The sequence below is a fragment of the Schistocerca americana genome, chromosome 1 (assembly GCF_021461395.2).
Source record: "Schistocerca americana isolate TAMUIC-IGC-003095 chromosome 1, iqSchAmer2.1, whole genome shotgun sequence".
Classification (NCBI taxonomy): domain Eukaryota; kingdom Metazoa; phylum Arthropoda; class Insecta; order Orthoptera; family Acrididae; genus Schistocerca; species Schistocerca americana.
This window is the reverse complement of record NC_060119.1, coordinates 315,096,057-315,168,145: the sequence shown is the minus strand read 5'-3', so window position 1 is coordinate 315,168,145 and position 72,089 is coordinate 315,096,057.

Genomic DNA, 72,089 nt, shown 5'->3' with positions numbered 1-72,089 from the left:
CTGTGAAATAAATATTGCGAAAACTGCATACAAAGTTTGAGTGGATATTCGGGGATAGCTACTGAGTATTTTAGCAGCAGAGATCCACCATCTCAGGCGGTTCGTTAAAGAGTAATAGTTGTTGTTATTGTGGTCTTCAGTTCAGAGACTGGTTTGATGCAGCTCTCCATGCTACTCTATCCTGTGCAAGGTTCTTCATCTCCCAGTACCTACTGCAACCTACATCCTTCTGAATCTGTTTAGTGTATTCATCTCTTGGTCTCCCTCTGCGATTTTTACCGTCCACGCTGCTCTCCAGTAGTAAATTGGTGATCTCTCGAGGCCTCAGAATATGCCCTATCAACCCATCCCTTCTTCTAGTCAAGTTGTGCCACAAATTTCTCTTCTCTCCAATTGTGTTCAATATCTCCTCATTAGTTATGTGATCTACCCATATAATCTTCAGCGTTCTTCTGTAGCACCACATTTCGAAAGCTTCTATTCTCTTCTTGTCTAAACTATTTATCGTCCATGCTTCACTTCCATCCATGGCTACACTCCATACAAATACTTTCAGAAACGACTTCCTGACACTTAAATCTATACTCGATGTTAACAAATTTCTCTTCTTCAGAAACGCTTTCCTTCCCATTGCCAGTCTACATTTTATATCCTCTCTACTTCGACCATCATCAGTTATTTTGTTCCCCAAATAGCAATAGTCATTTACTACTTTAAGCGTCTCATTTCCTAATCTAATTCCTGCAACATCACCCGATTTAATTCGACTACATTCCAATATCCTCGTTTTGCTTTTGTTGATGTTCATCTTATATCCTCCTTTCAAGACCATGTCCATTCCGTTCAATTGCTCTTCCAGGGCCTTTGCTGTCTCTGTCGGAATTACAATGTCATCGGCGAACCTCAAAGGTTTTATTTCTTCTCCGTGGATTTTAATTCCTACTCCAAATTTTTCTTTTGTTTCCTTTACTGCTTGCTCAATATACGGATTGAACAACATCGGGGAGAGGCTACAACCCTGTCTCATTCCCTTCCCAAACACTGCTTCGCTTTCATGTCCCTCGACTCTTATAACTGTCATCTGGTTAGTAGTGTAATTTATTCGGTTTGTCACCGCAGTCACCATTGCTTCGGTGAAAGTACGCTCACAACTGTGGAAAAACCTGTAATGTGCAATAAATAAAACATACAAAACACAGAGTAATGCACCTGTGTACACACGGCAGACTTCTGTGACATGGGTGCCGCAGGTGGGGCAACAGACCGGAACAGCGCCATTATGCCGCTCTTACATTGCATTCAGTGAACCCACACACGGGGTGCATATCGGTCAACTCCTCGTCGGTAAACATATCGATAGTATTGCTGCGAATCACAGCTAACACGCAACTAACTCTGCCGAGAAACAAAACACTACACAGTCCCGAGCAGAACTGAATGTAAACTTGAGGGCAACAAGTTAAAGAAGGGCATTACCGTTGTCAACAGCACGCACCGTGAGCGAATAGAAGCAAGAGACGCAGCGTATACCATCGGCAATTGGACTGTGTTACATTATTTTCAGTGCGTTACGTCCGTCCCCGGTAACTGAGTGGCAGCCGGCACGGTAGCCCAGCGTGTTCGTTCAGAGGGTTAGCAGCCCTCTGTAATAAAGAAAAACTGAATTAACAGATCAACAATGAACTTAAATGGATGTCTTACGACGTCCGCTCCGTGCAGATATAACGAACTGAAGCGGAAAAAAATAGTGGTCAGCGCGACAGAACGTCAATCCTATGGGTCCAGGTTCGATTCCCGGCTCGGTTGGAGATTTTTTTCAGCTCACAGACTGGGTGTTGTGATGTCCTAACCATCATCATTTCGTCCCCGTCGACACACAAGTCGCCGAAGTGGTATCAACTTGAAAGACTTGCACCCGGCGAACGGTCTACCCGACGGGAGGCCCTAGTCACACCACATTTACATTTTAGTGAGTTACAAATACAAAGCTAGCTGGGGCAAGAAACCGAATGAAAAGCAATAACTTTGTGATGTGCTGTCTAAGATCGTGGATGCCTTGTTCCAAAATACTCACATGGTATCCTTGAACAACCTGTGAAAGTCTATTGGTGGAGATTTGTTCTACAATCTATACCGAAGCGTTAAAGAAACTGGTACAGGCATGCGTATTCAAATACACGGATATGTAAACAGGCAGAATACGATCTTGCAATCGGCAACGTCTGTTTAAGACAACAAGTGTCTGGCGCAGTTGATAGAACGATTAATGCTGCTACAATGCCAGGTTAAGAAGATTTAAGTTAGTTTGCACGTGGTATTACAGTCGGTGCACTTGCGATGGGACACAGCATCTCCGAGGTAGAGATGAAGTGGGTATTTTCCCGTATGACCATTTCACGAGTTGCCGTGAATATCAAGAATCTGGTAAAATAATACTTTTCCGACATAGAAGCGGTCGGGACCAACGACGACTAAAGAGAATTGTAAAAGAAGTGCAACCCTTCCACAAATTGCTGCAGATTTCACTGCTGGGCCATCAAAAAGTGTCAGCGTGGGAACCATTTAACGGAGCCGAAGACCCCCACATGTACCCTTGATGAATGCTTGACACAAAGTTTTACGCCTCGCCTGGCCCGTCAACACCGACGTTGGATTGTTGATGCCTGGAAATATGTTGGGTGTCTGACGAGCGGATGGACGTGAACGGGTATGGAGACAACCTCATGAATCAGTGGAACCTGCATGTTAGCAGGGGACTACAGAAGCTGGCGGATGCTCTCTAATGCTATGGAGCGAATGAACGGGTACCGGTATGGAGACAACCTGATGAATCCATGGACCCTGCATGTAAGCAAGGGTCTGTTCAAGCTGGTGGAGGCTCTGAAACGGTGAGGGGCGTGTGCAGTTGGAGTGCAATGGGACTCCTGATACGTCTACATACGACTCTGACAGGTGACACGTATGTAACTATCCTGTATGCTCACGTGCCTCCATCCATGTCCATTGTGCATTCCAACGGACTTGGGCAATTTCAGCAGAGCAATGTGACACCCCACACGTCCAGAATTGCTACAGAGTGGCTCTGATTTTAAACACTTCCATTAACCACCAAACTCCACAGACTATCGCGCATATCTGGGATGCCTTACAACGTGCTGTTGAGAAGAGATCTCCACCCTTTCGTACTCTTAAGGATTTATGGACAGCCCTGCAGGAGTTACGTTGTCACTTCCCTCCAGCACTACTTCAGACGTCATTCGAGTCCATGCCATGTGTTGCGGCACTTCTGCATGCTCGCGGGGTCCCTACACGATATTAGCTATGTGTACCAGTTTCTTTGGCTCTTCAGTTTATATGAAACCTATATAACAGGAAAAAATACGTATTGAATGTGATCTACCACGAGATTAATTAAAATTTCATCCTTATACTAGCTTATTTTCAATACAGAAAAAAGTCACTTCTCAGATGGAGAAAGGTTTGAGTACATGATGGCTCTTGGGTGTGTCTAACCTTAATGCAACTTCTCAGGTGAAGATCGGAGGATGTGAGGGGACGTGCACTAGCAGCGTGTCGCCCTCTTTCGGACTCATACGAAGTTTGAGTAATTTGCGTAAGTGTCACTGGAGCATCACTGTGATGTATCGCAATTGTACTGCAATGACTCGAGAGCGAGCATTGGCGATATGAACTCAGGAAAAAACTGTGGCAAAGATAGTAGATACAGACTCTTTCAGAAAGACTACGCCATGACAAGATGATAGGATTGTTCGATTGGCTCTATCGAAGAGACGAATGACAACAGCTGAAAACCGGGGAGTGCTTACATGCAAGGAATCAGCAAGAACCATGGGGAAGTGGTTAGTGGGAGCTGAGGTATCGAGTTGTCATGTGACTTTTACCGCTGGCACAATACCGCAGCCAACAGAGACTTGCACGCATTGGAGTCAGTCAGCTGCAACGTTGTCAGCCTCTAGCATTCAGCCAAGTGTCTCCCTTCTAGCTCTGGCTGTCAGATCGACGCTAACGTGTCTATAATAGAGCGGGTGAAAGGCTACACGACGCATCGATTCTCGAGACCCATAATGAGGAGCTGCTGGATATGATTACAGGATTGCTTTGGTGTTTGTTAAAGGGTTGGTGAATGTTCATCACAACGTGGCATGAGTGGTAAACCATGCTGTCATACCCTTTGTAACCAGGGTACCCATCGGCGTATGCTAGTAGGATAATGCAAGGTCCCACTTTTCACTTCACACCACGCTCACTGCGAAGAGACACACATAGCAATGTTCGCTGAGCAGTCGTTGAGGAGACACCTTTGATAGGTTTATCTGGGCAGTCATTTCTCAACATTTTTTTCACCAGCACACATCTCCACACACGTTGTTTATCCCTCTCATAAATGGCTCGAGGTGCACCACAAAAGTCTCAGCCCCGGTTTCGGATAGTGACATTTTGCCACTCACAGTATATTTTGACCACGGCGACACGAACAGTTTACAAACTTAGCCGTTTCGGAAATGCTTCCATCTATGGCCCTAAAGCCAATGATCATGCTCTTGGACATCAGGTAAGTAGCTCCGTTTCCGCATTACGTGACCCCGACAAACTTTATATACTCTCCTCTGCTAGTGCTGCCACCTGACGTCTGTGTGAGGTTATTGAACATTGACATAGAACAGGGGTCTCCAAACTTTTTAGTCCGCAGGCCACATTGACTCCTCCACGAAGTCATAAGGGCCAAGATCTACCTAGTGGGATTAAAGCACCCTAGCACTCCATGATCACCGTAATGTAAGGCTAAAGGAAAGATGAAATCGCAAAAGTCTAAGGTTGTGGGAATAGCTAGCACTGAAACGAACTACGATTTTTATTTAACTACATAATTTTGATTGGTGGACGTACCTGACCGAAATTCTGGCGAATTTCATCGACAAAAAAGTATGTCACAGCACATTCTTCACAAAAGCGTCCTGCAAAGTTAACGAAATCTCAAAATCATTGTTAGCAAAGTAACACTATTACTGCAAGACCTAACAGAGGTAGAGTATGTCAACGCATTGTTATTTCAAGCGGCGTAACAATAAGTTTAGTTACGTAGTCTTGTAGCGAGTAGCAGGGCCAATGTCGCGGTGTATTGGTCGCGGTAGGCCTCGAAACTCAATTGTTGGCAGTATAGGTACCACCTCAAATATTTGGCGGGCAGGACACCGGGCATGTCCGGCCAGCTAACGCGGGCCGGTTTCGGCCCGCGGACCGTAGTTTGGAGACCCCTGACATAGAACATAGGTACATTAATGTAACTGCACCGTGTAACAGCTTCCAGTCAGCAGTCTTCATGAACTGCCACAGTGGGTGTGTTTCAGGCAATTCAAGAAATTTCTCAAGATTGCATCTGTAGTACTTATCTGCAGTATTTTGGCTCTATGTCTTTGCGACCCGGGGGGGGGGGGTCACAACTAACTTGAGTGTTGATGATGGAATGAAAGTTTACGCACTTCATATACGTTATGTGGCGGATATCTCCACAAAGTTTGATAAAATTCAACCTTGTGCTTCAAAGTATATATATCTTTCCATTTCCATCAGTATGTCTGGATAACTGAAATTTACAGCTGACTTTTACAACGGATGACGTTTTTTTAAGAAGTGTGTACGGTATTCGTATTCGTTCTTCCATGATCATCTGTCATTTACAGAGAAATACAAATGCTCGCAGTCTACGATTACTCTATCCGACTAGCTAACACACTATAACACATTGGACTAGCTCTTGGCCGTAAATTATCATCGGTACTGCAGCTAAAAATCATCCAACAAGCAGTCCATAACAGCTTAAATACTAAAACGACAATCCTGTCGAACATGGGGATTGTATCCCTCTACCATAATCGACACTTCTGCTTTCATCCATACAGTACTTTCTTACGGCAATGACGCCTTGATTTCCGCTCTACCAAAATTCTCCACTCCCACCAAATCCTTGAACGCCATGCATTTCGTGTCACCTTCCGTATCCGTCCCCTAGCCCCCATCAGTATCCTGTATGTTCTCATTAATTCCCTCTCACTCCTCTCCAACGCCGGCCGGAGTGGTCGAACGGTTCTAGGCGCTTCAGTCTGGAACAGCGATACCGCTTCGGTCGCAGGTTCGAATCCTGCCTCGGGCTTGGATGTATGTGACGTCCTTACGTTAGTTAGGTTTAAGTAGTTCTACGTTCTAGGGAACTAATGACCTCAGATGTTAAGTCCCATAGTGCTCAGAGCCCTTTGAACCATTTGAACTCCTCTCCAACAGTGAAGACCCTCGGGTTTGCTACACATCCCGCAAACACGTCACCTATCATCCTATCGTTTCATCCATGATTATTAACCACCACACTCTCCTGCACTTGAACCAACACTTTCTCCCACCCTTACGCCTATAAACTCTCCAGATCTATACATAAAAGTCTCTTGCTGCCTGTCTCTGATCTGAAGGCTGATTTCAGGCACTCCTGCAGGGATTTTGATAGGTTTTTTACTAATGGACTGGCTGATTCACGAGAAAGGATTTATGTATATAAGTTATAAATATTTCGTGTAAATTGCTTGAACTGTGATCATATTTATCGGTTAACTCGCGACTTCCAAGAAATTTCCTTGTCTACGCTGCTACAATCTTTTCAGTTGTATTAGAGGTTGAAATTAAAATTCATTTACCTATCGCTGTTCTGTGAAGTTTAACCACAACACATCACAGTAGCCCCTAAACAAAATTACCGCTATAACAGACAAGACATCCAGCTGTAGAGAGTTAGGTCAATCTTAGCCATGCGAAGTCAGGGTGAGACGCTAATTCTGTACAAACGAAAGTTCAATCGCCCTCCATACATAATCATGAAATCCGCCCATTGATCTACCCGTTCTTCCAGCTCTAAAAGAATACTGCTCATTTCTCCACATCACCGTTCCTACTCATCCCATGCACCTCGCTACTTTCCTTCCTCTCTTTCCGAACTCTTCTATCGGGGTCCTCTTTGCCAGGTCTCCAATCCCACACTCTTTCCAAAATACTCTTCCTCTAACAGCAATCCCCAGTGCTATTCATTTCCTGTACCTTAAGTTTTCTTAGGTGCTCCATTTTTACGAACACAATCGTCAGTCGATTATTCTTCAAAAAAGACAACATTCTACATCTACATCTACGTGATTACTCTGCAATTCACATTTAAGTGCTTGGCAGAGGGTTCATCGAACCACAATCATACTATCTCTCTACCACTCCACTCCCGAACAGCGCGCGGGAAAAACGAACACCTAAACCTTTCTGTTCGAGCTCTGATTTCTCTTATTTTGATCATCATTCCTACCTATGTAGGTTGGGCTCAACTAAATATTTTCGCATTCGGAAGAGAAAGTTGGTGACTGAAATTTCGTAAATAGATCTCGCCGCGACGAAAAACTTCTTTGCTTTAATGACTTCCATCCCAACTCGCGTATCATATCTGCCACACTCTCCTCTCCCCTATTACGTGATAATACAAAACGAGCTGCCATTTTTTGCACCCTTTAGATGTCCTCCGTCAATCCCACCTGGTAAGGATCCCACACCGCGCAGCAATATTCTAACAGAGGACGAACGAGTGTAGTGTAAGCTGTCTCTTTAGTGGACTTGTTGCATCTTCTAAGTGTCCTGCCAATGAAACGCAACCTTTGGCTCGCCTTCCCCACAATATTTTCTATGTGGTCTTTCCAACTGAATTTTGTTCGTAATTTTAACACCCAGGTACTTAGTTGAATTGACAGCCTTGAGAATTGTACTATTTATCGAGTAATCGAATTCCAACGGATTTCGTTTGGAACTCATGTGGATCACCTCACACTTTTCGTTATTGAGCGTCAACTGCCACCTGCCACACCATACAGCAATCTTTTCTAAATCGCTTTGCAACTGATACTGGTCTTCGGATGACCTTACTAGACGGTAAATTACAGCATCACCTGCGAACAACCTAAGAGAACTGCTCAGATTGTCACCCAGGTCATTTATATAGATCAGGAACAGCAGAGGTCCCAGGACGCTTCCCGGGGGAACACCTGATATCACTTCAGTTTTACTCGATGATTTGCCGTCTATTACTACGAACTGCGACCTTCCTGACAGGAAATCACGAATCCAGTCGCACAACTGAGACGATACCCCGTAGGCCCGCAGCTTGATTAGAAGTCGCTTGTAAGGAACGGTGTCAAAAGCTTTCCGGAAGTCTAGAAATACGGAATCAACTTGAGATTCCCTGTCGATAGCGGCCATTACTTCGTGCGAATAAAGAGCTAGCTGCGTTGCACAAGAACGATGTTTTCTGAAACCATGCTGATTACGTATCAATAGATCGTTCCCTTCGAGATGATTCATAATGTTTGAATACAGTATATGCTCCAAAACCCTACTGCAAACCGACGTCATTGATATAGGTCTGTAGTTCGATGGATTACTCCTACTACCCTTCTTAAACACTGGTGCGATCTGCACAATTTTCCAATCTGTAGGTAGAGATCTATGATTATGTTTGTACTCCATCTAATCACAAGTACCTGGATACCGCTGTGTAGTGCCGAATTGACCAACAGATCTCACCAGAGAAGGGCCCATCATTTGTAAGGTGTCAGGCAAATGCAACACCTTCCATGAAAACTCTTCTGAACTCTACATGTCATGTGTGGTCTGGCGTCTCCTTACCAGCAACAGGTCCCAGGTTCAAACTAGTCAATTCCCTAAAAAACACGCTCAGAGCGTCGTTGCGCGAAAGTGGTAGGGAGACACGACTTAGAACAAACAGACACCACGCAGAATGGTAGACACTATAAACAGATATGGGAAGTATTAAGTTGTCTACAGTTATGACAAATGCTGAAAAAATGAATTAACATTTGTGCGACAGCCGGGACTTGAACCTGGATCTCCTTGCTTACTAGGCAGGTGTGCTAGCCGTTACCAGGTCCTGGGAGTGGCACAAATTTTAATTCATTGCTTCAGCTTCTGTCATTATCGTATATAAAGTTGTGGCTCATATGTACCTGATCTACGAGAGTGGTTTGAAAAGTTCTCGGAGCGGAATAGAAAAAAAAGGTACAGACATCAATGAAACTTTTTTTTAATTTTTCAATGTATTTAGTCCAGCGATGTTCCAGTGCCTTGATCCCAACTCGAAAATGAGTTTCCTCCAGGCCTGCAAAATGGTTGTCAACTCTGGCTCTCAGTTCTTCGTTTGAAGTGAATCTTCGTCCGCGAAGAAACATTTTTGGTTTCGGGAAGAGATGGAAGTCTGGCGGAGCCATATTAGGTGAATAAGGTGGGTGTGGCAACAACTGATACATTAGTTCGTGTAATTTGTCCATGGCGACGGCACATGTGTGCGGGCGCGCATTGTCTTGATGGAAGATGACATTCTTCCCTGCTAAACCTGGTCTTTTTTTTGCGTATCTTTTGTTGCAGTTTTCCAGGAGATTAGCACAGTATTCTTCAGTAATTGTTTGCCCAGTGGGGAGATAATTTACAAACAGAATACCCTTCGCATCGCAGAACACTGATGTCATGACCTTTACCGCCGAAGAAATTGTCTTTGGTTTCTTTGGTGGCGGAGAATCAGCATGTTTCCATTGCTTTGACTGTTGTTTTGTCTCTGTGGTATGGTAGTGCACCCAAGTTTCATCTGTGGTCACAAACCGGTGCAAAAAATCTTGTTTGTTTTTCCCAAAACGGGCCAAACATTGTTCTGATATGTCCATTCTCACGCGTTTTTGATCCAGCGTCAACAGTCGCGGCTTCCATCTTGCAGATAACTTTTTTCATTTCTTATTTTTCAGTTAAAATATGATATATATGAGCAATCTCATGCACTTTCTATCGGCGATCCTCCATGACCATTTTGTGCACTTTTGCAACAATTTCTGGAGTAGGGACACATCTTCGCCGACCACTGTGCAGATCATCATCCAAGCTCTCCCGACCAAATTTAAATTCATTTGTCCACTTTGGCAACAGTTGAATATGAAGGAGCACAGTCCCCCAGAGCATTCTAGAAATTGGCGTGAATTTCCTGGGTTTCATACTTTTCTTTACGAAGTACTTAATCACTGCTCAAATCTCGATTTTTTTTTCATCTTCGAAAATCACTACGTGGGGACAATAACAGAGCCACGTCACCGCCACAGCTCTCTTCCACGAGAACTGACGTAGCACGTGTTGACAGGCAACAGTCCAATGAATATCACGTGAACAACTCGTTGCGCTGACCTCTCGTGGTGATTCCGAGAACTTTTCGAACTACCCTCGTATTAAGCTGTCAGAAGAGCAGCTGTAACGGCAGAATGGATTGGTCAAGAGAACTCAGTGACTTCGAACATGAACTAGTCACGGAATGTCACCAGAATAACAAATACAGCGAGGTCTTTTCAACCCTTCTAAAGCAGCCAAGGTCGATTGATGGTGATGTGACTGTGAAGTGGAAATGCGACGGAACAACCGTAGTCAAACTAAGACCAGGCAGACCTGATGTACCGATTGACAGCTATTGTTGAGTATTGTCGAGGGTAGTTGTAAAACAGTACATGAAATCAGCGGAAGGAATCACTCTTGGGTTCCAAAGTACTAGCAGCAGTCCAGTTGCTGTGCGTAGGGTGTTCAAGATAATGGGGCCCAATGGTCGAGCAACTCCTCATAAGCGACACATTTCCGTTAACAATGACAAGCGACATTGAAGATTGTGTAAAGAGGAACGCCACTGGACTGCAGTACTGTCATAGAAGGGTTTGGATTTGGCGAATGACTGGAAAACGTTACTTGCCGTCATGTGTAGTGCCAACAGTCAAGTACAGAGGAGACGGTGTTACGGTATGGGGCTGTTTTCCGTGGTTAGGGCGTGGTTCCATATTACGCTTATGAAAACGCTAAATGTACATGGATCTGAACAGATTTCACGGCATTGTGTGCTGCAAACAGTACAAAAACATGTCGGAGACGCTGATTGTATTAGCATGACAAGACACTCTGTCAAAGAACGGCGTCTGTGAGGCAGTGGTTTGTCTACAATAACGTTCCTGATATGGAGTGACATGCCCAGGTTTCAGGCCAGAATCCAGTGGGACGCTTTGGTACGACTTAGGAAGTCGAATTCGCTTGACACACCAGCGCCAAATATCACTATCTTCTCTGATTTCACCTATTGAGGAAGGTAGCCCCTAGTAGCTGAGTGGTCAGCTCGACGGAATATCATACCTAACGGCCCGGGTTCGATTCCCAGCTGGGTCGGAGATTTTCTCCGCTCAGGGACTGAGTGTTGTGTTGTCCCTATCATCATCATTTCATCGCCGAAGTGGCGTCAACTCGAAAGACTTGCACTAGGCGAACGGTCTACCTGACGGGAAGCCCTAGCCACACGGCATTTCCGGAGGAGGAATGGGCTACCATTCCTCCACATACACTCAGACATCCCTCTGAAACCGTCCCCAGCAGAGTTCAGTCATCAAGGCGAAGTGTGGACACTCCCCATTATTAATGCCCACTGACCGGCGTCCGGATACTTTTGATCAGTTAGTGCGTGTCTCATTACTGCTGTCACTGAATAGTGGCAATGCACCGCTGCCAGACTGCACCAGAGTTCACAATTAGTGCTTGTAACTGGGACCCACTAGCGAGGAATTATTAAGACGAGCAGCACTCGACGTACTCGAATCGGACTCTTCCGTTCACAGACGCAGCCGACTCTCGCTATAGTACCAGACTTCCAGTGGGAGCCTATTTCTCCACAACGGTGCTACAACGCCATTACTAAACTCTTACGGTCGCGTTGCAACTGCGTCCGCTGTGTATTTGTATCGAAACAGCAGTGCAGATGAAAGTCTGCTGACGCAGATACAAAGTTATACCGTGTGTAATGGGTGTAAATGCAAATATTTCTGTTGGTGACTAAGGATGGTGTACTGAACAATGTTACATTAGTGTTTAGGTCATTTACAGAATAATTATTATAGCTGTTAAAAACCGTATGTTTCCAGGTTGGGTAGTACCTCCAAGTACATGTGGCAAGAGCAAGCCGTTAATGCTTGTCGTCCCCTCGGCAGCAGGTCAGATGTTGAAATGTCGACACATGCACATAAAATGGTTAGTCTACACTGTTGTTAGCCCACGCAGACATGGGTAGTCCATTCAGTGACGCAGTTACGACCGTACGGAAACCAGCAGGTAGTAAGTTGTTGGGCATGAGTGCGGGAAGACAATGTAATGATGTGCATACATTTTAAGGTGCTACATATAAAAACAATTGGACTAACAGCCGTTACACCCTTTATATCAACAGTACTGCCGGTTAGTAATTTTCCCGTATATAGGCTATTGTATGTTCTTCGTAGAGACCTATTCATAAATGTCAGCAGTTTGTGGTCTCGTGGTTAGTGTTTTAGAGTCTCGATCATGGGGCTCCTGGTTCGATTTCCAGCAGGTTTTCTCCGCTTGGGACTGGATTTGTGTGTGCGTTTTTCCCACCTTCACTTCATCGCCATCGACTCGCAAACCGACAGGAAGGTGGTGTTAATAAAACGAATTGCACCAGGCGACCGAAATCCCCAGAAGGAGAATCCTGGCGAAATACGCAATACCCACATTTCATTTTTTGGTAAGCTCTGACTGAAACCGGAAATCATTGATTATTAATTGCAGTGAAGGACTAAGCATGTGTAAAATTTGCTTTCGAGAGGTACTGCAACTACTCTAGAACCTGTAGTGACTATTGCAGAATTGGAAAAGGAAAAGAAGATAAGCTTTTAACTTCTTGACGATGATGGACTCATTACAGAAGGAGCACAAGAATATTGAACGTAGACTGGGAAAGGAAAGCGACCGTGGTCATTTCAGAAGAACCAACGGAAATTCGTATTAAGCGACTTAGAGTAATTGTAGGGATCCTAAATTTTTGTGGTCGGATGAGGATTTAAACCACCTTCGTCCCACACGCAAATCCACTGGTTTCACTACTGTACTACTTCAAATGGTTCAAATGGCTCTGAGCACTATGGAACTTAGCATCTGAGGTCATCTGTCCCCTAGAACTTAGAACTACTTAAACCTAACGAACCTCAGGACATCACACACATCCATGCCTGAGGTAGGTCGCGCTTCCGGACTGAAGCGCCTAGAACCGCTCGGCCACCACGGCCGGCGAAACCAGAGAATGTTGAACGTCAGAGCCTGAAGGAAATAAACGTTCGGACTCATCCCAAAGGCGTTGCATTGGTTTCGGGTCGACAATGGGTAAGCCAGTCCTTTTTAGAAATGTTGATGCCCACTGACCATTGCCTCACAGATGGTTCTTAACGTGCTCATACAAACAATTAGCGTCCTCGAATTGTTTCTTTATTGTAAGCAGTACACAATGCTGCAAAATATGTTCATATCCTTCCTAGCTGAGCGTTTTCTTAAGCGCAACAAGAGGACTACATCCCAACGACGAAAAGCACGCCTATACCGTAACGCCACCTCCTCCTCCGCACTTCACATTCGGAACGAAGCATGATGGCAGGTAACTTTCCAAACATTCGCCAGACTGAAACCTTCGGACTGCACAGGGTGTAGCGTGACTGAACATTCTATATTACTCGGCTGATTATTCTATATAATTCATTTCCAGTCATTCTCTGTCCAGTGGCTTCGTTCCTTGTAATCACTTCAAGCATCGCTTAGTACTGACCACAGAAGTGTATGAATCATGAGGAGCTACACGACCATTGTACCACATTCATTTTAACTCCACACACACAAAAATTGTGCAAGCTGGATCGCTGGTACCACTTTGAAACACACGAGACATTCTTCCCGTTAATTTCATACGATAGTTTACAACCACCCACCCTCGGCACTTCTAAACAGTTTGTACTTGACGCCTGCCTGTTCTCGATTCAGCTGCGGTTGTTCCTTTGCGTTTCCACTTCACAACCGCGTCCATTGTGGACTTCGGCAGCTTTAGAAGGTTTCAAATTGTCCTAATGGATTTGTTAATCAGACGGTCTCCAATAACCGGTCTACGTTCGAAGCATCTGGCCTCCCCTGACCAACCCATTCTGCTGTCACTACTTCTCTACTGGAAACACAATACTCTCCGACACCTCATACAGGGTGGTCCATCGATAGTGACCGGGCAAAATATCTCACGAAATAAGCGTCAAACGAAAAAAACTACAAAGAACGAAACTCGTCTAGTTTGAAGGGGGAAACCAGATGGCGCTATGCTTGGCTCGCTAGATGGCGCTGCCATAGATCAAACGGATATCAACTGCGTTTTTTTTAAATAGGGACCCCCATTTTTATTACATATTCGTGTAGTACGTAAAAAAATATGAACGTTTTAGTTGGACCACTTTTTTCGCTTTGTGATAGATGGCGCTGTAATAGTCACAAACATATGGCTCAACATTTTAAGACGAACAGTTGGTAACCGGCAGGTTTTTTTAAAATTAAAATGCAGAACGTAGGTACGTTTGAACATTTTATTTCGGTTGTTCCAATTTGATACATGTACCTTTGTGAACTTATCATTTCTGAGAACGCATGCCGTTACAGCATGATTACCTGTAAATACCACATTAATGTAATAAATGCTCAAAATGATGTCCGCCAACCTCAATGCGTTTGGAAATACGTGTAACAGCATTCTTCTCAACAGCGAGTAGTTCGCCTTCCGTAATGTTCGCACGTGCATTGACAATGCGCTGACGCATGTTGTCAAGCGTTGTCGGTGGATCACGGTAGCAAATATCCTTCAACTTTCCCCACAGAAAGAAATCCGTCATGTCCGGAAAACGTGCGGGCCATGGTATGGTGCTTCGACAACCAAGCCACCTGTCATGAAATATGCTATTCAATACCGCTTCAACCGCACGCGAACTGTGTGCCGGACATCCATCATGTTGGCACTACATCGCCATTCTGTCATGCAGTGAAACATCTTGTAGTAACATCGGTAGAACATTACGTAGGAAATCAGCATACATTGCACCATTGCACCATTTACATCGCCATCGATAAAATGCGGGCCAATTATCCTTCCTCCCATAATGCCGCACCATACATTAACCCGTCAAGGTCGCTGATGTTCCACTTGTCGCAGCCGTAGTGGATTTTCCGTTGTCCAATAGTGCATATTATACCGGTTTACGTTACCGCTGTTGGTGAATGACGCTTCGTCGCTAAATAGAAAAATCTGTCATCGTCCCGTAATTTGTCTTGTGCCCAGTGGGAGAACTGTACACGACGTTGAAAGTCGTCGCCATGCAATTCCTGGTGCATAGAAATATGGCACGGGTGCAATCGATGTTGATGTAGCATTCTCAACACCGACGTTTTTGAGATTCCAGGTTCTCGCGCAATTTGTCTGCTACTGATGTGCGGATTAGCCGCGACAGCAACTAAAACACTTACTTGGGCATCATCATTTGTTGCAGGCCGTGGTTGAAGTTTCACATGTGGCTGAACACTTCCTGTTTCATTAAATAACGTAACTATCCGGCGAACGGTCCGGACACTTGGATGATGTCGTCAAGGATACCGAGCAGCACACGACCGTTGGGTATTTTGATCACAATAGCCATACATCAACACGATATCGACCTTTTCCGCAATTGATAAACGGTCCATTTTAACACGAGTATTGTATCACGAAGCAAATACAGTCCGCACTGGCGGAATGTTACGGGATACCACTTACTTACACGTTTGTGATTATTACTGCGCCATCTATCACAAAGCGAAAAAAGTGGTCCAACTAAAACATTTATATTTCTTTACGTACTACACGAATATGTAATAAAAATGGGGGTCCCTATTTTAAAAAACGCAGTTGATATCCGTTTGACCTATGGCAGCGGCATCTAGCGGGCCAACCATAGCGCCATCTGGTTTCTCCCTTCAAGCTAGACGAGTTTCGTTCTTTGTAGTTTTTTCGTTTGATGCTTATTTCGTGAGATATTTAGCCCGGTCGCTATCAATGGACCACCCTGTATACTGGCAGATCCACCTCTCGTGATACTTAGCAGTCAGTTCCACTTTACACAGATACTTTCGATCATATACTGTACTTGCTATTCGCTGTAGTACACACGATGTTAGGCGGACGTAGTCATCGTTGCGTGGCCTGTTTCTAAGCTGTCAACTATAGCAAAAACAGTGCATTTCCTCCTTAAGTCATACAAAAAATAATTTCTGAAATCTTACAGAAGCATATTACAACGTTTGAAATTGCTTTCATGTTGCCGCAGGCCATTAAAATCTTACCGTTCATCGCTAGTCTACATGGTATCTAATGACGCCTGCTAATTGTGTGAACTGGGGCATTTCAAAGGCAGCAGTTATAAACAACAAACACAGAAAATGCTGAAACATTGTGATGAGGGACAGGCTCCCCTGATCGCTGTGGTAGAGGCCGCGGCGCTAGCATTACGAGGTGGTGCTCCGTTAAGGATACAGGGTACTTATAAATGGTGGAAAAATCGAAATTTTTTATGACTTTATTAAATTCTATAGTCTTTCCTGATTACATTGATATATACATCGTAGGGTTTCAAATGAAAAATGACCTATAGACAACAAATTTTAATGTTGCGGTCATGTAGGCCGCCACGCCCCCTTAATTTCTGTTACAGAAACCAGTATTATTTCGAAAAGAACTGTGAACTTTCTGTTTCCAGCGATTATACGTATGATACATAGCATATCATGGTAACAGTGCAGGTTTCTACTGTCTGTAAATGATTGTCTTTTCTGGTATTTACTTTTATTTCGCTGAAGCAGTTTGTTTACGTGTTACTGAATGTTTGTTGCCCAAGTGCTACATATATTTGTGGAACTACATGTAATTTAGTGTGCAATAAATAAGAACTATGCCAAGCATCAAGAAATTCAATAAAAGGAAATTCTGTGGTAACCAGTTCACAAACAAAGCAAGCCACACTGTTGAAAGTAACCTATGTATCAGTTCTTCAGTGAGGAAACCCCCACATGGCACGCCTCCTGGTGATTCAAATTTTTGTGTTAACAATGACGCTGTTTGAAGTGGATTTGTTGTTTTTGATGTGGGCCTCTTACCTTCTTTGATAAAGGAAATGGCGAAATGTAAACAATGTGATGGTGTAGGCTGTCTGGAAACAACTAAACAACAAAGTAGCAGGAAGGGCTTAGCGTCAAAATTAGTTGTTCTGTGTAGATCCTGCAATAAATCTGCCTCTAAAATGACTTCTAACAATGTGCATGATTCATATGATGTGAATTTCAAGTTAGTGTATGAAATGCGTGCAATAGGAAAACAAAAAAGGCTGCTCAAACGTTTTGTGGTTTGATGGACCTTCCTCCTCCTCCCAGTAGGTTCCTAAAATACTTTTAGGTGCCTTGACGGTTGTGTCCAAAGCATCTATGAAACGTGCAGTAGAAGAAACTGTAAATATTAGTGGAACAAGGGACGTTAATGTTTCACTTGAGCCGGCCGGAGTGGCCGAGTGGTTCTAGGCGCTTCAGTCTGGAACCGCGCGACCGCCTAGGGCATGTAATGTGTGACGTCCTTAGGTTAGGTTTAAGTAGTTCTAAGTTCTAGGGGACTGATGACCTCATAAGTTAAGTCCCGTAGTGCTCAGAGCCATTTGAACCATTTGTTTAACTTGATGGGGCATGGCAACGTAAAGGACATCCTTCCTCTGGTGTTGTAAGTGCTACTTCTCTGGAGAATAGAAAAGTAGTTGATGTTGAGTGTTTATGTAAGTAGTGCCCCAAATGCCATGGTAACGCTGAAGGACATATTGAACATCAGTGTTCTAAGAATTATCATGGTTACAGTGGAAGTATGGAGTGTGGTGGAGCTCTAAAAATATTTCAGAGGTCAGTGGCCGTTTATAACGTTAGGTACACGAATTACCTAGGCGATGGGGACTCTAAAGCTTTCAATAAAATTAGTGTGTTCAATGGTTATGGTGATACCATGGTAATAAAACTTGAGTGTTGTGGACATATGGAAAAGAGGAAAGGTGCTAGATTGAGGAAGCTACGAAAAGAAATGGAAGGGAAGTCGCTGTCTGATGGAAATCTCTATCTGGCCGAGGCAGATAGACAGAAATTGAAATAGACCTTCTTCAGAGTTATTATGGATTGGCAATAAGACGAGCTGCACCTCTGAATGATATTACAGCAATGAGAAAAGCTGTATGGGCCACCTAATTTCATTAGTTGTCCACAGATGACCACCCAGTTCAAGGATTTGCCCTAAAGGAGCAGATTCATGGTGTAGTGTGGTGAAATATACCACCATAAGCATTCTCTTTCTGAGCCTGTTACGAATTAAATAAAACTAATTTTTAGAGACCTGAATGACCCTGTTTTTCTTAGTAAATTTCTTCATGGGGGCACTCAGAATAGATATGAAAGATTCAACCATTGCATATGGGAAAGGTTACCCAAGAATGTTTTTGTAGGACTAAATACATTAAAATTGGGTGTACTAGATGCAGTGATATGTTTCAATGATGGAGTGATAGGAAGGTTGGAAGTCCTGAGAAATTTAGGCATAAAATGTGGCTCAAATATGGAAGATCAATTGCTTGTGTGTGACAGACAATGGGTGCACGAAGCTGAAAGATTCGCTCTTCAAGTTACCAAACAAGCAAGAAGTGCTAAAAGGTATGTCAAGAGGAAGCTTCAAGATGAAGAAATGCTGCAGGATAAAGACTATGCTTCAGGAATGTTCTGAGGCACAGTTTAATTGGATTCATATCTTCATTCGCCATTTCCCACAAGTTGTATTTTTCAGAATTCATTTACAATTATTTCCTAAAGCTTATAAAGCATTGCTCTAATTTTTTTTCTGTTGCAATAGCCTATACTTATGTATTAGACCTAAGTTTTATTGCAGGATCAACTAAATTATAGAAAAATACCATTTTTATTAGGAAACAAATTATAAAAATTAAAATGTAAGATGCGATATTTTTTATACTTGTAATATACATACTAGGTGGAATTAAATAGGTCTAGTACCTCAGTCATTATGTCATACAAATCTGGTAAAAATTTGTCCTCCCTCAAATGTATAACATTGGATTACACGGTACCTCAATTTGAGGAAGCATTTTGGAAAGAAAATGCGTCAATTTTTTAAAAATTTTTTTAATAACCATAAGCAGGTTGAAAAAATTCAAAGTACTTCTAATTTCTTTGGAAAGTGTGCTGCATTACCTGATATCAACAAAAAACCTGTAAAACATGTACATTATAAACAGTGTCTGAAAGAAATAGGTGTATATTTTACATAATATTGAGCTGAAAAAGTGCCCTGTATCCTTAACCCAGTCAGAGGCACCAGCCCAGCCATACTCTAGACACAGCTGTTAATATAAGAATATGCAGCCTACAGTTGCACGTAACTTTATCGTTTATCTAGGTTTCAACGTTAGTAATAACGTCTTCTTCAGAACCTGCAAAAAGTTAATATTGTAATGTGCTAGTAAATTATATTAGATATGGTCATCCTACAGGATGCAACGTGTAGTACTGTCCAGCAAGTGGTATGTTGACGGCTGGACTGTGCACACTACACGGCCCGGAACACGATCTGATTCATGTGGTGCCACCTCCGCAGTAGTTTGCTTGTACACCTACTTCTATCTACATTTACATACATACTCAGCTAGCCACTGTGTGGCGCATAGCGGAGGGTACCATGTACTAGCGGTTTATTTTCCCGTTCTATTCGCAAATAGAGCGAGCGAAAAACGACTCTCTACGTGCCTCCTCACGGGCCCTAATTACTCTTGTCTTTGCGGTACCAACGCGAAATGTACTTTGGCGGCAGTGTAATCATTCAACAGTTAGCTGCATAAGCCTGTTCTCTGAAGTTTCTCAATGTTGTTTGGCGAAAGGAGCCTCGTCTTCCCTCACACGGATTCCCATTTGAGTTCACGAAGCATCTCCGTAATACCTGCGTGTTGATCGAAACTACAGGCAGGAAATCTAGCAGCCCGGTTCTGAACTGCTTCCCTTAATCCTGCTTTCTCGTGATCCAAAACACTCCAGCAGTTCTCCAGACTGGATCGCACTAGCGTTCTATAGGCGATCTCCATTACAGATGAAACATACTTTGCTAAAATTCTCCACATAAGCCGAAATCGAGCATTCACTTTTCCTAATACCGTCTATATGCGCTAGTTCCATTTCATAACGCTTTGCAACGTCGCGCCTAGATATTTAAACGCCGTGACTGCGTCAAGCAGCTCACTACTAACTCTGTATTACAACATTACGGTATAGATTCGCCTACTCATCTACATTAACTTACAATTTCCTACGACTAGAACAAGCTGCAACTCGTCACACCAACTGTAAATTTTGTCTAAATCATATTGTATCCTCCTACGGGCTCTCAACAACGATACCTTTCCGCACACCACAGCATCATCAAAAAACAATCGCACGTTGGTGCTCATCCTTCTCGCCAAATAATTTATGTACATAGTGAACAACAGCGGTCCCATCACACTTCCCTGGGGCACTTCTGTACTGAACGCAAGGCTTACTACATCAAAGCTCGATTAATCACAATACCGTGACAGGCAGATCATAGGTGATACCTGTAATACACATATAAAACGAAAGATTTGCATCACCTCGGTTCCCAGAGTTCAGGAGTCTGTACAGAAAATTGGAATAGAAATGAACATAAACACACAGTAGAACGTCCTCTTGCATTGATGCATGCCTGTATTCGTCGTGGCATACCGTTCACAAGTTCGTCAAGGACTGTTGGTCCAGATTATCCCACTCCTCAACGGCAATCGGCGTAGATCGCTCAGAGTTGTTGGTGGATCACGTCGTCCATAAACAGCCCTTTCGAATCTATCCCAGGCATCTTCGATAGGTTTCATGTCTGGAGAACATGCTGGCCACTCTTGTCGAGCGTTGTCATTATCCTGAAGGAAGTAATTCACAATATGTGCACGATGGGGGCGCGAATTGTCGTCGCCGATATTGTTGCACTATCGGTCGGAGGATGGCATTCACGTATCGTACAGCCATTACGACGCCTTCCATGACCACCAGTGGCGTACGTCGGCCCCATATAATGCCAGCCCAAAAAGGCAGGGAACCTCCACCTTGCTGCATTTGCTGGACATTGTGTCTAAGGTGTTCAACCTGACCGGGTTGCCTCCAGACACATCTCCGTCGATTGTCTGGTTGAAGGCATTTGCGACACTCATCGGTGAAGAGAACTTGATGTCAATCCTGAGCGGTCCATTCGGCATGTTGTTGGGCCCATCTCTACCGCGCTGCATGGTGTCGCAGTTGTAAAGATGGACCTCGTGATGGACGTCGAGAGTGAAGTTGCGCATCATGCAGCCTATTGCGCACAGTTTGAATCGTAGCACGACGTTCTGTGGCTGCACGAAAAGCATTATTCATCATGGTGGCATTGCTGTCAGGGTTCCTGCGAGCCATAATCCGTAGGTAGCGGTGGTCATCCATTGCAGTAGTAGCCCTTGGACGGCCTAAGCGAGGCATGTCATCGACAGTTCTTGTCTCTCTGTTTCTCCTCTATGTCCGAACAACATCGCTTTGGTTCACTCCGAGACGCCTTGACACTTCCCTTGTTGAGAACCCTTCCTGGCACCAAGTAACAATCGAACCGCGGTATTGACCTTCTAGGCATGGTTGAACTTCAGACAACGTGAGACGTGTACCTCCTTCCTGGGGGAGTGATTGGAACTGTACGGCTGTCGGACGTCCTCCGTCTAATAGGAGCTGCTCATGCTCTTTGGGCGGGTTTAGTGACATTTCTGAACAGTCAAAGGGTCTGTGTCTGTGAATCAATGCCCACAGTCAACGTCTATCTTCAGGAGTTCTGGGAACCAGAGTGATGCAAAACTTTTTTTGATGTGAGTATTTGACTCCCTTCCAAATGAAAGCACGATTGTTCAGGGGATTAAAAACAAATTGCAAATAGCTCTCCAGAGAAACGCTGACTGTTCTCGGATCTGCAAATTTTAATACCGATATCTGCGCCAAAAACAGTTTTCCACACACTGTCTAGAGAACGCAAAGTTGCGATATTTTACCAGGGAACAACTTACAACAAGTGTTGCACATTTACATTATCCTGTGGAGAAATGTAATTTCAATACTTCTATACCTAAAATCATAGTGATGTCTTTCCAAGAATCCTGACTAGCGCAAGGTCTTCGTAGGAACAAATTATAAAGTTCTAGATTCTTGGTTGGTAAAAGCCCTTAATCCAAGAAGATGCTATTCGTCTCAACCTGGGAAATTTAAGCCATATGTATATCTCCTAGAAGAATTTTGGGAGGAAAAATTTAGCAATACAAAATAATAAATTTCCAAAACCATCATACTATCGTCCCACCTACATGGCACTGAACTATCAGCAATAAAATGTAAGGACAATGTCAGAATGCGGACTGTGAACGTGAGTTTATTAGGTCAGTTACAGGTATAACTAGAAAACATGGAATAGAAACGATGACATTGCTGAATATCTGCAGCTTAGAAGAAACCAACATAAATCATAAGAAACAACTGATTGAACCTCACGTAGGTTATTATCAACAAAAATTACGTTGGAGAACCATCACACTGCGCAGTTTACGGATGTTCCATCTAGGGCCGTACCGAGCCTGCAGCCACAGAGGGGGGTGTGGAAGCTGATCAGACGAAAGAAAAGAAGAAAAAAAGTCGGTTTAAGAATTATCCGGCAGAAATGCGAGAGTTCTCTTGTGATTTGCCTTGGAGAAGTAGACTTTCTCTCAACTGACAACTAAATACAGAGGCCGAGCGGTTCTAGGCGCTTCAGTCCGGAACCGCGCTGCTGCTACGGTCGCAGGTTCGAATCCTGCCTCGGGCATGGATGTGTGTGATGTCCTTAGGTTAGTTAGGTTTAAGTAGTTCTAGGTCTAGGGGACTGGTGACTTCAGATGTTAAGTCCCATAGTGCCTAGAGCCAGCCAACTAAACACACGCTGTTGTCACAGTTTCATTTCGCCCAGTTACATTCTGAAAGGAACCACTACTACAGAACTGGCTTCTATCGCTAACAATGTATATATGGCCACAGTTCACCTGGATAACGCAGCTGCCGTCTACTCGCTCATGTTCAGCAATGGATATTTTGCTGCTACTTATTTCAGGTATGACACGCTCTCAGGGGTCGCCGACCGAGTGCTGAAGCATGACACGATTTTTGTCTGTTTCTGCCGACTGAGGACTGGAGCGTGACGTGATTATGGAGCAGCAAGCAAAACATGTGGTAGGTACGTGTAATTTACTTGTCCCTCCGTCCAGTAATTCTACGGCTCCCAAGTATCAATTGATGCGGTTACCTGCGTAAGTAAAAAAAAAAAAAAAAATCACGAATAAGAATTCTGTGACTGATTAATAACACTCGCCTCGTGGTCTAGGGCGCTTTGTCACGGTTCGCGCGGCTCCCCCGTCGGAGGTGTGTGTGTGTGTTGTCCTTACCGTAAGCTACTTTAAGTTAGATTAAGTAGTGTGTAAGTCTAGGGACCGATGACCTCAGTATTTTGGTCCCATAGGAACTTACCAGCACCACCACCACCACCACCACCACTACCACCAAATAAGTGTCGTTGTACTTATAGACAGGTACAAACTCTTTTCATCTACGCTGAGCCCTCTCATGCAAACAAGCGTTTTCTCTGACATCGGTCATTATAGTGATCAAGCTAGTGGTATTCTAAGATCACTGAAAATAGGCCTTAACGACGTATTAGCTATTTTCTGCTTACTACAGTGCAAATGAAGCTCAATACATCTTAAAACATAGAAAACCTTAATGTTCTTTGTTAATCACTCCGATAGATTCTTAATTGGTATAATTCTTGCACCAGTACTCCCGTACTTTTATACTCGTAGGTATAAAGCTGGGCATCCATCATGCTCTTCTGCCTACGACAATTAAAAGCCACCTTTATCTCAAAAATTTCCATAAATATTTAGCTTTAGTGCAAAATTGGTAGGCACTGTTAGAAACCGGTTAAAAAACCTTTCTAATGATAACAAGATTATGAAAAGGAAAGTTGCCACCCACTCACCATATAGTGGAGATGCTGAGTCGCAGGTAGGCACAACAAAAAACTGTAACAAATAAATGGTTCAAATGGCTCTGAGCACTATGGGACTTAACATATATGGTCATCAGTCCCCTAGAACTTAGAACTACTTAAACCTAACTAACCTAAGGACAGCACACAACACCCAGCCATCACGAGGCAGAGAAAATCCCTGACCCCGCCGGGAATCGAACCCGGGAACCCGGGCGTGGGAAGCGAGAACGCTACCGCACGACCACGAGGTGCGGGCAACAAATAAATCTTTCGGTCAGTAAGGCCTTCGTCAGCAATAGACGACACACACACACACACACACACACACACACACACACACACAGAGACACACGCAAACGCAACTCACACACACGACTGCAGTCTCAGGTAACTGAAACCACAGACGAGTGGCAACTTTCCTTTTCATAATATTATTACTTTCCAACCTGGATTTTCTATTGTTTGACTTTCCGATGGTAACTCAATCAAACCTGTACGATCAGTATGCTATGGCTCTGAGCTCTATGGGACTTAATATCTTAGGTCATCAGTCCCCTAGAACTTAGAACTACTTAAACATAACTAATCTAAGGACATCACACACATCCATGCCCAAGGCAGGATTCGAACGTTCGACCGTAGCTGTCGCGCGGTTCCAGACTGAAGCGCCTCGAACCGCTCGTCCACAGCGGCCGGCTCAGTATGCTTTGAGAAAAAGGCATGTTAACTTGAAAAATAATATATTTGATCAATTCTCGCTGCCATTTGGTTTCGTTGTGCTTAATTTTTATGAAGCCTATTTACAAAATTAAAATTAGTTAAATAAGTGTCGAAAAAACTGAATAAATGTAGTTTTCTGGGGAAGGCGGGTCGCTATTAGATCTGCCAGAGGCGCAGGATCTCTGGTTTGCGTTTCTAGCAGCGATTTCAGCACATCTTTCACGTGCATTAACTTCAAGAGAAGTACAGCGACGTTAAAATTTATTTGCTCCTTTATTACTTACTCATGATGAAGCAAGGTCCTCATATTCCGTCACCAACTTTGGGCAGAATTACGTTGGCGGTACACCGACGAAAATAAAGAATTTTATGATGGCACGGGCTTTCGGATTGTCTATTTTAATGAAACAAACATAGAACGACTGTTTTATAAAAGCTTTCAGCAGATCAAGTAACTCTCTAAGTTTTCCTATAGAGCAATATGTAACAACGCAACGAAGGAAAACTTCGCTGAAATGAAAGCCGACATTGTCAAACCGCGAACGTTACTTCTTGGCCTCGTCGAAACATTCCCGCTTCAGAAAGCACTTTGGAACATTGTATCTGAGTAGCAAACTGCAGCATTTGCTCATAATGATTCACAATAACGGTACAGTGCATGGTAAAGAATATTGAAAGGCACCACAGCTTTAACGCGGAGTCTAATTCCTCTGTTTGTATGATTTTGCTTTGAAAATAAAAGAAAATCACACCTCCAGCTAATTTAGAATTGTGTCGTCCTTTGGAGTCGGGAAAAATGGGAAATATAATTGGTATGCGTGTGCACGTAATTCTCAGAGAGGCAAATTTCATTAACAACGCGACGTGTACTGCTAAATTACGCCATTTAACGTTATTCCGCGCCCGAAGGCATACGACTTTTATCCGGTCGCTCTGTTGCTGAGAAGAGCGCTCAAGCTAAAATGAAATGCACTCAGCGAAAGCTGCTGTAAATATGGTTAGATCCTCATCATAATGGCTAAGTAAAGGGATGGCACGCCGCGTCTGCTCAGAAGCTTATTTAAGGAGACAGTAAATAATTCAGAACTGTGTGGATATTTTCGAGTGAGAATTTCCCATAAAGATGTATTTAATACTTCAATATACGTGGAACAGAAGCTGCTTGATGTTAAGATGTACAGTTTTGATGCGCCCTTGTTAAATCTGAATCAGGTGTACTAGCGACTCCGATGTGTGGACCATTCGAGCTAGCCGACTGGCTCTGCAATACAGCTTGAAAGCAGTGCTGGACAGCCTTACACTTTCCGTGGCATTGTTTTCCAGAAATGGTCTTTACGTTTGTGAAGCATATCCTAGACAGTTCCCACAAGCGCAGTAACGCCTACTAATTGTAATTGCTATTATATTTTGGTTTTTTTAATTTCATGGGACAGGCACACTCTGGCTTCCGAAAATACTGAAAAGCGAAAGTGTCGTAGAAGCTTTTCCTGAAACGGTGGAATATAGGTCTACTATAGACGCGTAAAGAATTTGAACAGACATCACTGCTTCACGTAAAAAAGTATGTCGAACATTAGGTCAGAACGACTTGCATCCCTTTCATAATTTTTGGATGCAACACCAGCTCGAAAGCGGTGGTAAACAAACACAGGAATTTACCGTTGGGTTATCGGTAAGTGGCGATTAATTCAATTAATGCCGTTTATAGCCTTCACTGGTGCAGCTTCAATGCATCGACATACCTCTAACACATACTGTAGCTGAGTCCTGTTTTGTAATTTGCATTTGTGGTGCAGTTTGATTGGGCGTCATTTAACTGTCCTGTTGCCTTACTGAAACTTCTTACAAACTCACGTAAGGGGACGTCTTGCAAAATTTTTTTGCTGTTGACGTTACGAGAGGTTACTATGTATATCAAATTGCTAATAGCCTTTTAGTATAAAAGAGATTATGCATACTCCAGTCATCGGCTCACACATTTAAATACAACACATTCTCTACCGAATACATCGGCTGCCTGTTTCACGTTTACTGGCCATCAAGAACGAATGACCATAATCTGTCTTGCATCCTGACTTAATGGCGACCCAAGTTCGACTCCAACATCGGCATGGGGACCTCACAAACGGTGACTTTCGCTGTGGTCAGAGCTTGTCTTGGGAGCGCTGACTATTTGGCCGGCGTCAAAGAAAGTCACAGTATACAAGGTGGTCAGAAACAATCTGAAAAGCTTGTAAGGGTGCTGCAAGGTAGTTTCATTTCATAGTTAATTGGCGTTGAAGTTAGCAAAACAGGCCGTTGCCCGCGCAAATTCAAGCGGCTTGTCGGAGACAGTGTCGCCAAACGTGTTCTTCGTTTGGTTGGCTAAAACCGAACAAGAGAGCGATACAGACATTGGACATGGGACTGTAGTAAGAATCGAACCCGAGTTATCGCCTACGCTAAGATAAGAACTGACGCTAATTGCATCTGGTTGGGCAGTTGAGTTTGCGCACGCTACGGTCTGATTGGCTAATTTCAATGCTAATTAACTCGGAAAAGGTGCAACGTATCGAATTATTTTTCTTAACATTTATTTCTCGGCACAATCTGTCCTGCAACACCCATACAGGCTTTTCAGACTGTTTCTGACCAACGTCTATTATCAAGGTGCCCTCAGCTACCGCTCGTGGCCCTTATTTAAGGACTCGCATCGGCTGTTGAAGGCAATGCGTATCGCCTGGCAACACTGGCTGAGGGAGGAGACTAGCCGTGCCCTTTCGCTGGATTTCTACCGCATTCGTACTTTTGATGACTTTGTTAATTCCATGCGACCACGTGGCTGTTGATTCTTGTACTTTCTTATAAAACTATCTTGTTCTATTTTGGCTCTAGTGGACTGTGACACGGCACCTATGATCTGACTTACTTATTCCACTGTGTTTCAGTTGTGAATAAACCCGAGTATTAAAAGTCAGTGTCGAATCCTTCGGTAGGTACATCAGCTGCGTTTCATATGAGCCTGAAGGGAAGGATGAACAGTAAAGTCTGCAGACAAAATCTGTACACAGAAGACGAATAGATGTTCGCATTATGAATCTCATTAACTTGCACAAAAATGTCCACAGAAGAAGTGTGAAATATGTATAGCAGTCGATAGTGGGAACTTTGAAATAAAAAGCAAATAGTGTCAATCAGAAGTTTTATCTGTGGAGTGTCGACTATTGTAAAGAGGCTTTTATGTGCATAACAATGAAACAGATATATCTTCACACTCACTGTAAATTGTGCACATATTTATACGAACTAATTATGTTGCCGTTGTTTATAATGCCAGTTCTGGAAAATATTTGCCATGCCGTCTAAAACATCATCAAAATATCAGTAGAGATTTTGTTACAAAGTAATGCTTTGTGGTATAAAGCGATCGACAGTTTTAGTGCTTGAATTTGTTGGTAGTCAGTTTAGAGACACTTACTACTCAACAGTTCTTGGCCGCAAACGCATTATCCATACCTCACTTGCAGACGGCTTGTCGTTTCTGGGCTGGCCTGCGGGAAGACCGTGGTTTTAATTCCTCTCGCTTCAGTTAACACACATCATACGTGCGTGCTGAAACAAAAGAAAAAAAAAGTTCGAATGTGTGTGAAATCTTATGAGGCTTAACTGTTAAGGTCATCAGTCCCTAAGCTTACACACTACTTAACCTAAATTATCCTAAGGAAAAACACACACACCCATGCCCGAGGGAGGACTCGAACCTCCGCCGCGACCAGCCGCACAGTCCCTGACTGCAGCGCCCCAGACCGCTCGGCTAATCCTGCGCGGCAACAAAAGAAAATACTCCTTATTTAACGTGATAACGTGTTTGTCGATTCAGAAAGTCTCTAGTAACGTGGGAGTAGAAGCTACAGTTAGTGATTCTTTTATCAAATACTGAACTCGAAATCAGTTCATCCCAGTTTTCGATGCAAAGTAAGTCATTTGTTGCTTGAAATATATTGTACATTTTCCAGTCTAACAGTTTAGTGATTTGTGCAATAACAATTATTTTCTTAAAAATGTGGACTAGTTGACTATTTTATTGTGTTTATGTTTCGAATTCTCACCTGTTTCTGTTTCACTCAATTTTATTTCATAATAATTTAAATTAGCTTTATTTTGATTATAAGAAAACAAAATTCAAGAAGAGTCAATCAGACTAGTGGCTTTCGGTAGAGCCCAAAACTGAATCCCACCTTCAGTACAGAAAAGTATTTTAATCCTGATCTACATATATGTCTGAAACGGCATAAAAGTATTCATTAGTTCCCTGTAACGATTACGAAAATACGAGGTATATTTTCTTTTCTGTTTTTCCAAGGTCAAATTGGTCGCGAAGTTAAAACTACAATAAAAATCCGGTGAAGCTTTGTGCACGAGTGTTGCACACTGTTTCTGCTATGCTTTCATTTCTAGGTGGACAGCGAGCACGTAAAGATGCCTAGAGCCATGACGTCTCCTGCCAAGTGTGAAGTGCGCGCTCTCATTCCATTTCTTCACGCTGAGAGGTTCTGCCTGATTTCATACAGTCCACATAACGTAACTGTCATGTGTGACAGCAAAGTACTGCAATGGTCAGGAACTTTGAAGCACGATCTATAGTCGTTCAAGATGCAGGCAATCAAGGAAGGAAGCGAGTGTCAACCGATGATCTTGTTCTACAACTACATCTACATCAACATCTACATGTACTCCAGTAGCCACCGTACAGTGCGTCGCACAGGGTACCCTGTACATTACTTGTCATTTTCATTCCTGTTCCACTCGCAAACAGAGAGAGGGAAAAACGACTATCTATGTGCCTCTGTACGAACCCTGATATCTCTTCTCTTGATAGTCGTTACGTGAAATATATGTTCGCGGCAGTAGAATCGTTCTACAGTCAACTGCAAAAGCCCGTTCTCTACATCTTCTCAGGAGTGCTCCACGAAGAGAACGTTACTTCCCTTCAGTGATTCCCACTTGAGTTCCCGAAGCATCTCTGTAATACTTGCATGTTGCTCGAACCTACCGGTAACAAATCTAGGAGCCCGTCTTTGAACTGCCTCAGTGTCTTCCTTTATCCGACCTGAAGTCTAGTTTCGTAGCACAGAGCGGATCAGGTTGTGGATAGGGGCCAAGGTCAATTACTGTTAATTATACAAGAACACACACAACTTTATTCCTCAAACCAAATCACAGTTTTCTCTTTAAAACAACAAAGATCAATTCACGGCTGAGTGCCCAAGTAACTTCTCCAGAATAAGTTTAAATGACTGCTTTTAAAACACAAGGATTTAGAGTAACGGCTGAAAGCCTTACTTAAGTAAAATAACAATATCTTCTCGGCTAATGGATGAATTATTATTGCAGATCAGCTAAGGAAATTCTTTAAAAGCCAAGCACTTAAAAATTCCGGCTAGAGGACATATTAAGGAAAATTCAAGTTAATTCTTCGGCTGAAAGCCCAATTAAAAAAAAATTCTTTTCATAATGAAGGAGAGACTTTAAAGATAAGCCTTTACACAGTACAACAGAAAAACTTGAAGTATCTTGTCGGCCGAAGGCTAAAGCAATTACTCAAGAATAATTAAAGACAACCTTAAGATAAAGATTTACGGAACACGGGTGAAGGCCGTTTCAAGAATTCAAGATAATTAAAGAGAAACCATACAGACAAGGATTTACATATTAAAGTCACAGATTCTGAAACAAACGCGGCTGAAGCCTAAATACAGAGTAACAAGAACTTTAAAAGAAACATGGCTGTAGGCCTAATCTTAAAATAGTTGTCATGAAGTTCGGCTGAAGGACTAAACATAAAACAGAAAATATTAATACACGACTGAAGGCCTGGCACAGTACCTGTGACCAAATAAAATGACAATCACAAACAACAAACAGCGGTGCTCAGAAATGTTCCAAGGGTCGGCCTGGGGAGGAAACTCTAACCAGTTTACGTGAGACAGGCAGCCAAGCGTAACACTTAACAATCGAGTTGCAACACGACCTAGGGACGGATGACGAACCAAACAAACAATCAATTCCCTCTGTCGCAACTGACCAACTGCCTACTCCAGTACGCAGACAGCATTCATCTACTCAGTGTAAATTACGGAAGCTACACACAGTTTCACGTAAACACACTTGCACAAGAACTCGAACAATTGTAAAAGCAATCACTGTGGAACAACAAGGACGAATCAGTTCGACACACAAAGAGTTTCCACAAGCGGTTGGCAACCAAATACACATCGTCCGATGAGACTACCGACCAGATTACCAACCCAGGTCGTTTCCACTCAAATTACGTGTGTCGGCGACGGTCGGGCGAGTCTTGGCTGTACGAAGCTGACTGCAACTCCAACGCAACTCGAACTCCATGTGCGCTCGGAACTCGGAGACACGGCAACCCGGGCACCCCGGCTCGGTCCCACCCATGCAAAGATAACTCTTCACCATCTCTGCCCAAGGAAGGAACCGACCCACGTCCGGCAGGATGGCCACTTGACGAGGCCCAGAAACGGTCAAAAGACCAAATACACGTCACCCGATGAGACGACCAACCGAACGACCGACCAACGGTCGTCCAGCTCCAATCTCCTTCCGTTGGACAGTTCTAGTGTGTCACCAGCGGTCGACGAGCACTGGCTGTCCGAACCTCACTGGCGCTCCGTCCCCGACTTCACTGCTGCTGCGTTCGAACTGAACTCCCGCTGCTGCTGCCACTCACGGGCAGGTAAGGCATGAAGTTAGTGACGCCAGTAAACAGAATAAGAAAACGAGGCGGCAGTATGGTAAGAGATGATGACAAACAATAAACTGCATGAACACGAGCCGCCCACAGCTCACGACCTGGTGCGGATTCCAAACACTCGAACCGTACTCAACAATGAGTCGCACTAGTGTCCGACATGCGGCCTCCTTTACAGATGAACCATACTTTCCAAAAATTCTCCCAATAAACCACAGTCGACCATTCGTCTTCCCTACTGCAATCCATACATGCTCATTCCATTTCATATTGGTTTGCAATGTTGGGCCTAGATATCTACTGTGTCGAGCTGTACTCTAGGAATGCTGTGCTGAATGTGGGTTTGTTTTTCGTACACATCTACATTAATTTACATTTTTCTACATTTAGAGATAGCTGCCATTCTTCATACCAAACAGAAATTATTGTTTAAGTCTTGTATCCTTATACACTCACTCAATGACGACAGCTTGCCGTACGCCACAGCACCATCAGTGAACAGTCACAGACTATTGCTTTTCCTGTCAGCCAGTTCATTTCTGTGTATACAAAGGAGCAGTGGTCCTGTCACACTACGCTGGGGCACTCCTGACCAACACTCGCCGTCGAGTATAGCATACAGGGCTCTGTTACTTTAAAAGTCCTCGAGCCACTCACATACCTGGGAACTTATTCCGTATGCTTGTACCTTCATTAACAGTCGACAGTGCGGTACTGTGTAAATTTTTTTTACGGAAATCTACGAATATGGAATCCGGCTGTTGCCCTTCATCCGTGGTTCATTGGATCTCACACAAGAAACGGGCAATCTGAGTTACGTCCGAGCGATGCTTTCTAAACCTTGCTGATTTGTGGACAGAAGCTTCTCCCTCTCAAGGAAATTTATGATATTCGATCTGAGAATATGTTCAAGGATTCTGCAGTAGACCAATGTTGAAGATATTGCTCTGTAATTTTTCGGATTCTTCTTTTACTCTTCTTACATACGGGAGCCATCTGCCCTTTCTTCCATTAGATCACTGAGCAAGTGGGTCAAGCGATGCGAGAAATTTGTCTAGGAAGGGCATTTCAGAATATGCGAAGTGGAATGTTATCATCAGGCACTGTCCTTCTTCAAGACAACGCTCGGCCGCACACTGCAGCTGCAACATAGACGCTCCTGCAGCGTTTTCGATGGGAAGTGTTTGATCACCCACCATACAGCCCGAACTTTGCTCCCTCTGATTTTCATCTCTTTGTTCACATGAACCACTGCCTACGAGGAATTATTTTATTATTTTGACATAGACAACGAGCACCAGACCAACGCAGAGAATACATGGAAAGCATAGGCGGCTGCCATCTACGACTTGAGTTTTGGGAAGTTGGAACCACGCTACGTCAAATGTCTAAGTCGGAGTGGCTAAAACTGCAAATGAAAAGTTTTTATTTTTCATTATGGTTTCATAATAACCGATCTGACCTAGAAAAAAATCTCTCGTAATTTCGATTATTTCCGGCTTTAGGCGGCATGTGACGCTACTAGTTTAAGGAATTCAGTCGAAAACTACTGAAATGATGTAGAGCCATCCCTACTGCCCATACAAGTTGTGCTATCGATAGCTTTGATGCCACAACGTAGGCGCGCTCTGCTAGGTTGGCACTACGACACCGACACCGACGACAGCGCCCTCTAGCCGGCGCTGTGCGGCTCTACGAGCACCGCTGGGGATTCAACCCATTTGATTCCGAGGAGACGACCAAGCAACATTGTTTCTATTTCATAGGGGGCTAGCCACTACATATTTTGCCTGTGAAACTTTTGTAGCGTTGATACCTGTACAGCTTCGCACCTACGTGCTCATCGTCAGTGCAAAGTTACATATGTCATTGACTACTATTCCCTATTAAATGCTCTGTTAAGTTAAACGCAGTACCGCAGCGTTTCACCTTTTCCTGCTCCTACTCACTTCAAACATTCGGCCTGCCCTTCAGTTTACAGGAGCACACCCACACGCCACCTCCCAGGCGGGATACAAAACACGTCTCAACCATGCTGACCACTCATCTAGAAGTCCTAACAAGTGGTAGCTATTTTTTTTTTTTACAGCACTACAAGTATTTCTAAAGAGAATTTCCTACGGTTTTCCAGGAGGGCCAGAATGACACATGTGACCCGCTCGTGCAGCGCACGTAACGCTCATTGCGTTAGCTTCCAAGACGGGAAGGTGAGCGACACCCGGAACGAATCCGCGTTGTTCTGGCAGACTGGCCGTGCGGTTAAAGGCGCTGCAGTCTGGAACCGCAAGACCGCTACGGTCGCAGGTTCGAATCCTGCCTCGGGCATGGATGTTTGTGATGTCCTTAGGTTAGTTAGGTTTAACTAGTTCTAAGTTCTAGGGGACTAATGACCTTAGCAGTTGAGTCCCATAGTGCTCAGAGCCATTTGATTTTTTTTCTGGCAGACTACCGAGCCTGAGTGTGGTTTGACGCTGTTTTCCACACTCGTTTGCGCAAATACTGACATGGCACCCAAATTCCGCCTTAGAGACTGCGATACACAAATACACTGAAGCGTCAAAGAAACTGGTACAGGCATGCGTATTCAAATACAGAGATATTTAAACAGGCCGTATAGAAAGCTGCCGTCTGCAACGCCTATATAAGACAACAACTGTCTGGTGCAGTTGTTAGATCGGTTGCTGCTGCTACAGTGACAGGTTATCATGATTTAAGTGAGTTTGGACGTGATGTAATAGTCGGTGCACGATCGATCTCCGAGGTAGCGATGAAGTGGGGATTTTCCCGTTCGACCATTTCACGAGTGTACCGAGAACATCAGGAATCCGATAAAAAATCAAATCTCCTGCATCGCCGCGGCCGGAAAAACATCGTGTAAGAACGGGACGAACGACGACTGAAGGGAATCGTTCTAGGTGACAGAAGTGCAACCTTTCGGCAAACTGCTGCACATTTCAGTGCTGGGCCATCAACAAATGTGAGCGTGAGAACCATTCAACAAAACATCATTGATATGGGCTTCTGGAGCCGCAGGCCCACCCGTGTACCTATGATGAATGCAAGACACAAAGTTTTACGCCTCCCCTGGGTCCGTCAACATCGACAGTGGACTGTTGATGATTGGAAACATGTTGCCTGATCGGACGAGTGTAGTTTCAAATTCTATCCAGCGGATGAACGTGTGCGGGTATGGAGACAACCTCATGAATCCATGGACCGTGCATGTCAGCAGTGGACTGTTCAAGCTGGTGGAGGATCTGTAACGGTGTGGGGCGTGTGCAGTCGGAGTGATATGGGACCTTTGATAAGCTTCGATACGACTCTGACAGAAGACACGTGCGTAAGCATCCTGTCTGATCATCTGTATCCATTCATATCCAGTGTGCATCCAAACGGACTTCAGAAATTCCAGCAGGACAATGCGACAGCCCACACGTTCAGAATTTCTACATAGTGGCTCTAGAATCACTCGTCTGAGTTTAAACACTTCCGCTATCCACCCAACTGCCCAGACACGAACGTTAATGAGCATACCTGCGAGTCCTTACAAGGTGCTGTTCAGAAGAGATCTCCACTCCCTCACACTCTTACGGGTTTATGGACAGTCCTGCAGGATTCATGGAGCCAGTTTCCTCCAGCACTACTTCAGACATTAATCGAGTCCATGCCACGATGTGTTGCGGCACTTCTAGGTGCTCGCGGGGGCCCTACACGATATTAGACAGGTCTACCAGTTTCTTTGGCTCTTCAGCGTAGTTGAATAACGTAAGACACAGAGCAAAGTTTACATGAGATGGGGACATAGTTTCCTTCCCTCAGGCTACCTTGAAAGCTATGGTATCAGGAAGAACATCCGACTATATAGTTAAATAATAAAATAAAATTCGTGAAGTTCCGAGAAAATAGAACACCTAGTATAGGGGATAAACATGAGGGAAAAGAGGGAACGACAAGGATACATGCGACTGAAATAAACTACATACCACAGATGAGGTACACAAAAATACATAAATGTTCAGGATTGCATAACTACATGATTTCTGAGTTTAAGAATTCGGTGAGATCCGCACATACTGCAATCCTCCTTTCTAAACATGGCCTCACTAAGGTTCTGATATTTCTGGAGATCTCGGTCACTTCGTGGTTTATTAAGTATTAAAAGGTTGTTTAAATATGATTAGACGATTAAGCTGGCTACCGAATGTATCCCAGATATACAAAATATTTCAAAATGTTTTGACGATTTCAAATTTTAATAACGCGCGCTGAAGACAAGACATAGCGACGGTGGCGGCGTCTGCTAGTAGTGTGGAGTTTCCTTCCAGATACAAGGTGTGTGAGAAAACTAATGACACTGACAACACTGCAGCGATCTGGCAACGTTGTGTTGTTCTACTCGCGTAGAGCGGTGGTGGTGGTTGTTAGTGTTTAGCGTCCCGTCGACAACGGGGTCATTAGAGACGGAGCGCAAGCTCGGGTTAGGAAGGATTGGGAAGGAAATCGGCCGTGCCCTTTCAAAGGAACCATCCCAGCATTTGCCTGAAACGATTTAGGGAAATCACGGAAAACCTAAACCAGGATGGCCGGAGACGGGATTGAACCGTCGTCCTCCCGAATGCGAGTCCAGTGTGCTAACCACTGCGCCACCTCGCTCGGTACTTGCGTAGAGCGGTGTGTTCATCCCTTCCACATGCTCAGTCCGAGTTTCAGCACCGTTCAGCCATCATGTGATTTTTGAGAGCACCATCAGTGAAGTTGTGTTGCTGTTGTGTATTACGAAAATTGAACAACTGAATACAGAGCAACGTTATGCCATAAAGCATTGTGTTAAACTTGGGGAATCCGCGAGTGTGACATTGAAAAAGGTGAAACAGGCCAATGGGGAACATTCCTTACCAAGACGACAAGTTTATCGCTACCAAGACAGAGAAGAAAAATACCGCGGGTGTGTAGCTACCGAAGGGATCTAATTTGAAGGGGAAAATATTGTTGGTTGAAAAAAATAAAACAAAATCAGTCACACCTCATACAGGTCAGTAACCAAGTCGTACTGATAAACGCAACATGGAGCGTTCACGATGGAATGCTATTTTCGGTACGGCGAATCAGTCAGGCGCCTGCCTTTCTTAAGCGTGTCAAAATTCAGCCGCGCGATATCCATTTCCTGTTCGTGGAACAATAAAGAATTACGTAGAAAATTTCTGTGCATCGAATCGAAAGATAACTGGCTGTCGGAAAACCGTCCAAATTCCTGAGAACATCCAAAGTACCATTATCAGTTTACAAACAATCCCGCGTCGTCCATTAGGAAAATTTAGTCCCAACAAGACGGTGCGACATGCCACACATCCAATAACACCTTGCAAGTTTTCCGTGAAGCATTTCGTAATCGCGTTTGTGTGGAATGGCCGCCTTGTATCTTAAAAATACAACCTGTCTGTTCGACTGTTCATCGGAGTGTTGTGTAAAAATTGAAGTAAATCGGCCAAGAACTACGTATTCTTTCTTTCTTTCTTTCGTTTACGCCATAGCCACAGTCCCGCAGCGATCGCAGGGTCGGAGTGGTTACAACGAATTTGGCAGTGGTAGTTGTTAGGGATGGTCGGATGCCCTTCCTGCCGCCACTCTGTACCCCCCAGGACGGAATCAGTGTACCCCAACTGTCTGCAGCTAGTGCAAATCATGAAATAGTGCGGACCTGTTTCAAATGTCTGCGACGCCTGTAACTGAGGCGGAACGTGGGGACCAGCCCGGTATGCACCTAGTGGGATGTGGAAAGCCGCCTAAAAACCACATCCAGGCTGGCCGGGACACCTACCAGAGTCCAGGAGGCAGCGCGTTAGCGCTCTCGGCTACCCTGGCGGGTGTCAAGAACTACATATAGAGTGTCCAAATTTCGAAGCAATCGCTGAAGAAAGCTTTCAGAGATTTAAGATGTTGAACAAACGAACAATTACATTTTTATTTATATAGATGTAAATGTTCGTTTGTACAAAATCTTGAATATAGGGAAATTCTTCACCGATTGCTTTGAAATTTTGGTACAACGTTGCATTCGAATATGCGCTTGGTTTTCTATACCTGAAGGTATGGTGTATTCATTATATATATAACTACAAATATGGCCATGTGCCAGGACTTTACAAGAATGTGATTTGTATCATACAGCCAACAGGTTGCAACAAGACTTGACGTGGTTTTGACACCGACTACAGGTGTCTTCATCAGAAAAACTAAAAGCAGTTACCTATAAAGATAATAAAGGCATTACCGTAGAGGAAACCAAGAAGAGAAGGTTATTGCACAGCATAAATTTTATACAGTGATTATATTCACACGGATGAAAACAAATTTACGAGCAAAATGCTCTCACTATATAAAATAAAATCTTAAAATCACATTTAAAAACCATATAAAAATTAAGAGTATGGAACCTGACATAGCAATGGTTCTCGTCAAAAATAAAAAAAAATAATGTCATAACACATTATACGCTGCTAAATACTGTGAGAGAAAACACGCACTGGAAATGTTATCAGACTAGGACGCTCACAGGCCGAAGTTGCCTGGACACGAAACAAGTCGCGCCATCTGTTAACAATCGAAGAAACCAGCTGTTGCATTAACAAAAATGTTTTAAACACACTACTGGCCATTAAAATTGCTACACCAAGAAGAAATGCACATGATAAACGGCTATTCATTGGACAAATATATTATACTAGAACTGACATGTGATTACATTTTCACGCGATTTGGGTGCATAGATCCTGAGAAATCAGTACTCAGAACAACCACCTCTCCCCGTAATAACGGCCTTGATACGGCTGGGCATTGAGTCAAACAGAGCTTGGATGGCGTGTACAGGTACAGCTTCCCTTGCAGCTTCAACACACGATACCACAGTTCATCAACAGTAGTGACTGGCGTATTGTGACGAGTCAGTCGCTCGGCCACCACTGACCAGACGTTTACAATTGGTGAGAGATCTGGAGAATGTGCTGTCCAGGGCAGCAGTCGAACATTTTCTGTATCCAGGAAGACCGGTACAGGACCAGCATAATGCGGTCGAGCATTATCCTGCTGAAATGTAGGGTTTCGCGGGATCGAATGAAGAGTAGAGCCACGGGTCGTTACACATCGGAAATGTAACGTCCACTGTTCAAAGTGCCGTCATTGCGAACAAGAGGTGACCAGTGGCATCGCATACCATCAACACCGGGTGGTACGTCAGTATGGCGATGACGAATACACGCTTCCAATGCACGTTCACCGCGATGTCACCAAACACGGATGCGACCATCATGATGCTGTAAACAGAACCTTGATTCATCCCAAAAAATGACGTTTTGCCATTCGTGCACCCAGGTTCGTCGGTGAGTACACCGTCGCAGGCGCTCTGAGTGTGATGCAGCGCCAAAGGTAACCGCAGCCATGGTATCCGAGCTGATAGTCCATGCTGCTGCAAACGTCGTCGAACTGTTCTTGCAGATGGTTGTTGTCTTGCAAACGACCTCATCTGTCCCTCAGTGATCGAGACGTGGCTGTACGATCCGTTACAGCCACGTGGATAAGATGCCTGTCATCTCGACTGCTAGTGATACGAGGCCGTTGAGATCCAGCACGGCGTTCCGTATTACCCTCCTGAACCCACCGATTCCATATTCTGCTAACAGTCACTAGATCTCGACCGACGCGAGCAGCAATGTCGCGATACGACAAACCGCAATCGCGATAGGCTACAATCCGACCTTTATCAGAGTCGGAAACGTGATGGGCACATTTCTCCTCCTTACACGAGGCATCACAACAACGTTTCACCAGGCAACGCCGGTCAACTGCTGTTTGTGTATGAGAAATCGGTTGGAAACGTTCTTCATGTCAGCACGCTGTAGGTGTCGTCACCGCCGCCAACCTTGTGTGAATGGTCTGAAAAGCTAATCATTTACATATCACAGCACCTTTTTCTTGTCGGTTAAATTTCGCGTCTATAGCACGTCGTGTTCGTGGTGTAGCTATTTTAATGGCCAGTGGTGTACTATACAAGTGTTCGTCTCGCAAGTCCGCAGTCAGTATTATGCAAATTAAAAATTTTTGGAGGAAAATGCAATAGTAAATATTCTATATATTTGTGTGAATACGAATTATTATATAGCAAATGAAAAGCAGATAGAAATATGATATTTTAGAGTTGTGCTCTGAGGAGAACGAGGAGTCAATTTTAGGTGATTCTAAGTAAGGTCTTCATGCAATTAAAGAAATTTTTGTCACGTAGCTGCAACTGTTCATTCAGAATGAAAACAACGTTAAGAGAAAGGTGTTTGAATATTTTTAATTCTTCAAGGCTATTAAGTGTGAAGTCTTTCTTTTCTGTATGCAGGGTAATTGTCATGGACTTTTTAGGCTTATGGACTGTAATTGAAAAAGTATCAGCAAAGGACGAGTTATATATACCCCTTTCCCAAGAGATGTTGTTTAAGTCCAACAGAGGAAGAAAATGTTCAAATGTGTTTGAATTTCTAAGGGACCAAACTGCTGAGGTCATCAGCCCCTAGCCCTAAACTAACTGACGCTAAGGACAATGTACACACCCATGCCCGAGGGAGGACACCAACGTCTGGTGGTAGGGGCCGTGCAATCCGTGACATGGAGCCTCAAACAGCGCGGCCCCTCCGCGCAGCTCGACAGGAGGAAATCCAAGCAAAGAGAGTAGTTAAAGAAGAAAAAATGAAGAGTTGGGAAACATTCACGGATAAACTAGAGGAAAATAGCAAGGTGAACCAGAAACTGTTATGTGGGTTGTTGAAAAGAGAGAGAGGATATAAAAGCTATTGAAACATTCGTTTGGAATATTGTCAGGGACATGATAGGCATCAGGGAAGTGATGAAGGATTATTCTGAAATCTTACTAATGCGGAAAATGAACAAGAAAGTTACACCGAAGTCTTTGAAGTAGATGAAGAATAGCATCCAATTTCTCGGTCAGAAACTGAATATGCCCTGAAACAGATGAAAGGTGGGAAGGCAGCAGGAGTAGACGAGCTGACAGTGAATATGATTAAGGCAGCTGGAATTCGAGGAAAACAGTGGTTACATCGGATGCTGGTGAGACAGAAGGAGAACAAAGTGACAAATGATTGGAAAAAAGGTGTTATAATACTGTTATTTAAGAAAGTAAGTAAAAAGAAGCGCACCAACTACCGAGGAATCACACTGCCATCACATTGCCTTAAGGCAATGAAGAAGATCATAGAAAAGAGACTGAAAAAAAACATCAGTTTGAAGAACAGCCGCACGGATTCAGAAGTATCAGGGGAACGATGAACCTCATTTATTCCCTCTGGCAGTAAATGGTGAGCTATTGCGAAAAAGGGAAGTTTTCCTGGGTTTGGAAAAAGCATATGACAGTGTACCAAGGGGTAAAATATGGGAAAGCTTGCGAGAATGTCCCTGATTCATTAATTAAAAAGCTTCAGATACTATATGAAGGTTAGGGTAGCATTGTACAAGTATGAGGTGAATCAAAATGGTTTAAGCCAAACAGAGGTATTTAGCAAGGCAGTTCATTTTCCCCGTCACTCTTTATTACCCTTATCTACACAATTATGAAAGAAATCAATGAAGTAGGATACGAAGATCTCAGTGTTTCGCTTTTGTTGATGACGTCACCATTTGAGCAGAGACACGAATGGAGGTTCAGAGGAGGTTGGATTATTGGAATAAAATAAAAAAAATAAAGATTTGAAGTTAACTGTGAGTAAGAGTAAGACAGTGGTACTGGTGACGATTAGGAAACGCATCGCTTGTAAGGTCATACTGGAAGATGAGTAAGAATAAGGAGAGAAGGTTAATTTGTGTGACAAGTTTCTGTTATCTCGGTAGTGGAAGTGCCAGACTAGAGGTTTTAAACAGAGTAGCAAAAGGATGCAGCTTTTTCACCAAGCACGAATCCTAATCTGGGACAAAGGAATCTCATTAAGAGCTAAACAGACTATGGAGACAATGTATCTCCTACCAATTTTGACGTATAGTCTGGAGACCTGTGTCTTAAATAGGAGAGAAGAGAGTCAGATATAGGCATGTGAAATGAAGTTCCTTAGGTCAAGTCTATAAAAACCCAGGAACGAATAGGTAGGGAGAGCTGTAAGTGGCCATGGAGGAAAGAATAAGCGCTGCAAGACTGAACTGTGTCTTGCAAAGCGAATGCAGCCGATTGGACGACCTAAGAGGAGATGGACAGACCAGATTAATGCATATCTCAAGAGAGTGACGCAAGATGCATTGTATAGAAAAAAAGCTGTACCAGGACAGAAATCGTTGGAGCATATCATTGACAAAGTTCCAAGTTCCTACCAGGCTCGCTGGAAGGAAATCAATCCTGATGATGATAGTGATGTTTTTTAAATCTAACTCTAATTGCTCGTCCTACGTAATAGGTTGGACAAGTGTCACAGGTAACTTAATAAACTCTCAAATTTTGTTAGGAAGAATGCAATGGTTTCAAATTATGAATAAGATTATTTTTCAAACTATTGCTCGTAGAAAATCCTTTACAATCGATTTGTCCTGGAGGGATCACTGAATCCAGTAAGACACAGCAAATTAAAAAAATAAAGAAAAAACTTACTAAACGGGCACCAAAACTTCTTGTCATTGAAGGTGTATAAGATCTGACACGATGTCACTTTATGGTTCGGTAACTAAGTGGATAAGTCCCACACTCCACATCTAACAGCACAGGATTCAGTCCTTGGCCGTAGACTTTTTTCGGTCTCTTATAACTTCTTTCATCTTTGGCAATGATTGATAACATGAAGACGCCAAATTGCAGTGTGATTCACAATCCACGTTAAGCTGCATATACCGGTATAGCTTGCCAGGTACAATTCGTTCAGAGGTCGAGGGCATGGCTAAAACAGCAGTGTGGTTTTCAAAGTGGCCTCCAGTCTGCGGACAGATTCACCTTACGAAGGTAGATCAGCAATAGTAACGACAACCAATTTCCGAACATATCATCGACTTACCTCCCTAAGATTTTGGGGACGTTTCACCATAGTTGTATGGCAAATTCCGGAACCATCCCATATATTCCAAATTGGGAATTCCCCTGCCCCACTCCTGTTTCAGTGGAAAGTGGCTGAAAATAGCCGAGTTCTGCAATGGACGGGATGTTAAACATCACCCGCTACATTAGAGATAGGAATGAAAGATATGAAAGGGTATCACAAATTCAGAACGCTTTCAGAGATACGATAGAACAAGGCGAAAAATGAAAGCCAGAGTCAGTGCTTCTTATATTAGGTTGGTGCGTAAGTCAGTAGCGTTTTTGTTTTGCATGTTAATATTCATGTTGCGATGGGTTTATTTATCGATTGTAATTGTTTATTTGCAGTTATATGTTGCTGTTTGAGATTACAAATTGTCATTTTTTCACTTGGAGATCGTGAATGGGGTTGTGGACGGTAGAAAATGGGGTGCCGGGTAGAGAAATTGGAACATTTCCGACATAAGATTCTGATTGAGTTCGACAGAGCGCATTCTGTATAGGACAGACAGTAGCGGAGGAAGTCAGAAACATTTGCGCCGTCTATAGGGATAATTCCATTGGACAGAGCATGGTAAGAATATGGTTTTCTCGTTTTTATGGAGGATCGTTTTGACATTAGTGATTCTACACGTTCAGGAAGATCTTCGGGGTTTAAGTGCTTTAATCCATATAGAACCACGTCAGTGTGCTATAGAAAGGGCAGATGAGATGAAGTGGAATCATTTCACCATCGTGCGATATATGCACGCGATGACGAAGGTTCAGAAATCTGGTGTATGGGTACCGCATGCTCTAAGCCAAAATCACAGAAATCAGCGGGTGCATCTCTGCTTGTTCTACATCAAATGGCTCGTGAGAAACACTGACCATTACTGTTTATCGCACAGCCTGCAAGGAACTTCGTTTCCGGATGAAAATGCATTCCGAACATGGCTCGACGGGTTCTTCACCTGAAAACCACGTAATTTCTGCAGTCGCGAAATGTAAAAGTTACACCTGCGTTGGCAGACTGTTGTAAACTGTGAAGGAGAATACATTATTGCCAACGTCTCTGTTATGTGTATCTGATGTGTTTATTAAACTTTCAGAAAAACTTTACGCATTTATGCATCAACCCAGTAAAAGGCAGAACATGAGTTTACAAGAATTTGCATATTATTTCATCCAACCAATATAAAGAGTGCGCTACCCATCGCTTGGAAAGATGAGCACAGCGATATAACTCTCATTAGGGTTGCAGTGATACTTCCTGAAAATTTCGTGAGTTCGGAGACAAATTAGTCTCTGCCAGTGTGTTGGCAGAAACGACATGTGTGGCCTACTTCGTCCGACCCTTTTATCAAACTGATTATCAACCTTTTGCTAAATGTTTGATTAAAAACATTAAAGAATGTTATATGCCGTATTTATGTCTTCCTAAGTCGCTCTACTGACGTTAAAAATGTACATCATTTCATTTAAATTGGCTGTAATTGTTTCTACCTCTAGTTGCATGGAACACCGTGCTACACAATATTCGTACCTTTGTGTATCATCACTATCCGAGAACTTCGTTTCTGTAGCTCTGTCCGTTTATGAAACATTGGGCAACGTGTGTGCTAGCATCTCTTTGATAACCTCTACACTTTCTGAATTTTGTAGTCGGTTCGACATCAGTAGTAACACACAGTATTCGTGGTGAGTCATCTGGGCACCTAACAGTGGCGAGAATGCAAGTGCGTTAGCAGCTTGTTCTTTCACCGTAAACGCAGAAACCTCTACCCACATTAAACGTCCTGAAACTTCTGCTCTGGAAGACGCTGCTGCTGGTACAACAGGAAGAAAGAGACTCCAGGGTTAAAAAGAAAGCCAATCATCAGCCGAAAAGTTCCCTTCTCCAAGCGCCGTATCGCGAACAAGCAGGCACCGGACAGTTCAAAGTAGAAGTTGGATGGCAGTCACTTCCCATTTAGCTGCCTTTCATTGGCGCTCTGCTCGTAGTACCTTTTTTCGATGTGCACGAAGTGTCTGCCCGTACTGTCCCATATAAGACCGAAATGTGTCATTGAGTAGGAAAGGCACTTCAGTATTTCAAGCCATAGTTATGATTGTTAATTAGTGTGTACGTGAGCTAATTCATGGACAAAAATGTTTTATATACGTCTGAGTGAGTGTAGAGGAAATGAGATACTCTGAATGAGAGTGAAAGTTACACTGAAACCTTGAATCTAGGCAGACTCTCGGCAGACTCTTGGACACTAGGCAGATAAACATCCACAAACGATGAAAGGGTAGTGCGTTTTGGAATAAATGAATGAATGAAGTAAAGGAATCCGTTACGGAACAATGACTTTAGTTGTGTTGTAAAGAATAAAATCTGAAAATTTTAGTACAGGCTCACTCGTCCAGGAATTGAAATCCGACATTTGTTGTATAAATCCTTGCACTCACCCTTTTAGTAACTGGTTGCTGCAAACTACAATTATCGTTATTGTGTTTAAATTAGATTACGTTAAATGCTTAAGATCAAATCTTCAGAACAAAACTCCTTCAGGGAAGCACCTGTAATACTCAACTGGCATTAACACTGGTAATAGGAAACACACAATAAAAAGGTATAACATAACGTCTCGTTAGGTACTGAGATTAAAAAGAAAAATAAACATAAATTCGAATAGCAACGGTACTTTTTGATATTTATTCAATGATTTTTAATAGCCTGCACGTTGTTGCCACTACAAGTCGAAGCAATGATCTGAGGGAAATGGGTACGAAATTTTTCCTCGGAACTTTACACTTGCTTCATGGGAACAAGGTTTCGTAAAACGTAGTTACAACATAAAATATTTGTTTCGTGATGACAGGAATAAGTAATTAATGATAGACGAAAGTCATCTTGTTAACTGCTGAATCAGGTAAAATTAATTTCATTTTAGTAGGTAATAAACTGATATTGACGCTTAGAGAAGCCATTGTTTTTGTATTCTGCTGCATACCGAAATGAGAGGAACAGGTGTAGCTTTATAGCAGTACATATTAAAGAACTATGCAGCTCGGTTCATTGTATCACTGTGTATTTGTTTTGAGATAAAAAGGTATCGAAATGGCAGGAATATTAGCTAACAGCCACCTAGTCATTTCTAATCAGCAGATTTGTAAGTAGACATGTAATAATATTTTCTATTCACAGAAGCAAATGCAAGTTTATGACGCAGCAGCAACGTATGGTTTTGAATTTGTGAAAAAAGAAATTAGTAATGCACATCCACAGCTAAATTGCGATTAAAGTAAATTTTCCGAACTAAATGTGTCCAAATGCTAACAAAAACGTATCTCAGTTCATATTTCAGCAACTCTATCGAGGGCATGGATGTGTGTGATGTCCTTAGGTTAGTTAGGTTTAAGTAGTTCTAAGTTCTAGGGGACTGATGACCGCAAATGTTAAGTCCCATAGTGCTCAGAGCCAACTCTATCGAATCAGTCATTATCGCCAATATATTTAAAACAGTACGAAGAAACCAAATATTATGTGATGTTGATCCAATACATTTGGCGGGTGCAACCGTTGAAACCCTACCTCCTTACGCGATATTTCGACCTTTCGCCTTCTGGCGCTAAGACGATGGCACCTTGGGACACTACGTTTATCGGATCCGGACTTGCATTTACAAGCAAATAACTGCCGTCATCCTTCCCAGATTGTGGGTATTTTCCAGGAATTTGATTCACAGGGCGCACACTATCGCTGACTAGAGCAGTCCCTAAGATGTGCTCCCACATTTAAGACGATATAAATAAAACCACATCGAAAAATAAAAACGTGGGGAGCTTGTCAGCTAAATTAGGTCGAAACTTCACCAGGCAGAAACTGGGAGTGGTTTTTCTCCCTCCACCGAAGAAAGCAGCCATTTTGGCTACGCCAAACATGACGATGCTCCACAAGGCTGAGGTTTACAAGATCACCTGCAAACTGGTCCTGTTATACATGTGGTTGACAACGCGTATTTTCCATGAAAAATGCATGTAACAGCAAAGATACCTTTAGCTCTTACAGTCGAAACGGAGCACTACATCGACATTGTTACTCTTCTAACGTCAACTTCATCTTGCTGGCTGTCACAAAGATACTGTCCAATCCAATAAGTCGAAATCTGCTCAAAGATTTTTTTTTTATAGGAGGAATACACCGAAAGAAATTCAATGTGAAAGTTTTAGCTGCTAAGACGCGCTGCAAGCATTTAAAAATGGTTGAAATTTGCCAAATTTGTATTGCTCCAGGAAGCTGGAGAAATGTACTCCCCTGCCCTAGCTGTAAAAGACAGCGCATGCACAACAACGTGGGGTCATGTCCTTGGTTGACGGTACAACGCGATCGTAATTTATAAAGCGAATTTTACTTTCTGTTGATACTTTCGCTGATACAATTGTTCATAGTGACTGTTCGCTCGAATTTGAAGCTATTTAATATCCATAGTATTTAGCAGTTGTCTTTGCGCTACCGCTAAGTGCTAACAAGAGAGATAAATCTGAATTAATTTTCTTTGTGTTTTCTTGATATATGCTTGCTAATACCATCTGCCTCTGTTTATATTCAAGAGTTCCACAGTAATTTGGAATTCAATCAATGTTTTAAACCTTGCAAAGATGAAACACGAGGAACGTGGTATGCAGTCGAAATCATCTACTTCTCCTGAGAACCTACATATGCTTTATTTATAGGTTAATTTCTTGGACATTTTTTCCAGTGATGTCGACATTTCGGTAGAAAATAGGTAACATTACAAGAAGCAGGAAATAACTCAAACGATTCTGTGAATTGCGGTTTTATTCTTGTGCTAATTAAAGTCCACAACAAAAACAGGGTACCTTCTTAAAAAAAAAAAAAAAAAAAAAAAATAGGACCGCACACGTACAGTGATAACTTCCAGTGAGAAAGAAAACGCTTCACAGTTTTTGCTTCACGAAGAAGGAAGAAAATGCTTTAACCCCAGAAATGTGCACAGCTGGTTTCGTTTCGTAAAATCTGAAAATAAATAGTATAAATGGAAGACAGATACAAACGAATTACGAAATATGCGCCAGAATGAAACTCGTAAAAGTGTGAAAGAACAACTATTCTAAGGGTTTACAACTGTCATGAAAGTCAGTGTGTCGTTACCGAGGGAGATCTACGACGCTGGGCTTTCGGAACTGAAACGGAGATGGACCTTACTGGTTTACAGGCTTCTTATACCCGGTTAAACAAATTGAGAAAGTTATACGGGAAAGGAACTCGCAAAATTACGAAGTTAACCTCAAGTAAACGTGTAGAGGAGATGTTATTAATAGGTAATACTACAGAAAAATTCGTAACTGATGTGAAAATGAACCTCTTGTTGTCCCATGAAAGCTGCGTAGTCGTATAAAGCCAGTACCATACCGAGCGGGGAAAAGACGGAGTCCTTGTGCAGTTCATGAACGCAATCACACTTGCGTATGAAACAATTCCTGTGATTCTTACCAGTGGATTTCTGTTTCGACAGCTTCATCTCTGTCTTCAGGACCAAATTAAGACTAAAAATTTAGAAAAAGGACTGTTTGATTGCAAAAGTCTTGCAATCGACGTAGCAAACTCTGGAAAAATGGGAAAGAATAATTTTCAGTGTTACGTCCGAAACGTCTTCTTACCATTTGCGAGAAATAAATAATTAATTACTTTTGTTGGATTCTTGGGGATTCCACCCGGAACTTACAGCTACAGCCTCTTCAAAAAAAAAAAAAAAAAAAAAAAAAGTACAATGTAAAGCATTTTTCAGAAAATGCTCAGACAATATAGTTTCCTCTAGCTCTTTGTCATTTCTGTTTTATAAGTGGAATTTTATTGTTAGACTTGAGTCTCTTCTGCATTGTCAGGTTCCATCACTACGTTTTACGAACTTAATCACGCCTGGTACTCAGCACAATATGCAGAGCAACGACCACGGCCATTTATTACTCCATTCAAGTTCTGTCTAAATAAAACTCGTAATTTCTGTGAAACGCCTTAATTTTTTGAGTTCTGTACTTCAGTCAATAAAAACGGGATCCCTATAGGATCTCCATGTTGTGCGTCTGTCTGTTGTTTGTCCGACTGTTACGAACCAATTTTCTCAGAAACTGACAAAGTATCAAGCTGAAGTTTATGCCACATACTGAGGTCTGAAGGCAAAAAATCCGAAAACTGTAAATCTGTAATTGTATCATACGAAAAAAAAAATATTGTTGTCATTTCTTATCTGACCGTCTGTCCGTCCCTCTCTTAAGACCACTTTTTCTCAGGAACAAGTTGACGTATCACGTTGAAAGTTATGTCACATACTAAGGTCTACGATCCCTTAACGGTGTAAAAATGTAAATTTATACATCAATGCAGTCAAAAGATAGAGCAATTTAGGTCACAGATTTTGATACTCGCAAATTCACTCATGAAAACGCAGAGGGTAGTTCCCGTTGGCCTAGAACCATGAAATTTTGCAAGAAGCAAGGTTTTACAATAGAACCAAAGGAAAAAATCCGAAAAATGCAGATTTGTAATTGTATCACAAGAAATAAAGTGTTTGTTGTTTGTTACCAGACTGTCTGTCTGTTCATCCGTACGGGTGGACGTATCAATTTGAAACTTGTGTCAGATACTGAGGACTCTGGTGCCTTGGCGTTATAACAGGAGCGATTACTGACGTAGGTAAGGCGTTCCAGGTTGCAAACAGACTAGTCTGCGAATGTTTGTTTCAGATACAACATGAAACGCAGCGCGGAATTAGCCGAGCAGTCATGGGCCGTGCAGCTGGTCCCGGCGGAGGTTCGAGTCCTCCATCGGGCATGGGTGTGTGTGTTCTTGTCCTTAGGATAATTTAGGTTAAGTAGTGTGTAAGCTTAGGGACTGATGATCTTAGCAGTTAAGTCACATAAGATTTCACACACATTTGAACATTTTTAACAACATGAAACGCCATACCTACGTGCAGTAATCGCTCTTCGAAATCTGGTCATGGGTAAGTTCCGAAACGCGTCATACGAGCAATAAAGTTATTTCCTGCCTTATGTTTTACTTTTCCTACTGCTACCCAGTCATCCTGAAGACAGAACTACTGATTATTATAGTAACAGCTGCCTGCCTCCTGCACGAATTTGTCATATTTATATTTTTGAAATTAATTCATTCTCTAAAATCTTGGGATCTCTGGGACCGATATCTTGCCAGCATCATTCTCGGTAACAGGCGAAAATGAGCTATAATCTCGATTCTCGGATTGGATGAAGTGCCTGTGTACTAAATCAAGTTTGTACTGAAGCCTCAGTGCGTGAGTTCTATTCGCAAGCGGCCAATTTTTCTTTCATCAGGTGTACCTGAGGTAAGAAAACTGTTTTCCTCGTCCAACAGACATTTGGCGTTTTGCTGACGACTACAGGAAGTAAACAAGAAACCGTTTCATTGTTAGCAAAATAAACATTACTGAAGAATTATCATAAGAACTGTGCTGCGGGAGATGCTATAAAATATTTAATGTCAACAAATTAAAGTCCCGATTAATGGAAATCGTATGTAAGGTAACATCACGCACTGACTTGATTTTCTTTCCTCTGCTAGCCACTTGTGTAACAATAATCGCAAGTGCAATAGTTTAGTTGTCGATATGAACTGCGAGTTATTCAAAAAATTTATGATTTTAGACGTTTTTGGTATGATTTAAGTGCTTAAAATTTTCATGTGCGCACTTCGGACTTCGTACTACGCGGCGCTGGGTCCTAGTGCCACGGCTGCGTCTGGTTATTCGCCAATTCGCGCGCAAGGGCTGTACAAACCGCTGTTTTAAGTGGCTCTTCGCGCATTGCAAATGTGTAATTTTAACATCAAGAAAAAAAAGCTTGCAGCTAAAATTTTGGCCCTCAATTTTTTTTGGTATATTTTTCCTGCGTGATAAATTTTAGGGTAGTTTAGACATGTCGGGTTGGACCTTTAGCTTGTCAATGGTGAAGGAAGCAGCATAATTTCGCTTGGATTGGAATTTAATTAACGGAGATTGTGGTATCAGTCTGGATAAACTACGGGATATGACTCTTTCTGTAATAAACTCTCAAAGGATAACTATTGATACATCTGTATCCCAGCGTTGATCGATTATCTCACCACAATTTATGCGTAACTCTTTGCCGCTGAAAGACCTCTCCGCCACTCGCGTATCTGTTTCTACTTGCACAGTGACGCAGTCCACGGGTTTAGAAGACCAGAGAAAGCACTGTAGCTTCCAATGAAAGGGTAGCACTCTCTTAACTCTCAGTCATCAAAGTTGAAGAAGTTACACTGCCAGACGCGTAATCGCATCGGAATGTCACCGCCGCTACTGTATTTATTGCCGGTTATCACAGACACATCGATAGCGAGAAAGAGGGGTTAGCTTCTCCTGCCGCGGACGGACGCTACTCCCATCGCACTACCGGATGCCACAACCAAGCCATCACAATGAGGTCATCGCCCCGAACCGCTGCTACAACTACAGCCACAATGCAAACGATACCGCCTGCTACCGGGACAACGACTACCTGCCACTGGACTTTCCACAACACTCCAGCACCACCCATTATGCCACCGACCGCACAGGAAACAGTGCCGTCACTCCCACAATCACAGCATCAGCTGCAGTTTCCGCAATACCGTCATAATCCGCAGCATCATCAAGAACAACAGCATTCACAACATCACTAGCAGCAACAACAACGTTGCGAGCAAATGCACCAGCTAGAATTCATGCAACAGCAGCTACAGGTAAACATCTCCTGCCACCAATCATCCCATAACCTCTCTTCCACACACAGCGTAAACCTATTAGAAAAGCAAACAGAATGCTCAGTACGACTGAGCGTAAATGTGACTCAGAGAGGACATGCAAATCGAAATCACATTTATAGGTGTGTACTAGCATTCCAAATCCAGAAAATCATAAAAAGGTGAGATTACATGATCATCAAAACCAATAACCCTCATTTCCATCCATCCCTGCTCAGAATTATCCCCTCTTCTGGGGAAAATGCATCCATAAAACCTCTAAAGGACCCTCTTCCAAAACAACTATAGTCTCAACGTCATCCACCCCCCCCTTCCCTCCATGTTCATAGCAGTGATTAGAAAGTTTGATTTAGAGAACACAAACGAAGAAATTGAAAGTGAATCGAATTCGACAGAATTAATGTACGCAAGGTACTGCGCATTGGAAATAACGGACCCCGCCACTTAGTAAGAGCGAGACACCACAGACAATCTTGTAAAAAATGTGGGTATCATTTACCGCAGGATGCGTCTTGTAGAAGCATATCGATGACAGTGATGCCTCCAATATTACGATCACGTGACAGAAAACTGAAAGAACCCACCCACTTGTCGTCACTGCAAGCAACACCACCCTCACAAACAGTGCTCGAATCTGTAATCGCTTACTTACACTAGCTACCAGTCTCAGCCTACGTACTTCCACAAGTACAAATACCAATAGCCTTCTTTTAGGAGGTATGTCTGCATGTGTGGCCGAGCGGTTCTAGGCGCTTCAGTCTGGAACCGCGCGACCGCTACGGTCGCAGGTTCGAATCCTGCCTGGGGCAGGGATGTCTGTGATGTCCTTAGGTTTGGTTTCAGTAGTTCTGAGTTCTAGGGGACTAATGACCTCAGATGTTAAGTCCCATAATGCTCAGAGTCATTTGAACAATTTTTTAGGAGATATCCCCATACACACTGTTGATAAACTATTTCATAAACTCCATACAAACAACTCCCTCCTTCCTGCAAAAAAAAAAAAAAAAAAATGGTTCAAATGGCTCTGAGCACTATGGGACTTAACTTCTATGGTCATCAGTCCCCTAGAACTTAGAACTACTTAAACCTAACTAACCTAAGGACATCACACAACACCCAGCCATCACGAGGCAGAGAAAATCCCTGACCCCGCCGGGAACCGAACCCGGGAACCCGGGCGTGGGAAGCGAGAACGCTACCGCACGACCACGAGATGCGGGCCTCCTTCCTGCAACCAATGCTGAAGATATCATCCTTTTCGTAGCGTTATCCAGAACATCCACCCTTTTGAAAGACCTATGTCCTACAGCAAATAATCCTCGCTATTCGCACCATCTGATATATCAGTACATACGTCACCTATTCCAATAATCCAGCTCGTTTCATATTTGATGACCTCTAACACTCTTTTACACCTACGCATCAAACACCTCCTGAGTACCATCAAGTTTCGGGATTGCAGGTGGATGACGTCGACTTGTTGCTGCGAAATTTTGGGTGACAACCATTCAGCCATGTTCAGGTAAGTACTTTACACTAACTTTATACCAAAAGTTGGTGCGGAGATGTACGCGCGAAGGCAGCCGCTAGAAGAGCGATCTCTGTCGAGTTCCTTGCTCTCTTCGAATATTGCTCCATCTATGGCGCGCAGGCGCATGCGTAATCGAGATACTATATGCACGTTGAAAGTCGCCATCACGACCAATGTCTTCCGCAATACACATTTCCACCGATTCTTTAATAAACAGAATAACACGTAGCCGTTCACACGCGAAGACACCTAAAGAAGCTGTTGGCACTGCACACGGACACTGATGATGGACACAACACGTGAACGATGGAGCGTGGGCGGCGAAAAACACTATGGCACAAACATGACGGCACACACACTAAAACGATGGCGATGATCTCCGGCGCGCGAATGTCCACCTAACGTTACGAGTCTGGGGACCTGCCAAGAGGGGAAGAAGGTGGTGGGGGAGGGAGGGGGGGAGAGCAAAGATGCCAATGGCAGAGGAGATGGTTGGAGGAATGAAGGTAAGCGGGTAGGGGAAGGGAGAAAGGGAGGAGGGAGAGAAAGGGTGCCCATAGGAACAAACACAGGAAGAGGGAGGGAGTATCAAAGTTGGTAGGAGGGGTAGATGGAGGGGATGAGGGCATCATCAGGTAGGGGGAGTTGGCGGAAGCCATCTCTAGATGCCTGCAAATACAGGTCTGTTTATAAGTCATAGCAGAGCACTGTATCTCCAAAGGACATTTCACTGATTATTCTGCCACGGAAATCCTGGCTTCGATGGGATCCGCCTGGAATTGAATTATTAAGGAACCGGTGGAAATATGTTTGGTGGAAGACATTAATCGTTTTGGCGTCTGTCAAAGCGCAAGTAGTATCACAATTACGCATGTGCCTGCTCGTCGTAGATGGAGCAATATTCGAAGAAGCCGCGAAACTCGACAGATGTCGCTCTGGTAGGGGTGGCCTTTGCGTGTGCTTCTCCCCTCCAGCTTTTAGTGTAAAATTATCAGTGTGAACTACCAATCTCCAGCTCAACACACTAACTTGAAGATTGCTGAATGGCTGCCAGAGAAATATTGTGGTAGGAAGTCGACATCATCTGGCTTTAATCATGAAACTTTATGGAATACTCCGTACACCAGGAAAATTTCATGAATCACCTCCCTGTCCTACGGGGAGGGACGTTGTGAATATAAAACAGACTATGTCAAAATAGCCCTTCCCTCCTCTCCAGTAAACAACTTCTTACGTAACCTCAGACAACAAGAAAGCCATGCACTCCTCTTCAACGAAACCTTCTTCCAACCCCACCATCCCTTACAAATAACTCCTTATATTCTACACCGAACTTATAAAGCCGTTACTGCTTCTCATAATCCTTTGAGGTGCACCACAGTGGAAGTCTTGAATTCACCTGGGAGTGATCGTCTGCTGTTCCTCTCCAGATCTCATATCGTGTACCAAACTGAACATAAACACTCCGACAAATCCAGGATTATTGCCGTGCAGACCGGAATCCTTACCGTGTCAATATGCATACCATAATAGAAAGCCACGACTCCAAATTTGAACATTCCGAAGAAATCCAGCCTGTGGCTGATTTCCTAGAAATACCATCTCAGATGACATTTACCTATCATATCAAGCTCTGCATTTCTATCATGACCGTCCCATTCTCTCTTCAAGGGCTCTTGCTTTGCTCTAACAATTCCGTCGTCTTTACAGAGAATTCGCTCGTGTTCGTGGCGAAACACACTCACACATAAACGACAGCTCCAGTGAAATATTTGGTGTTACAAGTTCTAAAAGACGTCGGGAGCGGCATGTGATATACACCAAACTAAACGAAACAGCTATAAACTCTACAGTGTACTGGCAAGCATTCCATAGGATCTCTTGAGAAATCCCACTCCAACGCATTGTATCCTACACAACAACCAAACGATTCCTGACAACCTCACCAAAGCCAACCACGTCGCATTTTATCTGTAAGACACTTCACTATCCTACATAATCTCAGCTTTAATAATTCGTGTAATCCCTGTTTGTATGAAGTACAAACATAGATATCCCACCTTTCGCACCACACTTCCAGTACTTACACAACTCTCCAGGAACAGGACTAATGACAACAACAGCTGAAGACATAACACAAACTCGCTTAAAAGTGAGACACTATTTCTGGTCACGATACGGTTACCTACTGCAACCTCAAGGAATGTCCCTGAGTCTGCCAATAAATCCGTGCCATCCGTTACATAAGTTATTGACCAGGGAAGAATGGTAAGCCGGCCGAAGTGGCCGTGCGGTTAAAGGCGCTGCAGTCTGGAACCGCAAGACCGCTACGGTCGCAGGTTCGAATCCTGCATCGGGCATGGATGTTTGTGATGTCCTTAGGTTAGTTAGGTTTAACTAGTTCTAAGTTCTAGGGGACTAATGACCTCAGCAGTTGAGTCCCATAGTGCTCAGAGCCATTTGAACCATTTTGAAGAATGGTAAACATCCAAAGCCCTGTTCCTCCTGAAGAAAGATAAAGGATCGCCACAGACATGATGTTGACATATCAACCTAACGTCAGCTGTCAACGAAATTCTTGATATCATCCTCACTCAACGAATCCGGCAGCATCTTGAAACACGTCTACCCACCCACAACACCTAGTGCAACTTCCATCCGAGCTATTAAGTCGAGGACCAACTTCTTTACCTTACCGATACTACTCCTGTCAGCAAAATAAACGAAACCAAAAAGCCTTTGTCAAGATATGAGACTCAGGACTGCTTTTCAGGCTACAAATCTATGCACTCCCTGTTAACTGCGTCACTTTATAGCAGTCTTCCTTCACCATCGCCCTATAGATGTGACAACGAACCACATCTGCACCGGCCTATTTCACTCAGTCGCCGGTGTCCCTCAAGGCTCTGACGTGTCCTCCCTTCTTTAGATCCTGTGCACGCCACACATTTCTAAACCACTACCATCAGATACCTCCTGCCGTATGCTGATAGCACCATTTACCGTCCAATTCCCACGTGCCTCCTTCCAACGCTACCTGCATCTCCTGGACGAATGGTGTAATATGTGGAAACTTCAGGTAAATCCACAGAAAAGCCAGACCACCGCGTTTGGTCGCACCACTCGGCGTTTCCGTCGTTCAGATTTCCATCTCTCCATCTGCACCTAACGCATGCAACCCTGTATTTAGAACTAACTCTCGACAGAAGAGTAACATAGAACGTAAATCTCCTTACTATCTAACACAATGACTAAAATTGCTAACAGGCGGCATCTGCGGTCTGCATCACTCAACCACCATCCTCACCTTTAGATCCCTAATGTGCCCATCCTAAACCAACATTGCCTGGATCTCTGCCACTCTACAAATCCTCTGAAATCATAGAAGGATATGCACTCTTCCTCATCTCCCTCATCTGCCTTCCTTCCCAAACTTGCATCCTATACCAATTCACCCACGTCCCTAACCGCCTCTCATTACAGCACCGCTAGATCCAACAAATTAATTGCAAACCCAATCCTGTCACACAACATTCTATCCACAAATAACCAGTCTAGGTCTGCTGTCCCACTGCATGTATAGTCCATTTTCCATGTACCTTTCTGTCTTATTTATCGTCTCCCTCCGGAAATCCGGCTCCAACTCTCACTACACAACGGTGAAATCCATCTCGAGATACACATTTCCTTCCAGCCCTCGTAAACGCGACCCACTTCACACCATGCTTCACTTTCCTACTTTCTATCCTCCCACTCCCTCTCGCTGAATGACTTAGCAGCTGCCTGTGGTTCCACAAGGTCCCATATTCATAGTAATTACTCCTTCATCATGAACATCATCATTTACATGCACCATTATACCACAGCATCATAACTGCAATTTAATTGCAATCTAAAATAAACATCTACAGAATTTTAACCGTAATAAAAATTGAAACTTCCTGGCAGATTAAAAATGTGTGCCAGGCCGAGACTCGAACTCGGGACCTTTGCCTTTCGCAGGCAAGTCCTCGCAGAAGAGCTTCTGTAAAGTTTGGAAGGTAGGAGACGAAGTACTGGCGAAATTAAAGCTGTGAGGACGGGTCGTGATTCGTGCTTGTGTAGCTCAGTTGGCAGTCGCCTTTCGGCACGCTAGCGGCACGGACGTCCTGTTTACGTCCTCGCCGCGCAGCTCGCTCGCAGAGTTTTTTACGTGATTCGGCCGTCTTAGCGCGCTGTATTTCCTTCGACAGAGAATGACTTATGCCCACAGAAAATCGACACTGAAGGTTAGCTTTGCACTTTAATATGCCCTACCAAAAGCACTGGAAATTGAACAGTTTGTTAGAGATGAAGTCAAGACTGATTTCAACGATCTTGTTGGCATCCACTTGTCTATAGTGAGCAGTGCGGTATACGTGAAATTGGTTAACGAAGACATATGTGACAAAATTCTAAGTGCAAGTCGAAGTGGTCTGAAGTTCCATTCCTCTGATGGATACATCGGTGACGTGACTGTGGAACATGCAGGACTTGGACTGCAGACGATACGTGTATTAGAACTCCCTTTCGAGGTGCCTTCAGAGGTAGTGGTATCTGCATTCCGCCCATATGGAAAGGTGATTAGTCATACAGTTAAAAAGTGGGTTCAGTTCACTACATACCCGGTTCTCAGTGGATTACGACAGATCCGCGTAGAGCTAACCAAACATGTGCCGTCCTACTTATGTATTATATGTTAAAAATGACGAAATTCCTCCAGCTGTATTAAGGTGTTGGTTTTATTGGCAACTAGTTTCGATGTTGCTACGACATCATCTTCAGACCCATACTTGTTGACAGCAACCGTATGTGTCTGACTATTAGTGTTAGACACATACGGTTGCTGTCAACAAGTATGGGCCTGAGGATGATGATGTAGCAACATCGAAACTAGTTGCCAATAAAACCAACACCTAAATATAGCTGGAGGAAGTTCGTCATTTTTTAACATGTATTATACCAGCCGACGTCCCAAGTCGTCCGTTACAATTATGGATATACGCAGATTACTTATATATTGGTGGCTGCCAAGCAATTATTATTTATGATGGCCAACCGAAGACATGCTCGGGATGTGGCAAAGAAGGACACCTCAGTTCCAGCTGTCTGCAACGCAGAATCACACATTTACCGCCTGGGGATCTGCTGGCCACGACCGCTCCGACGACGATACCACTGACGTTTGTCGAAGTTCTCCATAACGACTCCCCACCGCGATCACCACTGGCTCCTACTACCGCTACATCGTCGTCTCCGGTAAAGCCTCAGGCTGTTGCGGAAGGACCGGCGCCTTTGCTTCCTGTTCCCGACGTGCATTGGTGAGCAATCTCTAGGACAGGGGACGGCCGTTGACTCCATGGTTGTGCCTACCGATGCTTTTGTGCCCGAACATCCGGATCCGCAGGCGTCTTCGGACACTGAAGATCACGTGCGCAAGCAACGGTAGCCGAAGAGAGGTCGGAAACCGTGGTTCGCCCCGTCTGACAATGCACGACACAGTCTCAAGACGATGAGGATCACACCTATCAAGATGTTGCCCCGATGGACGATTCCGTGGTGGAAGCACCAGTCTGCACCCCGCCGGAGGTACAACCATCTTTCAATGCACCAGACGCTGTACCTATGGACGTTGAACAGAATCTGAGCCAGCACCACTCTTCCACAGCCGATTTGACGCCGCCTTCAGTCTCCACAGGTACCCCACCGGACGCACACCATCCACGTACCTTTTCGTGGTCTGACGATGCAGTCGACGAAACACCCAGCGTTGAGACAGCAGCGAAGGCTGCTTCTCCAACCCACGACTGCTAATCGACAGGGTTGCTGGATAGGGATGTGCAGCCTGATGGGACAACGTTCCTGTCCGCTGCCGCTCTTAGTGCCTCCATGAGCGTCCCAGTAGTCCCAATTCCACGACAAGCTTACAGGATTTGCTCCATCAAAGTCAACACCATTGGCCCCCCTGTCAAACTAAAATTGCTCCGTGAAATGTTAAGGGTGTCGGAACTCGGTTGTGCCTTTTTGCAGAAAGTTCGCCTGGCGACGTTTCCTAATATCTATGGCTATGTGCCCTACCTCACGCAGTGTGCTGACGGAGGCAGTGGGACAGCTATTCTTTTAAAGGAAGGCTTGAGGTGGACGACGTGGTTTACCTACCATCGGCTAGGGGTCTTGCTGTGACTTACCACGGTGTCCGAGTCATCAATGTTTACGCTCCCTTGGGCACTGCCAAGCGACCGGAACGGTCGCGATTCTATTGAGAACAGGTCGCTCTTTCGTTTGTAGCCCGCTGCGACCATATTATTCTTGGCGGCGACTTCAATTGTGTGTTATGCCAGGAGGACCAACATCCCCATTTCACCACGTGCCAGGAACTCAAGCTGCTCGTGCATGAACTGAACCTCACCCATATTTGGGACCGCGAGCATGGTGATCGGCCTGGATATACGTACGTCACAAGTCATTCAGCAAGTCGTCTTGACCGTGTCCACGTATCTCAAGGATTCTTAACTGCCACTCTCGACGCGCAGTTACGGCCTACCGCCTTTTCCAACCATATCGCCTACATTTGCACTGTTTCGCTCCAGAGGCAGAAGGTGTGGCGCAGTCGAGGCCTGTGGAAGCTGAAATGTCGCCCATCTCAAGGATCCGGAAGGCAGGCTGGTCGTAGAGACGACGTGGAACAACTGTGTGAGACGGCTTCCAGCGTATCCTTCAACACTCGACTGCACCAAGCTTGCTTTACGTCGTTCGATGATGAATTACGGTCGCAACAAAATGCTGTAGCAACGACATTCCACGGAATACTATTTCACAATTCTCCGGGAACTCTCAAATCGTGTCCCCTCTGTTCAACGACATGTTGAAATTCAACGTATTAAGGCGAAGATAATTTCTCTTATGCGTCACCGTTTTGAAGGCACAATAGTACGCGCAAGATGTCACGACTGTGTACTAGGAGAGCCTCCGTCCATGCATAATATTATCCGAGAGAAGCAGCGGTGTCGGAGAAAGCTGGTCAACGCCCTCGACATGCCAGATGGTCGTCTATTGACGTCCGAGAATGACATCGTAAAAGCCTTAGTGGATCACTACAACGAGTTCTATGCACCAGAGGACCAGAACATAGCGGTAACGACTGATGTCCTCCGAGCCTTGACGGGTACCCTGGATAAAGCTGCTGCTGAGATTCTCACAGCGACAGTTACGTCTGATGATGTCGCCGATGTTCTTCATAAGGGTGCGGTGAATAAAGCCCCAGGTCCAGATGGCTCGACTGCACCAAGCTTGCTTTACGTCGTTCGATGATGAATTACGGTCCCAACAAAATGCTGTGGCAACGCACATTCCACGACATCATGGTTTCACGCTGGACTGCGATGTAGTAGAACTGATGAACCCTGTCCTTCCCCTCCCACCCGAATTCGTAGAAGACTTGCTTATCTCAGTTCCCTAGCCATCTGGAGGTCGGGGAGTTGGGCGTTATCGGCCGTTGACCATGTTAAAGTGTGACTTCAAGATTTTTACCCGGATTCTTGCCGCTCGCCTTCGGCGCGTCATTCCTCAAGTCATCTCTCTGGATCAAACGTGCTTTGGTGGTCACAGTAACATTCAGACGGCACTCAGCGATTACCGTGATGTCATAGCATTGGCCACGACCTGCCGCCGTCGCGGTGCCTTAGTGACAGTGGGCTTCGACCACTCCTTTGATAGAGTGAGTCATGCCTTTCTAGAAAACGTAGACGGATGGCCTTTCCCCACAGGTTTATACACATCTTCTTGGGGCTCCTCCGAGGTGCCACGTCACGAGTACTGGTCAATGGCCGTGTGGCCGGCCCTATTAATGTCATGCGGTCGGTCCGTCAAGGCTGTCCGCTGTCGATGCTGCTTTTCGCCATCGCCCTTGAGCCACTGTTACACGGTTTAAGGAGCCGGCTCACAGGGATAATAATGAGGGGGAATGCTTTCATCTGCCGCGCCTATGCGCATGACGTGGTGTCCTTGGTTCTATCAGAGTATGAAGTGCGAGAGGCACTGGCATGGATCAACCACTACGGGACTGCTGCGGGCAGCCGTGTGAACCTGATGAAATCTAGTGCTATGTCCGTCGGTAGAGGTCTTCCAGCAGAGAGTGTGGTTCCATTGCCATTAGTGCACAAGCTCAAATGTTCGGAGATCACCTTCACCTGTGATATACAGCGCACGGTCTCATTTAACTATAAACGCCTGTTTCGAGCTATCCGCTCGAACGTTCGTGGCAACCTCCTGAGAGCACTGGACATGTTAGAAAGGGTGGATATTGTTAACACTCATCTACTATCGCGACTGCCCCATTTAGTACAGATTTTACTGATGCCAAAGGCAATGGCACACAGACTTCAGGCGGCGTTCGGCTACTTTGTCCTATCCTCAAAGTCGACACGCTGGCACTTCCTCCACGAGATAGCGGCCTCAGCCTTGTTAACGTCCCAGCGAGGTCAGCTGCCCTTTATGTAAGTACGGTGGTTAAGTCGTGGACCCGCCGCCGATCATCGGGAAGCCTGAGTGACGAACAGGCCCCTCCGTCTCGAATGGCACCTGTTGCAGTAGCCCATATTTCTTCGTCACTCTCATATGTCAGGACCTTTTTCATTGAATACAGTTATGTACATGCCGACTTGCCTAGTACCAGAAAGCCTATCGCACGTGATGTTTACCGCCTAATGACGAGAAACCATACTAGGAATGTTGTGGAAAGCCGTCATCCCACGATCGCATGGCCCGTGGTTTGGCGTTCTGTGCACCATATACTCCCCGACACGAGCGCTCGTGCGACCTGGTATTTGGTCGTTAATGGAAAATACATGAGACAACTTCGTTTACGTGCCATAAAAATGACAGATTCGCAGCTGTGTCCTCACTGTCACACGCTTCATACGGACGAACATCGACTGACGAGTGGTTATCTTGCAGAGGTGTGGCAGCTGATTCAGAAGATGCTTGCCGTACTCTCCATGCCGTTACACCGCAATCTCTTCTGTGCCGGCAGGAGTGGCCGTGCGGTTCTAGGCGCTACAGTCTGGAACCACGTGACCGCTACGGTCGCAGGTTCGAATCCTCCCTTGGGCATGGATGTGTGTGATGTTCTTAGGTTTGTTAGGTTTAAGCAGTTCTAAGTTCTAGGGGACTGATGACCTTAGAAGTGAAGTCCCATAGTGCTCAGAGCCAATCTCTTCTGTTCCCAGATGAGACATACTTCCCACGTACGAAGACCAACGCTGTGATCTGGATAAAAGGCCTCTTTTATTTGTTCCATGAAGGTGATAAGAATGTTCTTGAATTCTCGACGTTCCTGCAAGATCGCTTTACTTTTCTCGTGCCCCACCCGCGATATCATCAATACTATGCCAACTTTTTGGGTAGTGCCTTCTTCCATTCCCCCTGGAGCAGGGGTGTCCCAGGTATGAGAAGGTGATTTCAGTGAGATTATGTAATACCGCCTCCCCCCCCCCCCCCCCCCCCCCATGAACCATGGACCTTGCCGTTGTTGGGGAGGCTTGCGTGCCTCAGCGATACAGATAGCCGTACCGTAGGTGCAACCACAACGGAGGGGTATCTGCTGAGAGGCCAGACAAACGCGTGGTTCCTGAAGAGGGGCAGCAGCCATTTCAGTAGTTGCAAGGGCAACAGTCTGGATGATTGACTGATCTGGCCTTGTAACACTAACCAAAACAGCCTTCCTGTGCTGGTATTGCGAACGGCTGAAAGCAAGGGGAAACTACGGCCGTAATTTTTCCCGAGGGCATGTAGCTTTACTGTATGGTTAAATGACGATAGCGTCCTCTTGGGTAAAACATTCCGGAGGTAAAATAGTCCCCCATTCGGATCTCCGGGCGGGACTACTCAAGAGGATGCCGTTATCAGGAGAAAGAAAACTGGCATTCTACGGATCGGAGCGTGGAATGTCAGATCCCTTAACCGGGCAGGTAGGTTAGAAAATTTAAAAAGGGAAATGGATAGATATAGTGGGAATTAGCGAAGTTCGGTGACAGGAGGAACAAGACTTCTGGTCAGGTGACTACAGGGTTATAAACACAAAATCAAATAGGGGTAATGCAGGAGTAGGTTTAATAATGAATAGGAAAATAGGAATGCGGGTAAGCTACTACAGACAGCATAGTGAACGCATTATTGTGGCCAAGATAGATACGAAGCCCACGCCTACCACAGTAGTACAAGTTTATACGCCTACTAGCTCTGCAGATGACGAAGAAATTGAAGAAATGTATGATGAAATAAAAGAAATTAATCAGATAGTGAAGGGAGATGAAAATTTGATAGTCATGGGTGACTGGAATTCGTCAGTAGTAAAAGGGAGAGAAGGAAACATAGTAGGTGAATATGGATTGGGGGTAAGAAACGAAAGAGGAAGCCACCTGGTGGAATTTTGCACAGAGCACAACCTAATCATAGCTAATACTTGGTTCAAGAATCATAAAAGAAGGTTGTATACATGGAAGGATCCTGGAGATACTAAAAGGTATCAGATAGATTATATAATGGTAAGACAGAGATTTAGGAACCAGGTTTTAAATTGTAAGACATTTCCAGGGGCAGACGTGGACTCTGACCACAATCTATTGGTTATGAACTGTAGATTAGAACTGAAGAAACTGCAAAAAGGTAGGAACTTAAGGAGATGGGACCTGAATAAACTGACTAAACCAGAGGTTGTACAGAGTTTCAGGGAGAGCGTAAGGGAACAGTTGGCAAGAATGGGGAAAAAATACAGTAGAAGAAGGATGGGTAGCTTTGAGGGTTGAAGTGGTGAAGGCAGCAGAGGCTCAAGTAGGTAAACAGACGAGGGCTAGTAGAAATCCTTGGGTAACAGAAGAAATATTGAATTTAATTGATGAAAGGAGAAAATATAAGAATGCGGTAAATGAAGCAGGCAAAAAGGAATACAAACGCCTCAAAAATGAGATCGACAGGAAGTGCAAAATGGCTAAGCAGGGATGGCTACAGGACAAATGTAAGGATGTAGAGGCTTATCTCACAAGGGGTAAGATAGATACTGCCCACAGGAAAATTAGAGAGACCTTTGGAGAAAAGAGAACCACTTGTATGAATATCAAGAGCTCAGATGGAAACCCAGTTCTAAGCAAAGAAGGGAAAGCAGAAAGGTGGAAGGAGTATATAGAGGGTCTATACAGGACCGATGTACTTGAGGACAATATTATGGAAATGGGAGAGGATGTAGATGAAGATGAAATTGGAGATACGATACTGCGTGAAGAGTTTGACAGAGCACTGAAAGACCTGAGTCGCAACAAAGCTCTGGGAGTAGACAACATTGCATTAGAACTACTGACAGCCTTGGCAGAGCCAGTCCTGACAAAACTCTACCATCTGGTGAGCAGGATGTATGACACAGGCGAAATACCCTCAGACTTCAAGAAGAATATAACAATTCCAATCCCAAAGAAAGCAGGTGTTGACAGATGTGAAAATTACCGAACTATCAGTTTAATAAGTCATGGATGCAAAATACTAACACGAATTCTATACAGACGAATGGAAAAACTGGTAGAAGCCGACCTCGGGGAAGATCAGTTTGGTTTCCGTAGAAATATCGGAACACGTCAGGCAATACTGACCCTACGACTTATCTTAGAAGCTAGATTAAGGAAAGGCAAACCTACGTTCCTAGCATTTGTAGACTTAGAGAAAGCTTTTGACAATGTTGACTGGAATACTCTCTTTCAAATTCTAAAGGTGGCAGGGATAAAATACAGGGGGCGAAAGGCTATTTACAATTTGTACAGAAACCAGATGGCAGTTTTAAGAGTCGAGGGGCACGAAAGGGAAGCAGCGATTGGGAAGGGAGTGAGACAGGGTTGTAGCCTCTCCCCGATGTTATTCAATCTCTATATTGAGCAAGCAGTGAAGGAAATAAGAGAAAAATTCGGAGTAGGTATTAAAATCCATGGAGAAGAAATAAAAACTTTGAGGTTTGCCGATGACATTGTAATTCTGTCAGAGACAGCAAAGGACTTGGAGGAGCAATTGAACGGAATGGATAGTGCCATGAAAGGAGGATATAAGATGAACATCAACAATAGCAAAACAAGGATAATGGAATGTAGTGGAATTAAGTCGGGTGATGCTGAGGGAATTACATTAGGAAATGAGACACTTAAAGTAGTAAAGGAGTTTTGCTATTTGGGGAGCAAAATAACTGATGATGGTCGAAGTAGAGAGGATATAAAATGTAGACTGCCAATGGCAAGGAAAGCATTTCTGAAGAAGAGAAATTTGTTAACATCTAGTATAGGTTTAAGTGTCAGGAAGTCGTTTCTGAAAGTGTTTGTATGGACTGTAGCCATGTATGAAAGTGAAACATGGACGATAAATAGTTTGGACAAGAAGAGAATAGAAGCTTTCGAAATGTGGTGCTACAGAAGAATGCTGAAGATTAGATGGGTAGATCACATAACTAATGAGGAAGTATTGAATAGGATTGGGGAGAAGAGAAGTTTGTGGCACAACTTGACCAGAAGAAGGGATCGGTTGGTAGGACATGTTCTGAGGCATCAAGGGATCATCAGTTTAGTATTGGAGGGCAGTGTGGAGGGTAAAAATCGTAGAAGGAGACCAAGAGATGAATACACTAAGCAGATTCAGAAGAACGTAGGTTGCAGTAGGTACTGGGAGATGAAGAAGCTTGCACAGGAAAGAGTAGCATGAAGAGCTGCATCAAACCAGTCTCAGGACTGAAGACGACAACAACAACATGTAATACCTGGACTCGGACCAATGCACCGTCAAAATGCAATATTCTTCGTGAAGACGTGCCTGAAACATGCCTGACTGCCTTGGGATTCAGTGTGCGTCTACCCACAAGTTGGCGGGGCGCGGATGCCATTCTGTCCGTTCTGCCAGGAGGGTGTTTTCTTTAAATTCTATAATTCCTTTTTTATTTTGTGTGTTATTGATGGCAATAACACATAATTGTTTTTCGCCCGGAGGGCGTCCTATGTGATCTCAACAAATATATAGAAACAAATAAATAAACAAATTAGTATTCGCAGGAGAGCTTCTGTAAAGTTTGGAAGGTAGGAGACGAGGTACTGGCAGAAGAAAAGCTGTGAGTACCGGGCGTGAGTCGTGCTTAGGTAGCTCAGATGGTAGAGCACTTGCCCGCGAAAGGCAAAGGTCCCGAGTTCGAGTCTCGGTCGGGCACACAGTTTTAATCTGCCAGAAAGTTTCAAATTAGTATGATACATGCGACTTATGAAATTTTCCGGGCGTATTTTTTTTCTAATAATTTCCGGGTATACAGCCGGTCCCGTAGACGGGATCCGGCTGCATACCCGGAAATTATTAGAAGTAGTATGATACATGATCTGAAAAAAAAAAAGTTGGTAGAGCACTTGCCCGCGAAAAGCGAAGGTTCCGAGTTTGATTCTTGGTCCGGCACACAGGAAGTTTCATATCAGCGCACACTCCGCTGCAGAGTGAAAAACTCATTCTGGAATCATAAAAATTGTCCATCAGAGTGTGTTTTAAGACAAACATTTATTTTCATTTACTTTTCACATATTTTAAACCTTCATGTGTTAAGCCTTAGGCAGAATGGTTCTTTTATCCTCTGCCAGCTCGCCCCTTCGTGGGTCACTGAAACAACAACAAGTAAAAATATTATAGCTTCATTTTGTCGGTTCACTCGGTAAATGATGGAAAGATAGACGGTCAAAATGAGATTTCAGCGGTTGCTCACCCGAAATCTAATGGATAATCCATTTCTCGGCGTAAACTTGAAAATAGCACGATGTCCCCGTGGGTCAGAGAGAGTTCACAGATCTTGTAAATATAAGACACCAGCGAGCAATTACAATTGCTACCTAATCGCAGTGTATTGCAATTCTGCCAAAATAACAGAAACAGCACAACTGAATCCCGCTAAAATTGGTAGAATCCTGCCAGCACATAAATGAGCAATATTGCAAATGAGCTTTCTATTTTAATTGCTGACAGGAGATGGATTTAATGGTAACATGGTAAAAGATTTTATGACCTTAATATATCCATCTTCGTATTATAGCTGAAGGAACGTTACTAAATCACAGAGTGAGGTAGCGCATTCCTAAGACGCTTGATTCGTATTCAGAACTGCGGTTTAAATCGCCATCGGGCTATCCAGATTGAGGATTTACGTCTTTTATGAAAAGTTCTTAATGCAAATGTCGTGATTGTTTCTTTGAAAAAAAAAAAAAAAAAAAAAAAAAAAAAAAAAAAAAAAAAAAAAAAAGAAGACACATATCTTCTATCTTCCCACATCCTTCCCTAACCCTAGCTCGCGAAATGCCTTTAATAATCTCATCCTCAACAATAAACAAAGCTTGTGATACAGGTTACATCGTACCTTCCGCTACGCACAATATGTTCTTCTATGAAGTTTACCCAAAAAGGATGAAGTACTAGTTAGCAAGATGGTTTGGTGAGCCTGAGTGCAATAGTTAAAATCATTCAATATTATCTCAGTAGGGCAATCAGGATTCTGCTTTTAGTGGACAATAGAAGAAAGTTGCTTGCGCTGTGTGCATTGTGAAATTCAGCATCGCGCTTTGAATCCACGGGAAACAATAAAAGAATAAAATCCGTTAAATACGCAAACCATAACTAGAAGTAAATTCTGTGTTTCTATTTATTTCTTCTTTTTCAATATTTCAAGAACGATAGCAGTTGTTAATGATCGTCGAAGACGTGACTCGTTTATGCAGGGAAGACACGTAAATTGTGCTTTAAGGGGGGGGGGGGGAGGGGGGGTAGGACGTCAAACGGGCCGACTTGGAGCAGGAGAGGCACCACAGCACATTTTAATTTCCACTGTCTATACTTTTACAAGTAAATTCATAAAACTTTGTCAGCCTGACCAGGAAGGATTCAGGATTCACACTCGGAGCAGCGGAAGTTCAAAAACATAACAAAATAATTGTTTTTACATGTGAAATTTCATCATTATTTCACTTACTATTGGCTGCATTTGTTGCTATAGATACACTTTTCTTCATACGTAAGAGAGACTTTTCGATGAATTTTGCAGAGCATACAAATCATACTTACCGGTGTCTGAAACTCTAAAATCTATTTAGTTTATAAAAAAATGAATGAGCTGTTACGTTTTAAACTTTATGTTTAGAAAAAAATCAAAGTTTGTAGTTAATTATCTCAATTTTTACCACAGTTTTTAATAGACTTGGAAAATTCTAGAGTTTCATACACCTGTAAGCATGGTTTGTATGCTGTGAAAAATTCATCAAAGAATCTCTCTTACTTGTGAAGGAAAATGTAACTATAGCAACAAATGCAGCCAACAGTAAGTGAAAAATGATGAAATTTCATATCTAAAAAAAATTTATTTTGCTATGTTTTTGCACTTCCAATGCTATGAGTGTGAATCCCGAATCCTTCCTGGTCATGCTGGAAAAAATTTATGAATTTATTTGTAAAAGTATAGACAGTAGAAAATAAAATCTCCTGTGGTGCCTCTCCTGCTCCAAGTTGATCCGTTTGACGGCCTACCCCCCTTAACGTAAAAAGGCAGGTCGGGTGCAAGCAGGGCTTACGCTTTAAGGGTTCTGTACAAAATTATTTACGACGGTTGCCCAGAAAGTAATACCCCACGTTTTTTTCTCGGTCGAAAACAATGCTACGAATGTGAAACGTTGCGTATGTATTATCTGAAGTCTCCTGAGTGAGGGCGCCAAGATTCAGTCACATCCGACGGATAGCGTAGCTGCAGGACAGTTTCAAAATGACGTCTGTAGGTGATGTACAGTGGTGGACAAAACGAGCGAGACCCCTCGCCTTTTCGTTATGCTGATCCGCACGGCCTTAAAGTCTGCTACACAGCATAACAGGCAAGGCGACGAAGTGCTACCAACATACTATGCACAGGCGTGACATTGACAAACTATCTGAACATTTTTAGACTGTTTTCCATAATTTGTAAGACTATATTAATACTGATTAATGTGTTAAACACAACACGTAAATATAAGACAGAAATGAAAGAGGAAACGCTAATTGGTATGAACTGTACCAATAAAAATGAATTTCAACTTATCGAGAAAACATAACTCTTTTAGTAAGACAAAGAACCCCAGATCGTTACGAATTAGCAAAATATTATCCGCATTCGGCCGCGAAACGGTCTGTGTCAACGTTCAGACCAGTCATACTGGATTACTGTTGCTGACCTACCACGAAAGTGTGCAAATTTAGCAATGCGTGAAGATTCATAACGAAATTCAGTTAAAAATTATTCAGTGCCACACTTAAGTCAATTCCATTATTGACAGAAGCGGAAAAAGTAGGTAGTAAACATGTATTAAAATCTACAAAAGTGTCATATTGACATCCACAGTATACAATAGGTAGCGATAAAACGTATTGGGGGTGCGAGAATTTCTGAAAATTGCTTTACTGATATTCTACCTGCCTCCATCGAGATTAGAACCGAAAACAAACCAGACCTTCCTTTCACTACACTAGCAGACAACCCAGGCAAACAGTCCTCTATTATTACCCCTGACATGAATAAGCCGGCAATTTCGCAATGAAAATGGCAAAATGAACTGCAGTTTCTGTTGCATAGAGCTTTCTGGACTCAAAAACATGAGTTTTCTACCTTTATGTCACCGCTTATGTGACAATCATTCAGGATGTTTATCGAAATAACAAAATACTGTTACTAGCGTGTAAATTTAGTAGGATAATTCTGCACCACCCCAGGAAATAAACGGCTACATAGCTGCCAAACGTATTCTACACTGTTTAGAGTTCTCCACTAGGCTCGCCACAGCCAGAAAATGTTCATTAGCCGAAGTGTTTCTTAAGCTAGCTAGCAATGGGAATGCTCGCACTTCTAAAACGCGGTGACATTAATACTGGGATGTGAATTACCACGTGTATAGGCAAATGGATTCTATTTGCATTCTTGTAAACGTGATTTCGATCGAAAGCGTAGCTACGATTAATATGCTGATGTATCGACTGCAACTAGAACATTTCGAATAAAGAGCAGGGGGTGTTATTTATGCGGCCCTCATCTTCAGTAACTGTCGTAGCTGTTTTCGTTGTTAGGATTTCGTCACCTAAACCGGTAAAAACGGAACCCTACTAGTCTCACTTTCTTGACCGTCTATCGGTCTACCCCACCCTTAAAACCCGTTTACCTCGAGAACGGGTAGACATAATAAGCGGAGATGTATCGCACTTCTTGCGGTAACCGGTCACTTGGTAGTGTAAAAAAAGTGAGCTATGTCAACGCAATCTAAAGATACGGCCGTTTATGTAAAGAAAGTTTACGTGAAAGGTCAAAAAATGGCTCCAAGAAATGTGCAACCCAACTGCTTAGGTCATCAGCCCCTAGACCTAGAACTACTTAAACCAACCTAACCTAACACACATCCATGCCCGGGGAAGGATTCGAACCGACGGCGCAAGCAGCCGCGCGTTCCGCGATATGACGTCGTTGAAAGCACCGCTAACCCGCGCCGGCAAGCTGTTAATATCCTCTGATGTTGCTAAGAAGTAATTTACTTCTGGTGAATGATTTTATGCGCGGTTCATTTAAGATAGAATAACTAAAATATATTTGATGTTACGGAAGACGAAGGACGCCTAATTCATTTCCCTCACTTTATTTATGATGTTAGATTCGCAATCTGAGCATACGTATTATCCATAACCACACTTTAGCGCCACATAGATACGTGATTGCAACACATTGGCGTACACTTGAGATATTTCGTTTCCCACGAAGTGGTGGCAGACGATGCTGTGGCGTCTTCGAAGCGCGAGCTTCTTCAGTGCAAGATATCTCAGCACAGCCGATCGAACGTTTTCTTCCTGCTGCTAGTCTAATGGACAATGGAAATACTGCAGAATACTTTTGACAACTATGTGACCATCGATTTACGTTCGTGAGTCGTTCATAATTATGTTAGTAAATTCACTAGATATTTTTATGTTCTTTAAATTACATTTGCTACATGATTCGCATTGAAGACGTAGGAAATGTATGTTATTAGGTCCAGGAAGCACGTTCCAATAGAAATTGATGCTTACATTGACATTTATGTTGCGAATTAGTCGATTTATCCATCACATGGATAACGAGGATGCTCCGTTTTGCTACAGTTGTTTTGTAGCTTACAAGGGAACCTCCCCATTGCACCCCCCCTCCCCTCAGATTTAGTTATAAGTTGGCACAGTGGATAGGCCTTGAAAAACTGAACACAGATCAATCGAGAAAACAGGAAGAAGTTGTGTGGAACTATGAAAAAAATAAGCAAATTATACAAACTGGGTAGTCCATGCACAAGATAAGCAACATCAAGGACGGTGTATACTCACGAGCGCCGTGGTCGCGTGGTTAGCGTGAGCAGCTGCGGAACGAGAGGTCCTTGGTGTAAGTCTTCCCTCGAGTGAAAAGTTTAATTTTTTATTTTCATACAATTATTATCTGTCCGTCCGTCCGATGCGAGGTAACTGCGCCTTTGTATGGGGACGCCACACCTAAACAAACGTCGAAACACAGGACGTCAGTAGACTACAGCGCACGGAAGAGAGAGTATTCCTGCTAACGAGGCTCCCTGGCTGGCAGTTGACTGTTCGCTACTTTGGACGAGAGAGCTTTAAATACGTGAGATGTATTCCGTGGGCAATATGAATCCAGAAAATATAGCTCGCGACTTCAATAACAAGGTCAATGAATATTTTCCGAACTCTAAGGAATCGGAAAGTTCCTTAAGGGATCGAACGATTGTCAAAAATTTGTATGATTATTTCCTACATTTTTTGATAAACAGTACGTATGGTGATGATTGTCTGAAAATAAAAAATTAAACTATTCACTCGAGGGAAGACTTAAAACAATGACCTCTCGTTCCGCAACTGCTCACGCTAAGCACCCGACCACGGCACTCCTGAGCTCACATTGTCCTTGATGTTGCCCATCTTCCACATGGACTACTCAGTTTGTATATTTCGCTTATTTTTTTCATAGTTCCACACAACGTCTTCCTGTTTTCTCGATTGATCTGT